The following is a 72,089-nucleotide window of genomic DNA, read 5'->3' on the forward strand; positions in this document are numbered from 1 at the left end:
AATAACTTTGGGTTCAAACAAGCATGGTGAACAACGGCTTTAAAATATAAATAATTCTCAGAAATTAGCATGTGCAGAGACGTTTGTTCATTTGGCACAAATAAAATTGTTTGCAAGAGAAACACTTACTTGGGTTTCTTAGTCTGTTTCCTATTTTCGGTTTGAAGTTCCTGCAATTTTCAGTTTAAAACAGTGTTGGAGATAGTACGAACCATTTCATATGTATGTAGTGCAGTTTGCAACTGAAAAGAATCTTTCCTTTCCCAACAAGCTAGGGGAAAATGGGCCTTCACACACACATACCACTGAGATCATAGCATGTGGAAGGCGTTCGTTCATGTAGCACAAATGAACGGTATACAGGAGAAAGAATTACTCTGCTATTTCAGTGTGTTTTCAAATGCCGGGTAGAAGATCCTGCCGTATTCACTGTAAAGTAGAGTTGGAGCTAATACCTCTGCATATATCTGTATGAGGTGTAGTTTGCAACTGAAAAGAAAATTTGTTTTCCCAACAAGATTTTTCAAGGATGGATTTCACACAAACTTGCCACTCAGTAATGAGCATGTGGAGAGATGTTCCTTCATCTAGCACAAAGCGAATGGGTTGCGAGAAATATTTTTGTTTCTCAGTATATTTCCTAATGCCGCTTTGAAGACCCTGCAGGTTTCACTGTAAAACCTTGTTGCAGATAGTACATCCCCTTATATACTTAAGTAATGTAGTTTGCAACTGAAAAGTAACTTTGTGTTCCGAACAAGCAAGTTGAAGTATGGATTTCACACAAAATTATTTCTCAGAACTGTGCCTGTGGAGAGACTTTCATTCATATATCTCATAGGAAAAGATATTAGGAGAAATAATTACTCTGCTTTCTCAGACTTTTTCCTAGTGCCGGTTTGAAGTTCCAGCAGTTTTCACTGAAAAACCGAGTTGGAACTTTTAATTCCCAATATATATGTATATATTGTAGTTTGCATTTGAATAGAAAGTTTGTGTTCCCAACAAGCAAATTAAAGGACCGATTTCAGACACATGTGTCTCTCAGAAATGAGCACTTGGAGAGATGTTCATTCATCTAGTACAAAGGGAAAAGGGAGCAGGAGAAAAACTTATTCTGATTTCTCAGTCTCTTTCCTAGTGTCAGTTGGATGTTCCTGAAGTTTTCACTGTAAATCCTAGTTGGAGCTAGTAACTCCCCATATATATGTATGAATTGTAGTTTCCAACTGAAAAGAAACTTTGTGTTCCCAACTAGATAGTTAAAGGACAGCTTTCAAACGTAATTAGCTCTCAGAATTAGGCATGTGTAGAGACGTTGTTTCATCTAGCACAAAGGGAATGGATTGCAGGAGAAATGTTGTCTCTGTTTTCTCAGTCTGTTTCCCGGTGCCGATTTCAACTTTCTGCAGTTTTCACTGTAAAATCGAGTTGAAGAAATTACCTCCCTATATATATGTATGTAGTGTAGTTGGCATCTGAAAGGAAAATATGTTTTTCCAACAAGCTAAATGAAGTACGGTTTTCACACACACTTATCTCTCAGAACTGAGCATGTGGTGAGATATTCATTCATCTTGCACAAAGGAATGGGTTGCAGGGGAAAGACATACTCTTGTTTCTCCATCTGTTTCCTATTGCCGGTTTGAAGTTCCTGCCTTTTTCAATGTAAAGTAGAATTGGAGCTAGTACCTCTGCATATATATTTATGAAGTGTAGTTTGCAACTGAAAACAAACTTTGTGTTCCCCAGAAAACTATTTAAAGTATGGATTTCACACACATTTTTCTCTCAGAACTGAGCACCTGGAGAGACGTTAGTTCATCAAGCATAAAGGGAAAGTTCTACAAGAGAAATACTTACTCTGGTTTCTCAGTCTGTTTCCAAGTGCCAGTTTTATGTTCAAACAGTTTTCTCTGTAAAACCGAGTTGGAACTACTACCTAACCATATATATGTATGTAGAGTATTTAGCAACTGAAAAGAATCTTTGTGTTCCCAACAGGCTAGGTGAAGGACGGCTTTCACACACACTTATCTCTGAGAACTGAGCATGTGGCGAGACGTTCGTTCATCTAGAACAAAGGGAAAGGTTTACTGGTGAAACACATACTCTGGTTTCTCAGGCTGTTTCCAAATGCCGGTTTGAAGTTCCTGTATTTATCTCTATAAAGTCGAGTTGGAGCTAGTGCCTCCCAATATACATGTATGAAGTGAAATTTGCAACTGAAAAGTAACTTTGTGTTCCCAAAAACCTAGTTAAAGTACGGATTTCAAACACACTTATATTTCAGAACTGAGCATGTTTAGAGATGTCCCTTCATCTAGCCCAAATGGAATGGGATGCAGGAGAAACACTCACTCTGGTTTCTCAGTCTGTTTCCTAGATTCAGTATGAAATTCCTTCAGTTTTCATTGTAAAACAAATTTGAAGCTAGTACCTCCCCATATATATATATATGTAGTGTAGTTTGCAACTGAAAAGGAACTTTGTGTTCCCAACAAGCGAGGTGAAGGACGGCTTTAACACATAAATAATTCTCAGAACTTAGCATGTGCCGAGACATTCTTTCATCTAACACAAATGGATCAGATTGCAAGAGAAACTCTTACTATGATTTCTCATTCTGTTTCCTAGTTTAGGTTTGAAGTTCCTGCATTTTTCAGTTTAAAACAGTTTAGAATCTAGTACCTCCCCAAATAGATGTATGTAGTGAAGTTTGCAACTGAAAAGTAACTTTGTGTTCCCAACAAGCGTGGTGAATGACGGCTTAAACACATAAACAATTCTGAGAATTTAGCATGTGCAGAGACATTTGTTCATTTAGCACAAATTAAACGGTTTGCAAGAGAAACAGTTACTCTGGTTTCTCAGTCTGTTTCCTATTGTCGGTTTGATGTTCCTGCAATTTTCAGTGTAAAACCGTGTTGGAGACAGTACGACCCATTATATAAGTATGTAGTGTAGTTTGCAACTGAAAAGAAAGTTTGTGTTCCCGACAAGGTACGTGAAGGAAGGCTTTCACACAGACTTATCTCTCAGAACTGAGCATGTGCAGAGACTTTCGTTCATCTAGCACAAAAGGAAATGTTTGCAGGAAAATATAGGCGCTATTTTCTGAGTCTGTTTCCCTGTGCCGGTTTCAAGCTCCTGCAGTTTTCACTCTAAATTCGAGTCGGAGAAAGTACGTCACTTTTTATATGTATGTAGCGCAGATTGCAACTGAAAAGAAACTTTGTTTTCCCAACAAGCTAGCTGAAGTGCAGATTTTACACACACTTATCTCTCAGAACTGAGCAGGTGGAGAGATATTCATTCATCTAGCACAAAGGGAATGGGTTGCAGGGGAAACACTTACTCTGGTTTCTCAGTCTGTTTCCTAGTGCCAGTTTGATGTTCCTGCTTTTTTCACTGTAATACCGAGTAGGAGCTAGTAATTCCCCATACATATATATTTATTGTAGATGGCAACTGGAAAGATAATTTGTGTTCCCAACATGCTAGGAGAAGAACAGCTTTCAGACCCACTTAACTTTAAGAACTGAGCATGTGGGTAGTTGTTCCTTCATGTAGCACAAAAGGAACGGTATACAGGAGAAACACTAACTCTGCTATCTCAGTGTGTTTCCAAGTGCTGGTTTGAAGTTCCTGCCATTTTCAATGTAAAGTCCATTTGGTGATAGTACCTCCGCATATATATGTATGAAGTGTAGTTGGCAATTGAAAAGAAACTTTGTGTTCCCAACAAGCTATTTAAAGCTCAGAATTCACACACAATTTTCTCTCATAACTGAGCATGTGGAGAGATGTTCCTTCATCTAGCACAAAGCGAATGGATTGCAGGTGAAACAGTTACTCTGGTTTCTCACTGTATTTCCTTGTGCCGGTTTGAAGTTCGTGCATATTACACTGTAAAACCGAGTTGGTGATAATAAATCCCCGTATATATGTATGTAGTGCAGATTGCAACTGAAAATAAACTTTGTGTTCCCAACAACAGTGGTGAAGGATGGCTTTCACACATATATATTTCTCAGAATTTAGGATGTGTAGAGAAGTTCGTACATCTAGCACAATTGGAAGAGTTTGCAAGAGAAACATTTACTCTGGTTTCTCAGACTGTTTCCTGGTTTCAGTTTGAAGTTCCTGCAGTTTTCAGTGTAAAAGTGTGTAGAAGATAGGACCTCCCCAGTTAAATGTATGTAGCGAAGTTTACAACTGAAAAGAAAATTTGTGTTCCCAACTAGCTAGGTAAAGGACGGCTTTCAAACATACTTAACTCACAGTACTTAGCATGTGCAGAGACGTTGTTTCATCTAGCACAAAGGGAATGGATTGCAGGTGATACTTTGTCTCTGTTTTCTCAGTCTGTTTCCCAGTGCCGATTTCAATTTCCTGCAGTTTTCACTGTAAAATCGAGTTGGAGAATTTACCTCCTTATATATATGTATGTAGTGTTGTTTGCAACTGAAAGGAAAATTTGTGTTCCCAACAAGCTAAATGAAGAATGGTTTTCACACACACTTATCTCTCAGAACTGAGCATGTGGAGATATGTTCCTTCATCTAGCACAAAGTAATGGGTTGCAGGAGGAATACTTACTCGGGATTCTCAGTGTGTTTCATAGTGCCGGTTTGTAGTTCATGCAGGTTTCACTGTAAAACCGAGTTGGAGCTAGTACCTCCCCTTATATAATTATGTAGTTGAGTTTGCAACTGAAAAGAAACTTTGTGTTCCCAACAAGCATGGTGAAGGACGGCTTTAACAAATAAATAATTGTCAGAAAATACCATGTGCAGAGACGTTTGTTCTTTTGGCACAAAAAAATAAACTGATTGCAAGAGAAACACTTACTCTGGTTTCTTAGTCTGTTTCCAATTGTCGGTTTGAAGTTCCTTCAATTTTCAGTGTAAAACCGTGTTGTAGCTAGTACGAACCATTACATACATATATAGTGTAGTTTGCAACTGAAAAGAATCTTTCTGTTCCCAACAAACTAGGGGAAAATGGGCTTTCACACACACATACCTCTGAGATCATAGCATGTGGAAGGCGTTCGTTCATGTAGCACAAATGAACAGTATACAGGAGAAACAATTACTCTGCTATGTCAGTGTGTTTTCAAATGCCGGTATGAAGTTCCTGCCTTTTTCACTGTAAATTAGTGTTGGAACTAATACCTCCGCATATATATGTACGTAGTGAAATTTGCAACTGAAAAGGTATTTGTGTTCCCAACAAGTGAGGCGAAAGATGGCTTTCACACATATATATTTCTCAGAAATTAACATGTGTAGAGACGTTCGTTCATCTAGCACAATTGGAAAGGTTTGCAAAAGAAACACTTACTCTGGTTTCTTAGTCTGTTTCCTATTGTCGGTTTGAAGTTCCTGCAATTATCAGTGTAAAACCGTGTTGGTGATAGTACGAACCATTACATACGTATGTAGTGTAGTTTGCAAACAAAAAGAATTTCTCTGTTCCCAACAAGCTAGGGGAAAATGGGCTTTCACACACACATACCTCTGAGATCATTGCATGTGGAAGGCGTTCTTTCATGTAGCACAAATGAACGGTATACAGGAGAAAGAATTACTCTGCTATGTCAGTGTGTTTTCAAATGCCGGTATGAAGTTCCTGCCGTTTTCACTGTAAATTAGATTTGGAGCTAGTACCTCCGCATATATATGTACGTAGTGAAGTTTGCAACTGAAAAGGAAATTTGTGTTCCCAACAAGTGAGGCGAAAGTTGGCTTTAACATGTAAATTGTTCTCAGAACTTAGCATGTGGAGAGACATTCGTTCATCTAGCACAAATTGAACGGTTTGCAAGAGAAACTCTTACTCTGATTTCTCAGTCTGTTTCCAAGTTTAGGTTTGAAGTTCCTGCATTTTTCAGTTTAAAAGAGATTAGAAGCTAGAAGCTCCCCAGATATATGTATTTATTGAAGTTTGCAACTGAAAAGTAACTTTGTGTTCCCAACAAGCGAGGTGAAGGATGGCTTTAACACATAAATAATTCTGAGAACTTAGCATGTGCAGAGAGTTTTGTTCATTTATCACAAATTAAACTGTTTGCAAGAGAAACACTTACTCTGGTTTCTCAGTCTGTTTCCTATTTTTGGTTTGAAGTTCCTGCAATTTTCAGTGTAAATCCGTGTTGGAGATAGTACCAACCATTATATACGTATGTAGTGTAATTTGAAACTGAAAACAATCTTTCTGTTCCCAACAAGCTAGAGGAAAATGGGCTTTGACACACACATACCTCTAGGATCATAGCATGTAGAATGCGATCGTTCATGTAGCACAAATGGAATGGTATACAAGAGAAAATATTACTCTTCTATTTCAGTGTGTTTGCAAATGCTGATTTGAAGTTCCTGCCGTTTTCACTGTAGAGTTGGAGCTAGTACTTCCACATATATATGTATGAATTGAAGTTTGCAACTGAAAATAAAATTTGTGTTCCCATCAAGTTTTTTAAAGGATGGATTTCACACACACTTGCCACTCACTAATGAGCATGTGGAGAGATTTTTCTTCATCTAGCACAAAGCGAATGGGTTGCAAGAGAAACACTTTTGTTTCTCAGTATATTTCCTAGTGCCACTTTGAAGATCCTGCAGGTTTCACTTTAAAACCTATTTGGAGGTAATACCATCCCTTATATATTTAAGTAGTGTAGTTTGCAACTGAAAAGAATCTTTGTGTTCCCAAGTAGCTAGTTGAAGGACGGCTTTCAAACATACTTATCTCTCAGAACTAAGCATGTTCAGAGACGTTGTTTCTTCTAGCACAAAGGGAATGGATTGCAGGAGAAACTTTGTCTCTGTTTTCTCAGTGTGTTTCCAAGTGCCGATTTCAACTTCCTGCAGTTTTCCCTGTAAAAGCCTGTTGGAGCTCTTACACCCCCATATATATGTTTGAAGAGTAGTTTGCCACTGAAAAGAAACTTTGTGTTCCCAACAAGCTACGTGAAGTAAGGCTTTCACAAAGTTTTATCTCTCAGAACTGAGCATGTGCAGAGACTTTCGTTTATTTAGCACAAAAGGAAATGTTTGCAGGAGAAACATTGTCGCTGGTTTCTCAGTCTGTTTCCCATTGCCGGTGTCACTTTCCTGCAGTTTTCACTGTAAAATCGAGTCAGAGAATGTACGTCCATATATATATGTATGTAGAGCTGATTGCAACTGAAAAGAAACTTTGTTTTCCCAACAAGCTAGCTGAAGTGCGGATTTTACACACACTTATCTCTCAGAACTGAGCAGGTGGAGAGATATTCATTCATCTAGCACAAAGGGAATGGGTTGCAGGGGAAACACTTACTCTAGTTTCTCAGTCTGTTTCCTAGTGCCAGTTTGATGTTCCTGCTTTTTTCACTGTAATACCGAGTAGGAGCTAGTAATTCCCCATACATATATATGTATTGTAGTTGGCAACTGGAAAGAAACTTTGTGTTCCCAACATGCTAGGAGAAGAACGGCTTTCACACACACTTATCTCTAAGAACTGATCATGTGGGGAGACGTTCCTTCATGTAGCACAAAAGGGAACGTAAACAGGAGAAAAACTTACTCTGCTATCTCAGTTTTTTTCCAAGTGCCGGTTTGAATTTCCTGCCATTTTCAATGTAAAGTCGATTTGGTGCTAGTACCTCCGCATATATATTTATGAAGTGTAGTTGGCTACTGAAAAGAAACTTTGTTTTCCCAACAAGCTATTTAAAGACGGATTTCACACACAATTGTCTCTCATAACTGAGCATGTTCAGAGATGTTCCTTCATCTAGCACAAAGCGAAAGGGTTGCACGTGAAACACTTACTCTGATTTCTCATTATGTTTCCTAGTGCCGGTTTGAAGTTCCTGCAGATTACACTGTAAAACCGAGTTTTAGATAGTACAAACCCGTATATATGTATGTAGTGTAGATTGCAACTGAAAATAAACTTTGTGTTCCCAAAAAGAGGGTTTAAGTACGGCTTTCACACATATATATTTCTCAGAAGTTAGCATGGTCAGAGACGTTCGTTTATGTAGCACAAATGGAATGGTTTGCAAGAGAAGCACTTACTCTGGTTTCTCAGACTTTTTCCTTGTTTCGGTTTGAAGTTAATGCAGTTTTCAATGTGAAACATTGTAGAAGCTAGAACCTCCCCAGTTATTTGTATGTACTGAAGTTTGCAACTGAAAAGGAACTTTGTGTTCCCAACAAGGGAGGTGAAGGACGGCTTTATCACATAAATAATTCTCCGAACTTAGGATTTGCAGAGATATTCTTTCATCTAGCACAAATGGAACGGTTTGCAAGAGAAAAACTTACTCTTGTTTCTCAGTATATTTCCTAGTGCCGCTTTGAAGATCCTAAAGTTTTCACTGTAAAACCTAGTTTGGGATACTACCTCCCCTTATATAATTAAGTATTGTAGTTTGCAACAGAAAAGAAATTTTGTTTTCCCAACTAGATAGTTAAAGACAGCTTTCAAACGTACTTAGCTCTCAGAACTAAGCTTATGCAGAGACGTTGTTTCATATAGCACAAAGGGAATGGATTGCAGCAGAAATTTTATCTCAGTTTTCTCAGTCTGTTTCCCAGTGCCTATTTCAACTTCCTGTAGTTTTCACTGTAAAAGCTTCTTGGGGATTGCACCTCCTTATATAAATGTATGTAGTGTAGTTTGCACCTGAAAATAAAATATGTGTTCCCAACAAACTAAGTGAAGTGCGGTTTTCACACACACTTATCTCTCAGAACTGAGCATATAGTGAGTCATTCGTTCATCTAGCACAAAAGAACTGATTGCAAGAGAAACACTTAAACTTTTTTCTCAGTCTGTTTCATAGTTCTGTTTTAAATCTCTTGCTGTTTTCAGTGTAAATTCGAGTTGAAGCTAGTAAATCTTTATATATATTAATGTAGTGTTGTTAGCAACTGAAAAGGAACTTTGTGTTACCAACAAGCTAGATAAGGACGGTTTTCACACACAATTATCTCTAAGAAATGAGCATGTGGATAGACACTCTTTCATGTAGCAGAAACTGAATGGAACACTGGAGAAACAATTACTCTGCTATCTCAGTGTGTTTCCAAATGCCGGTTTGAAGTTCCTGCCGTTTTCACTGTAAAGTAGGGTTGGAGCTAGTACCTCCGCATATATATATATGAAGTGTAGTTTGCAAATGAAAAGAAACTTTTTGTTCCCAAAAAGCTAATTAAAGGACGGATTTCACACACATTTGTCTCTCAGAACTGAGCACTTGGAGAGACTTTAATTCATCAAGCACAAAGGGAACGTTCTACAGGAGAAACACTTACTCTGGTTTCTCATTCTGTTTCCAAGTGCCAGTTTTATGTTCCCACAGTTTTCTCTGTAAAACCGAGTTGGAGCTAGTTCCTACCCATATATATGTATGTAGAGTAGTTAGAAACTGAAAAGAATATTTGTGTTCCCAACAGGCTAGGTGAAGGACGGCTTTCACACACACTTATCTTTGAGAATTGGGCATGTGGAGAGACGTTCGTTCATCTAGCACTAAGGGAAATATTTACTGGAGAAACACATACTCTGGTTTCTCAGGCTGTTTCCAAATGCTGGTTTGAAGTTCCTGCAATTATCACTATAACGTCGAGTTGGAGCTAGTCCCTCCCTATATACATGCATGAAGTGAAATTTGCAAGTGAAAAGAAACTTTGTGTTCCCAAAAATCTAGTTAAAGGACCGATTTCAATCACACTTATCTCTCAGAACTGAGGATGTTGAGTGATGTTCCTTCATCTAGACCAAAGAGAATGGGATGCAGGAGAAACACTTACTCTGGTTTCTCAGTCTGTTTCCTAGTTTCGGTTTGAAATTCCTGCAGTTTTTAGTGTAAAATAAAGTTGAAGCTTGTACCTCCCCATATAAGTATATGTAGTGTAGATTGCAACTGTAAGGGAATTTTTTGTTCCCAAAAAGCGAGGTGAAAGGCAGCTTTAACACATAAATAATTCTCAGAACTTATCATGTGCAGAGACATTCGTTCATCTAGCAAAAATGGAATGGATTGCAAGAGAAAATCTGACTTTGATTTCTCAGGCTTTTTCCTAGATTATGCTTGAATTTACTGCATTTTTCAGTGTAAAAGAGTTTAGAAGCTAGTACCTCCCCAGATAGAAGTATGTAGTGAAGTTTGCAACTGAAAAGTAACTTTGGGATCCCAACAATCATGGTGAAGGGCGGCTTTAAAACATAAATAATTCTGAGAACTTAGCATGTGCAGAGACGTTTGTTCATTTAGCGCAAATGAAACGGGTTGCAAGAGAAACACTTACTCTTGTTTCTCAGTCTGTTTCCTATTATCGGTTTGAAGTTCCTGCAATTTTCAGTGTAAAAACGTGTTGGAGATATTACGACCGATTATATACGTATGTAGTGTAGTTTGCAACTGAAAAGAATCTTTCTGTTCCCAACATGTTATGGGAAAATGGGCTTTCACACATAGATACCTCTGAGATTATAGCATGTGGAAGGAGTTCGTTCATGTAGCACAAAGGGAGCGGTATACAGGAGAAACAATTACTCTTCTATGTCAGTGTGTTTCCAAGTGCCGGTTTGTAGTTCCTGCCGATTTCACTGTAAAGTCGTGTTGGAGCTTGTACCTCACCATATATATTTATGAAGTGTAGTTTGCAACTGAAAAGAAACTTTGTGTTACCAACAAGCTTTTTAAAGGACGGATTTCACACACACTTGCTGCTCAGTAATAAGCGTGTAGAGAGATGTTCCTTCATCTAGCACAAAGGGATGGTTTTGCAAGAGAAACACTTTTTTTTCTCAGTATGTTTCCTAGTGCCGCTTTGAAGATCCTGCAGGTTTCACTGTAAAAGCTAGTTGAAGATAATACTTCCCCTTATATAGTTAAGTAGTGTAGTTTGCAATTGAAAAGAAACTTTGTGTTCCCAACACGCTATGTGAAGGACGGCTTTCACACACACTTATATCTGAGAACTGAGCATGTGGAGAGACACTCTTTCATGTAGCAGAAACGGAACGGAGCACTGGAGAAACAATTACTCTGCTATCTCAGTGTGTTTCCAAATGCCTGTTTTAAGTTCCTGCCATTTTCACTGTAAATTAGACTTGGAGATTTTACCTCCACATGTATATTTATGAAGAGTAGTTGCCAAGTGAAAAGAAACTTTGTGTTCCCAAAAAGCTATATAAAGGACGAATTTCACACACAATCTTTTCTCAGAACTGAGCACTTGGGGAGACTTTAGTTCATCAAGGACAAAGGGAACGTTCTACAGGAGAAACACTTACTCATGTTTCTCAGTCAGTTTCCAAGTGCCATTTTTATCTTCCCACAGTTTTCTCTGAAAAACCAAGCTGGAGCTAGTACCTACCCATATATATGTAAGTAGAGTAGTTAGCAACTGAAAGAATCTTTGTGTTCCCAACATGCTAGTTGAAGGACGGCTTTCACACACATTTATCTCTGAGAATTGGGCATGTGGAGAGACGTTCATTCATCTAGAACAAAGGAAAAAGTTTACAGGTGAAACTCTTACTCTGCATTCTTTTTTTTCCCTAGTTTCGGTTCTTAGTTCCTGCATTTTTCCATGTAAACCAGAGTAGAAACTAGTACCTCCCCAGATATATGTATGTAGTGAAGCTTGCAAATGGAAAGGAACTTTGTGTTCCCAACCATCGTGTTGAAGAATGGCTTTAACACATAAATAATTCTCAGAATTTAGTATGTACAAAGACGTTTGTTCATCTAGCACTAAGGGAACGGTTTGTAGGAGAAACACTTACTCTGGTTTCTCAGTCTGTTTCCTAGTGCAGGTTTGAAGTTCCTGCAGATTACACTGGAAAACCGAGTTGGAGATAGTACATCCCCGTATATACGTATGTATTGTAGATTGCAACTGAAAATAAATTTTGTGTTCCCAACAAGAGAGGTGAAGTACGGCTTTCACACATACAAATTTATCAGAAATTAGCATGTGCAGAGATGTTCGTTCATGTAGCACAAATGGAATGGTTTGCAAGAGAAACACTTACTCTGGATTCTCAGACTGTTTCCTACTTTCGGTTTGAAGTTCCTGCAGTTTTCAATGTAAAACAGTGTAGAATCTAGAACCTCCCTAGTTATATGTATGTTATGAAGTTTGCAAATGAAAAGGAAATTTGTGTTCCCAACAAGGGAGTTAAAGGACGGCTTTAACACATAAATAATTCTCAAAACTTAGCATTTGCTGAGATGTTCTTTCATCTAGCACAAATGGAACGGATTGGAAGAGAAACACTTACTCTGTTTTCTCAGTAAGTTTCCTAGTGCCACTTTGAAGATCCTGCAGTTTTCACTGTAAAACAGAGTTGGAGATAGTACTTCCCCTTATATACTTAAGTAGTGTAGTTTGCAACTGAAAAGAATCTATGTGTTCCCAACTAGATATTTAAAGGTCTGCTTTCAAATATACTTAGCTCTCAGAACTAAGCATGTGAAGAGACTTTGTTTCATCTAGCACAAAGGGAATGGATTGCAGGAGAAACTTTGTCTCTGTTTTCTCAGTCTGTTTCCCAGTGCCGATTTCAACTTCCTGCAGTTTTCACTGTAAAATCGAGTTGGAGAAAATACCTCCCTGTATATATGTATGTAGTGTAGTTTGCAACTGAAAGGAAAATTTGTGTTCCCAACAAGCTAAGTGAAGTACGGTTTTCACACACACTTATTTCTCAGAACTGAGCATGTGGAGAGACGTTCGTTCATCTAGCACAAAAGAATGGATTGCAAGAGAAACACTTACTCTGGTTCTCAGTCTGTTTCATATGCCGGTTTATTTTTCCTGCAGTTTTCAGTGTAAAATCGAGTTGAAACTAGTACCTCTTTATATATATTAATGCAGTGTTGTTTGCAACTGAAAAGGAAATTTATGTTACCAACAAGCTAGTCTAGGACGGCTTTCACACACAATTATCTCTGAGAACTGAGCATGTGGAAAGAAGCTCTTTCATGTAGCAGAAACGGAATCGAACACAGGAGAAACTATAACTCTGCTATCTCAGTGTGTTTCCAAATGCCGGTTTGAAGTTCCTGCCGTTTTCACTGTAAAGTAGAGTTGGAGCTAGTACCTCCGCATATATATTTATGAAGTGTAGTTTGCAACTGAAAAGAAACTTTGTGATCCCAAAAAGCTATTTAAAGGAAGGATTTCACACACATTTGTCTCTCAGAACTCAACACTTGGAGAGACGTTACTTCATCAAGCACAAAGGAACATTCTACAGAAGAAATACTTACTCTGGTTTCTCAGTCTGTTTCCAAGTGCCAGTTTTATGTTCCCAAAGTTTTCTCTGTAAAACCGAGTTGGAGCTAGTACCTACCCATATATATTTATGTAGAGTAGATAGCAACTGAAAAGAATCTTTGTATTCCCAACAGGCTAGGTGAAGGACGGTTTTCACACACACTTATTTCTCAGAACTGAGCATGTGGAGAGACGTTCGTTCATCTAGCACAAAAGAACGGATTGCAAGAGAAACACTTACTCTGGTTCTCAGTCTGTTTCATATGCCGGTTTATTTTTCCTGCAGTTTTCAGTGTAAAATCGAGTTGAAACTAGTACCTCTTTATATATATTAATGCAGTGTTGTTTGCAACTGAAAAGGAAATTTATGTTACCAACAAGCTAGTCTAGGACGGCTTTCACACACAATTATCTCTGAGAACTGAGCATGTGGAAAGAAGCTCTTTCATGTAGCAGAAACGGAATCGAACACAGGAGAAACTATAACTCTGCTATCTCAGTGTGTTTCCAAATGCCGGTTTGAAGTTCCTGCCGTTTTCACTGTAAAGTAGAGTTGGAGCTAGTACCTCCGCATATATATTTATGAAGTGTAGTTTGCAACTGAAAAGAAACTTTGTGTTCCCAAAAAGCTATTTAAAGGAAGGATTTCACACACATTTGTCTCTCAGAACTCAACACTTGGAGAGACGTTACTTCATCAAGCACAAAGGAACATTCTACAGAAGAAATACTTACTCTGGTTTCTCAGTCTGTTTCCAAGAGCCAGTTTTATGTTCCCAAAGTTTATTCTGTAAAACCGAGTTGGAGCTAGTACCTACCCATATATATTTATGTAGAGTAGATAGCAACTGAAAAGAATCTTTGTATTCCCAACAGGCTAGGTGAAGGACGGCTTTCACACACACTTATCTCTGAGAACTGAGCATGTGGAGAGATATTCGTTCATCTAGCACAAAGGGAAATATTTACTGGAGAAAAACATACTCTGGTTTCTCAGGCTGTTTCCAATTGCCGGTTTGAAGTTCCTGCAGTTATCACTATAAAGTCGAGTTGGAGCTAGTGCCTCCCAATATACATGCATGAAGTGAAATTTGCAAGTGAAAAGAAACTTTGTGTTCCCAAAAATCTAGTTAAAGGACGGATTTCAAACACACATATCTCTCAGAACTGATCATGTTAAGAGATGTTCCTTCATTTAGCCCAGAGGGAATGGGATGCACGAGAAACCCAGTCTGGTTTCTCAGTCTGTTTCCTAGATTCGGTTTGAAATTTCTGCAGTTTTCACTGTAAAACAAATTTGAAGCTAGTACCTCCCCATATATATATATGTAGTGTAGTTTGCAACTGAAAAGGAACTTTGTGTTCCCAACAAGCGAGGTGAAGGTTGGCTTTAACACATAAATAATTCTCAGAACTTAGCATGTACAGAGACATTCGTTCATCTAGCACAAATGGAACGGTTTGCAAGAGAAACTCTTACTCTGATTTCTCAGTCTGTTTCCTAGTTTAGGTTTGAAGTTCCTGCATTTTTCAGTTTAAAAGAGATTAGAAGCCAGCAACTCCCCAGATAGATGTATGTAGTGAAGTTTGCAACCTAAAAGTAACTTTGTGTTCCCAACAAGCGAGGTGAAGGACGGCTTTAACACATAAATAATTCTGAGAATTTAGCATGTGCAGAGACTTTTGTTCATTTATCACAAATGAAACGGGTTGCAAGAGAAACACTTACTCTGGTTTCTCAGTCTGTTTCCTATTGTCGGTTTGAAGTTCCTGCAATTTTTAGTGTAAAAGCGTGTTGGAGATTGTACGAACCATTATATACGTATGTAGTGTAGTTTGCAACTGAAAAATTTTCTGTTCCCAACACGCTAGGGGAAAATTGGCTTTCACACACATATACCTCTGAGATCATAGCATGTGGAAGGCGTTCGTTCATGTAGCACAAAAAGAACGGTTTGCAGGAGAAATAATTACTCTGCTATGTCAGTGTGTTTTCAAGTGCCGGTTTGAAGTTCCTGCCGTTTTCACTGTAAAGTCGAGTTGGAGCTAGTACCTCACCTTATGTATGTATGAAGTGTAGTTTGCAACTGAAAAGAAACTTTGTGTTCCCAACAAGCTTTTTAAAGGACTGATTTCACACACACTTGCCGCTCAGTAATGAGCATGTGGAGAGATGTTCCTTCATCTAGAACAAAGTGAATGGGTTGCAAGGGAAATATTTTTATTCTCAGTATGTTTCCTAGTGCCGCTTTGAAGATCCTCCAGTTTTCACTGTAAAACCTAGTTGAAGATAGTACCTCCCCTTTTATATTTAAGTAGTGTAGTATGCACCTGAAAAGAAACTTTGTGTTCCCAAGAAGCTAGTTGAAAGTAGGCTTTCACACACACTTGTTTCTCAGAACTGAGCACTTGGAGAGACTTTAATTCATCAAGCACAAAGGGAACATTCTACAGGAGAAATAATTATTCTGGTTTCTCAGTCTTTTTCCAAGTTCCAGTTGTATGTTCCCACATTTTTCTCCTTTAAACCATGTTGGAGCTAGTACCTACCTATATATTTTTATGTAGAGTAGTTAGCAACTGAAAATAGTCTTTGTGTTCCCAACAGGCCAGGTGAAGGACGGCTTTCACAAACACTTTATATATGAGAACTGAGCATGTGGAGAGACTTTCGTTCATCTAGCATAAAGGGAAAGGTTTACAGGAGAAACTCTTACTCTGTTTTCTCAGTCTGTTTCCTAGTTTTGGTTTGAAGTTCCTGCGGATTTCCATGTAAACCAGAGTAGAAGCTAGTACCACCCCAGATAAAAGTATGTAGTGAAATTTGCAACTGAAAAGGAACTTTGTGTTTCCAACCATCGAAGTGAAGGACGTCTTCAACACATAAATAATTCTCAGAAATTAGCATGTGCAGAGACGTTCTTTCATCTAGCACAAATGGAACAGGTTGCCAGATAAAAACATACTCTGGTTTCTCAGTCTGTTTCCTAGTGTCGGTTTGAAGTTACTGCAATTTTTTTGTAAAAACGAGTTGGAGATATCACGACCCATTACATACGTATGTAGTGTAATTTTCAACTGAAAAGAATCTTTCTGTTCCCAACAAGCTATGGGAAAATGGGCTTTCACACATAGATACCTGTGAGATCATAGCATGTGGAAGGCGTTCGTTCATGTAGCACAAAGGGAACGTTATATGGGAGAAACAATTACTCTTTTATGTCAGTGTGTTTCCAAATGCCTGATTGAAGTTCCTGCCGTTTTCACTGTAAAGTAGAGTTGGAGCTAGTACCTCCGCATATATATTTATGAAGTTTAGTTTGCAACTGAAAAGAAACTTTGTATTCCCAACAAGCTTTTTAAAGGACGGATTTCACACACACTTGCCTCTAATTACTGAGCATGTGTAGAGATGTTCCTTCATCTAGCACAAAGGGATTGGGATGCAGGAGAAACACTTACTGTGGTTTCTCAGTAAGTTTCCTAGTTTCGGTTTGATGTTCCTGCAGTTTTCTCTGTGAAAACGAGTTGGAGATAGTACCACCCCGTATATACTTATGTAGTGTAGTTTGCAACTTAAAAGATCCTTTGTGTTCCTAACAAACTATGTGTTGGATGGCTTTCACACAAATATATTTCTCAGAAGTGAGCATGTGGAGAGAATTTCTTTCATTTAGTACAATGGGAAGGGGTAGCAGGAGAAATACTTACTCTGCTTCCTCAGTCTGTTTCCTAGTGCCGGTATGAAGTACCTGACGTTTTCATTGAAAAACCGTGTTGGAGCTAGTAATTCCCCATTTATATGTATGTAGTGTAGATTGCAACCTGAAAGATTCTTTGTGTTCAAAACAAGCTATATGAAGGACGGCTTTACACACAATTATCTATCAGAACTGAGCATGTGGAGAGACGTTCGTTCATCTGGCACTAAGGGAACGGGTTGCAGGAGAAACTCTTACTCTCCTTTCTCAGTCTGTTTCCTAGTGCAGGTTTGAAGTTCCTGCCGTTTTCAGTGTAAAACCGTGTTGAAGCTAGTACCACCACATACATATGTATGTAGTGAAGTATGCTCCTGAAAAGAATCTTTGTGTTCCCAATAAGCTAAGTGAAGGGAGGCTTTCACAAACACTTATTTATGAGAACTGAATATGTGGAGAGACATTCGTTCATCTAGCACAAATGGAACGGATTAAAGGAGAAACACTTACAGTTGATTCTCAGTCTGTTTCCAATTGCCGGATTGAAGTTTCTGCAGTTTTCACTGTAAAGCCGAGTTGGAGCTATTATTCCCCCATATATATGTATATAGAGTAGTTTGCAACTGAAAAGAATGTTTGTGTTCCCAACAAGATAAATAAAGAAGGCTTTCCCACACACTTATCTCTCAGAATTGAACATGTGTTGAGAAGTTTGCTCATCTAGTGCAAAGGGAAAAGGAAGCAGGAGAAAAATTTTTTGGATTTCTTAGTGTGTTTCCTAGTGTCGGTTTTAAGTTCCTGCAGTTTTCAATGTAAAGCCGAGTTGGAGATAATACCTCCCCATATATATGTATGAATTGTAGTTTTCTCCTGAAAAGAAACTTTGTGTTTCCAACTAGCTAGTTTAAGGACGGCTTTCAAACATACTTATCTCTCAGAACTAAGCATGGGCAGAGACGTTGTTTCATCTAGCATAAATGGAATGTATTGCAGGAGAAACTTTGTCTCTGTTTTCTCAGTCTGTTTCCCAGTGCCGATTTCAACTTCCTGCAGTTTTCCCTGTAAAAGCGTGTTGGAGCTATTACACTCCCATATATATGTATGAAGTGTACTATGCAACTGAAAAGAAACTTTGATTTCCCAACAAGCTAGGTGAAGGAAGGCTTTCACACAGTCTTATCTCTCAGAACTGAGCACGTGCAGAGACATTCGTTCATCTAGCACAAAAGGAAATGTTTCCAGGAGAAACATTGGCGCTGGTTTCTCAGTGTGTTTCCCAGGTCCGGTTTCAAGTTCCTGCAGTTTTCACTGTAAAATCGAGTCGGAGAATATACGTCCCTATATATATGTATGTAGTACAGAATGCAACTGAAAAGAAACTTTGTTTTCCCAACAAGCTAGCTGAAGGGCGGATTTTACACACAATTATCTCTCAGAACTGAGCATTTGGAGAGATATTCATTCATCTAGCACAAAGGAATTGGGTTGCAGGGGAAACACTTACTCTGGTTTCTCAGTCTGTTTCCTAGTGCCGGTTTGAAGTTCCTGCCATTTTCAATGTAAAGTAGATTTGGCGGTAGTACCTCCGCATATATATGTATGAAGTGTAGTTTGCAACTGAAAAGAAACTGTGTTCCCAACAAGCTATTTAAAGGACGGATTTCACACACAATTTTCTCTCATAACTGAGCATGTGGAGAGATGTTCCTTCATCTAGCACAAAGCGAAAGGGTTGCAGATGAAACAATTACACTGATTTCTCATTATGTTTCCTAGTGCCGGTTTGAAGTTCCTGCAGATTACACTGTAAAACCGAGTTTTAGATAGTACAAACCCGTATATATGTATGTAGTGTAGATTGCAACTGAAAATAAACTTTGTGATCGCAACAAGTGAGGTGAAGGACGGCTTTCACACATACATATTTCTCAGAAATTAGCATGTGCATAGATGTTCGTTCATGTAGCACAAATGGAACGGTTTTCAAGGGAAACACTTACTCTGGTTTCTCAGTCTGTTTCCTAGTGTCGGTTTGAAGTTACTGCAATTTTTATTGTAAAACCGAGTTGGAGATAGTACGACCCATTACATACGTATGTAGTGTAATTTGCAACTGAAAAGAAACCTTGTGTTCCCAAGAAGATATTTAATTGAAGGATTTCACACACACTTGCCTCTAAGTACTGAGCATGTGTAGAGATGTTCCTTCATCTAGCACAAAGGGATTGGGATGCAGGAGAAACACTTACTGTGGTTTCTCAGTAAGTTTCCTAGTTTCGGTTTGATGTTCCTGCAGTTTTCACTGTGAAAAAGAGTTGGAGATAGTACCACCCCGTATATATTTACGTAGTGTTGTTTGCAACTGAAAAGATCCTTTGTGTTCCTAACACTCTATGTGAAGGAAGGCTTTCACACAAAAATATTTCTCAGAAGTGAGCATGTGGAGAGAAGTTCTTTCATTTAGTACAAAGGGAACAGGTAACAGGAGAAATGCTTACTCTGCTTTCTCAGTCTGTTTCCTAGTGCCGGTATGAAGTACCTGCCGTTTTTATTGAAAAACCGTGTTGGAGCTAGTAATTCCCCATTTATATGTATGTAGTGTAGATTGCAACCTGAAAGATACTTTGTGTTCCCAACAAGCTATGTGAAGGACGGCTTTACACACAATTATATATTAGAACTGAGCATGTGGAGAGACATTCGTTCATCTGGCACTAAGGGAACGTGTTGCAGGAGAAACACTTACTCTAGTTTCTCAGTCTGTTTTCTAGTGCAGGTTTGAATTTCCTGCCGTTTTCAGTGTAATACCGTGTTGACCGTAGTACCACCACATATATATGTATGTAGGGTAGTTTGCTACTAAAAAGAATCTTTGTTTTCCCAATTAGCTAAGTGAAGGGTGGCTTTCACAAACACTTTTTTCTGTGAACTGAACCTGTGGAGAGACGTTCGTTCATATAGCACAAATGGAACGGATTAAAGGAGAAACACTTACAGTTGATTCTCAGTCTCTTTCCAATTGCCGGATTGAAGTTCCTGCAGTTTTCACTGTAAAGCCGATTTGGAGCTATTATTTCCCCATATGTATGTATATAGTGTAGTTTGCAACTGAAAAGATTGTTTGTGCTCCCAACAAGATAAATAAAGAAGGCTTTCCCACACACTTATCTCTCAGAACTGAACATGTGTTGAGACGTTTGTTCATCTAGGTCAAAGGGAAAAGGAAACAGGAGAAAAACTTTTTCAGATTTCTCAGTTTGTTTCCTAGTGTCGGGTTTAAGTTTCTGCAGTTTTCAGTGTAAAACAGTGTAGAATCTAGAACATCCCCATTTATATGTATATAATGAAGTTTGCAACTGAAAAGGAACTTTGTGTTCCCAACAAGCGAGGTGAAGGATGGCTTTAACACACAATTAAATCTCAAAACAGCATTTGCAGAGGTGTTCTTTCATCTAGTACAAATGGAAAGGGTTGCAAGAGAAACACTTACTCTGGTTTCTCAGTATGTTTCCTAGTGCCGCTTTGAAGATCATGCAGTTTTCACTGTAAAACCGAGTTGGAGATAGTGCCTCCCCTTATATACTTAAGTAGTGTCGTTTGCAACTGAAAAGAAACTTTGTGTTCCCTACAAGCTACGTGAAGGACGGCTTTCACACAAATTTATTTCTCAGAACTGAGCATGTGGAAATAATTTCGTTCATGTAGTAAAATGGGAAAGGGTAGCAGGAGAAATACTTACTCTGCTTTCTCAGTCTGTTTCCTAATGCCGGTATGAAGATCCTGCCGTTTTCAATGTACATCCGTGTTGGAGCAAGTAATTCCCCATTTAAATTTATGTAGTGTAGATTGCAACTGGAAAGATACTTTGTGTTCCCAACAAGCTATGTGAAGAACGACTTAAACACACACTTATCTCTCAGAACTGAGCATGTGGAGAGACGTTCGTTCAAATAGCAGAAAGGGAACGGGTTGCAGGAGAAACACTTACTCTGGTTTCTCAGTCATTTTCCTATTGCCGGTTCGTAGTTCCTGCAGTTTATACTGTAATACAGCTTTGAAGCTTGTACCTCCCCATATATAAGTATGTATTCTAGTTTGCAACTGAAAAGAATCTTTGTGTTCCCAACAATCTAAGTGAAGGACGGCTTTCACAAACACTTATCTCTGAGTACTGAGCATGTGGAGAGACTTTCATTCAACTTGCACAAAGAACGTGTTACAGGAGAAAGAAATACTCTGGTTTCTAAGTCTGTTTCCAAGTGTCGGTTTCAAGTTCCTGCAGTTTTCACTGTATAGCCGAGTCGGCGCTAGTACCTCCCCATATATATTTATGAAGTGTAGTTTGCCACTGAAAAGAAACTTATTGTTCCCTACAAGCTATGTGAAGGATGACTTTCACACAAATTTATGTCTCAGAACTGAGCATGTGGAGAGAAGATCGTTCATGTAGTAAAATGGGAACGGGTAGCAGAAGAAATACTTACTCTGCTTTCTCAGTCTGTTTCCTAGTTCCGGTATGAAGTTCCTGAAGTTTTTAGTGTAAACCGATTTGGAGAAATTATCTCCCTATATAAATGTGTGTAGTGTAGTTTTCAAATGAAATGGAACTTTGGGTTCCTAACAAGCTAGGTGAAGTACGGCTTTCACACACAATTATCTCTCAGAACTGATCATGTGGAGAGTCCTTCGTTCATCTAGCTCAAAGGGAATGGTTTGCAAGACAAACTCTTTCTCTGGTTTCTCAGACTTTTTCAAATTGCAGGTTTGAATTTCCTGCTGTTTTCACTGTAAAGACAAGTTAGATCTAGTACATCCCCATATATATGTATCAAGTGTAGTTTGCAACTGAAAAGAAACTTTGTGTTTCCTAAAAGCTAGGTGAAGGAAGGCTTTCACACACACTTATCACTCAGAGCTGAGCATGTGGAGAGACGTTCTTTCATCTAGCACAAAAGCAAGGATTGTAGGGGAAACATTGACTCTGGTTTCTCAGTCTGTTTTCCAGTGTTGCTTTCAAGTTTCTGAAATTTTCACTGTAAATTCGAGTTGGAGAAATACCTCCTTATATACATATATAGTGTAGCTTGCACCTGAAAAGGAAATTTATTTTCCTAACATACTATATGAAAAACGGCTTTCACTCAAAAAGTTTTCTCAGAACTGAATATGTGGAGAGACTCTCATTCACCTAGTATGAAGGGAACATGTTGCAGGAGAAACAAATACTCTGGTTTCTCATTATGTTTCCTTTTGCCGGGTTTAAGTTTCTACCGTTTTCACTGTGAAACTGAGTTGGAGCTTGTACCTCCCCGTATATATGTATGTACTGTAGTTTGCACCTGAATAGAAACTATGTGTTCCCAACAAGCTAGGTGAACGACGGCTTTCACATACACTTATTTCTCAGAACTGAGCATGTGAAGAGACCTTCGTTCATCTAGTATTAAGGGAACGGGTTGCAGGAAAAACACTTACTCTGGATTCTCAGTCTGTTTCCAAGTGGCGGCTTGAAGTTACTGCTGTTTTCACCTTAAAGCCGAGTTAGAGCTTGTACCTCACCATATATATGTATGTATTATAGTTTGCAACTGAAAATAAACTTTGTGTTCCCTACAAGGTAATTGAAGGACGGCTTTCACACACAATTATCTCTTAGAAATAAGCATGTGGAGAGATGTTCGTTCACCTAGCACAATGGGAATGTGTTAAAGGGAAACACTTACTCTTGTTTCTCACTATGTTTCCTTGTGCTGGGTTGAAATTCCTGCCGTTTTCACTGTAAATACGAGTTGGGGATAGAACCTCCCCTTATATAAGTCTGCAGTGTTGTTTGCATCTGAAAAGAAACTTAGTGGTCCCTACATGGTAAATGAAGGACGGCTTTCACATACACTTATCACTGAGAACTGAGCATGTGAAGAGAAATTCCTTCATTGAAAACAAAGGGAACCTTTACTAGAGAAACAATTAGCCTGGTATCTAAGTCTGTTTCTAAGTGCCAGTTTCAAGTTCCTGCAGTTTTCACTGTAAAACCGCGTTGGTGATATTACATACCCATATATACGTAAGTAGTGTAGTTTGCAACTGAAAAGAAACTTTGTGTTCCCAACAAGCTATGTGAAGGATGGCTTTCACAAAAACTATTTCTCACAACTGAGCATGTGGATAGACGTTCCTCCATCTATCACAAATGGAACTGGTAGCAGGATAAATTTGTACACTTCTTTCTCATTCTGTTTCCTAGAGGCGGTTTGTACTTCCTGAAGATTTTACTGTAAAACCCAGTTGGAGCTTGTAATTCCCCATATATATGTATGTGGTGTAGTTTGCAACTGAAAAGATACTTTGTGTTCACAACAGGATATTTAAAGGTCGGATTTCACACACACTTGTCTCTCAGTACTGAGCATGTGGAGAGATGTTCCTTCATCTAGCCCAATGCAAATGGTTTGCAGGAGAAACACTTACTCTGCTATCTCAGTGTGTTCCCAAGTGCCGGTTTGAAGTTCCTGCAGTTTTCAGTGTAAAGCCGTTCTGGAGCTATTAATTCCCCGTATATATGTATATAGTGTAGTTTGCAAATGAAAAGAAGGTTTGTGTTCCTATCAAGCTAGTTAAAGTACAGCTTTCAAACAAACTTATGTCTGAGAACTAAGAATGTGCAGAGACGTTCGTTCATCTAGCACAAAGGGAAGGGATGGCAGGAGATATTTTGACTCTGTTTTGTCAGTCTGTTTCCCAGTGCAGAGTACAAGTTCCTGCAGTTTTCACTGTAAAAGCGAGTTGGAGAATATACCTCCCTATATGTATGTATGAAGTGTATATTGCAACTGAAAAGAAACTTTGTTTTCCCAACAAGCTAGGTGAAGGACGGCATTCACTCACACTTATCTCTAAGAACTTGGCATGTGGAGAGACGTTCATTCATGTAGCACATAGGAATGCTTAGCAGGAGAAACACTTACTCTGGTTTCTTATTATGTTTCCATGTGCCGGGTTTAAGTTCCTGCAGTGTTCACTGTAAAGTCGAGTTTTAGCTGGTACCACCAATATATATGTATGAAGTATAGTAGCAACTGAAAAGAAACTTTGTGTTCCCAACAATATAGTTAAAGGACGGCTTTCACACACACTTATCTCTCAGAAATGAGCACGTGGAAGATGATCCTTCATCTAGCACAAAGGGAATGGTTTGCAGGACAAAAATTTATTCTGGATTCTCTGTATGTTTCCTAGAGCCAGTATTTAGCTTCTGCAATTTTCACTGTAAAACCGCGTTGGCGTATTACCACCCCGTATATACGTATGTAGTGTAGTTTGCAACTGAAAGAAACTTTGTGCTCCCATCAAGGTATGTGAAGAAGTTTTTCACACAAAATTATTTCTCACAAATGAACATGTGCATAGACTTTCGTTCATCTAACACAAATGGAACGGCTTGCAATTTAAACACATACTGTGGTTCTTTAGACTGTTTCCTACTTTGCTTTGATGTTCCTGCAGTTTTCAGTGTAAAACCGATTTGAAGCTTATACCTCCCCATATATATGTATGTAGTGAAGTTTGTAACTGAAAAGAAATTTTGTGTTCCAAACAAGGAAATTGAAGGAAGACTTTCACAGAAACATATCTTTCAAAATTTAGCATGTGGAGAGAATTTCTTTCATCTAATGCAAATGGAACGGTTAGCAGGAAAAAACCTTATTCTGCTTTCTCAGTCTGTTTCATAGTGCCGGTTTGAATTTCCTGCAGGTTCACAGAAAAACTGAGTTGGAACTAGAACCTCCCCATATATATTTATGTAGTTTAGTTTGCAAATGAAAAGAATCTTTTTGTTCCCAACAGGCTAGGTGAAGGACGGCTATCACACACACATTAATCTGAGAGATGAGCATGTGGAGAGAAGTTTGTTCATCAAGCACAAATGGAATGGTATACAGGAGAAACACATTCTCTACCATCTTACACTTTTTCCTTGTGCCAGTTTGAAATTCCTGCCATTTACACTGTAAAACCAAGTTGGACCAAGTACCTCCCGTATATAAGTATGTACTATTGTTAGCAAGTGAAAAGAAAATTTGTGTTCCCAACAACCTAAGTGAAGTACGGCTTTCACACACACTTATCTATGAGAACTGAGCATCTGGAGAGACGTTCGTTCATAGCACAAATAGAACGGTTTCATGGAGAAACACTTACTATTGTTTCTCAGTCTGTTTCCAAGTGGCAGTTTGAAGTACCTGCAGGTTTCACTTTAGAGGCGTCTTGGATCTATTAACTCCCAATATAAATGGATGAAATGTAATTTGCAACCGAAAATTAAAATTGATTACCCAACAAGCTATTTAAAGGACGGCTATCACACACACTTATCTCTCAGAACTGAGCATTGGATAGATATTCCTTCATCTAGCACAAAGGAAATGGGTTGCAGGAGAAACTCTTACTCTGGTCTCTCAGTATGTTTCCTAGTGCCAGTTGAAGTTCCTGCACTTTTCACTATAAAACATAGTTGGAAATAATACCAACCCGTATATACGTAAGTAGTGTAGTTTGCAACTGAAAAGAATATTTGTGTTCCCAACAAGCTATGTGAAGGATGGCTTTCACACAAATTTATTTCTCAGAACTGAGCATGTGGAAATAATTTCGTTCATGTAGTAAAATGGGAAAGGGTAGCAGGAGAAATACTTACTCTGCTTTCTCAGTCTGTTTCCTAGTGCCAGTATGAAGTTCCTGCCGTTTTCATTGTAATTCCGTGTTGGAGCTAGTAATTCCCCATTTAAATGTATGTAGTGTAGATTGCAACTGGAAAGATACTTTGTGTTCCCAACAAGCTATGTGAAGAACGGCTTAAACACACACTTATCTCTCAGAACTGGGCATGTGGAGAGACTTTCGTTCAAATAGCAGAAAGTGAACGGGATGCAGGAGAAACACTTACTCTGGTTTCTCAGTCTTTTTCCTATTGCCGATTTGTAGTTCCTGCAGTTTTTACTGTAATAAAGCTTTGGAGCTAGTACTTCCCCATATATAAGTACGTATTGTAGTTTGCAACTGAAAAGAATCTTTGTATTCCCAACAATCTAAGTGAAGGACGGCTTTCACAAACACTTATCTCTGAGAACTGAGCATGTGGAGAGACTTTCATTCACCGTGCCCAAAGAAAGTGTTACAAGAGGAAGAAATACTCTGGTTTCTCAGTCTGTTTCCAAGTGTCGGTTTCAAGTTCCTGCAGTTTTCACTGTAAAGCCGAGTCGGCGTTACTACCTCCCCATATATATATATGAAGTGGAGTTTGCAACTGAAAAGAAACTTTGTGTTCCCTAGAAGCTAGGTGAAGGAAGGCTTTCACACAAACTTATCACTCAGAACTGAGCATGTGGAGAGACGTTCTTTCATCTAGCACAATACAAAGGATTGTACGGGAAACATTGACTCTGGATTCTCAGTCTGTTTCCGAGTGTTGCTATCAAGTTTCTGCAGTTTTTACTGTAAATCCATTTGGAGAATATACCTCCTTATATACGTATGTAATGTAGATTGCAACTGAAATATAAATTTATTTTCCTAACAAGCTATATGAAAAACGGCTTTCACTGAAAAAGTTTTCTCAGAACTGAATATGTGGACAGACTCTCTTTCACCTAGTACGAAGGGAACATGTTGCAGGAGAAACAAATACTCTGGTTTCTCATTATGTTTCCTTTTGCTGGTTTTAATTTTTTCCGTTTTCACTGTGAAATTGATTTGGAGCTTGTACCTCCCCGTATATAGTTATGTACTGTAGTTTGCTCCTGAATAGAAACTATGTGTTCCCAACAAGCTAGGTGAATGACGGCTTTCACACACAATTATTTCTCAGAACTGAGCATGTGGAAAGACATTGTTTCATCTAGTACTAAGGGAACGGTTTGCAGGAAAAACACTTACTCTGGATTCTCAGTCAGTTTCCAAGTGGCGGTTTGAAGTTACAGCTGTTTTCACTGTAAAGCCGTGTTAGAGCTTGTACCTCACCATGTATATGGATGTAGAATAGTTTTCAACTTAAAAGAATCTTTGTGTTCCCTAAAAGGTAATTGAAGGATGGCTTTCACACACAATTATCTCTTAGAAATGAGCATGTGGAGAGATGTTCGTTCACCAACACAAAGGGAAAGTTTTGCAGGACAAAGACTTAATCTGGTTTCTCAGTATGTTTCCTTGTGCCAGTTTTTTGTTCCTGCAATTTTCACTGAAAAACCACGTTGGAGATAGTACCACCCCGTATATACGTATGTAGTGTAGTTTGCAACTGAAAAGAAACTTTGTGTTCCCAACAAGCTATGTGAAGGACGGCTTTCACACATACATATTTCTCAGATCTTAGCATGTGCAGAGACTTTCGTTCATCTAACACAAATGGAACGGTTTGTAAGTGAAACACATACTCTTGTTACTTAGACTGTTTCCTAGTTTTGCTTTGATGTTCCTGCAGTTTCCAGTGTAAAACCGAGTTGAAGCTTATACCTCCCCATATATATGTATGTAGTGAAGTTTGAAACTGAAAAGAAATTTTGTGTTCCGAACAAGGAAATTGAAGGTAGGCTTTCACAGAATCATATCTCTCAGAATTTAGCATGTGGAGAGAATTTCTTTCATCTAATGCAAACGGAACGGTTAGCAGGGGAAAACCTTATTCTGATTTCCCAGTCTGTTTCATAGTGCCGGTTTGAAGTTCCTGCAGGTTTCACAGTAAAACCGAGTTGGAACTAGTACCTCCCAATATATATTTATGTAGTTTAGTTTGCAAATGAAAAGAATCTTTTTTTTCCCAACAGGATTAGTGAAGGACGGCTATAACACACACATTAATCTGAGAACTGAGCATGTGGATAGACGTTCGTTCATCAAGCAAAAATGGAATGGTATACAGGAGAAACACATTCTCTACTATCTTACACTTTTTCCTTGTGCCGGTTTGATGATCCTGCCATTTACACTGTGAAAAGAAGTTGGACCTCATAACTCCCGGTATATAAATATGTACTGTTGTTTGCAAGTGAAAAGAAAATTTGTGTTCCAAACATTCTAGGTGAAGTACGGCTTTCACACACACTTATCTATGAGAACTGAGCATGTGGAGAGCTGTTCGTTCATCTAGCACAAATAGAACGGTTTAATGGAGAAACACTTACTCTGGTTTCTCAGTCTGTTTCCAAGTGGTGTTTTGAAGTACCTGCAGTTTTCACTGTAAAGGCGGCTTGGAGGGATTAACACCCAATATATATGGATGAAATGTAATTTGCAACCGAAAATAAAATTTGTGTTCCCAACAAGGTATTTAAAGGACGGATATCACACACACTTATCTCTCAGAACTGAGCATTGGAGAGATACTCCTTCATCAAGCACAAAGGGAATGGTTTGCAGGATAAACTCTTACTCTGGTCTCTCAGTATGTTTCCTAGTGCCAGTTTGAAATTCTTGCAGTTTTCACTATAAAACTGATTTGGAGATAGTACCATCCCATATATACGTAAGTAGTGTAATTTTCAACTGAAAAGAAGCTTTGTGTTCCCTACAAGCCATGTGAAGGATGGCTTTCACACAAATTTATTTCTCAGAACTGAGCATGTGGAGAGAATTTCGTTCATGTAGTAATATGGGAACGATTAGCTGGAGAAATACTTACTCTGGTTTCTCCGTCTGTTTCCTAGTGCCGGTATGAAGATCCTGCCGTTTTCAATGTACATCCGTGTTGGAGCAAGTAATTCCCCATTTAAATTTATGTAGTGTAGATTGCAACTGGAAAGATACTTTGTGTTCCCAACAAGCTATGTGAAGAACGGCTTAAACACACACTTATCTCTCAGAACTGGGCATGTGGAGAGACGTTCGTTCAAATAGCAGAAAGGGAACGGGTTGCAGGAGAAACACTTACTCTGGTGTCTCAGTCTTTTTCCTATTGCCGGTTCGTAGTTCCTGCAGTTTATACTGTAATAGAGCTTTGGAGCTTGTACCTCCCCATATATAAGTATGTATTCTAGTTTGCATCTGAAAAGAATCTTTGTGTTCCCAACAATCTAAGTGAAGGACGGCTTTCACAAACACTTATCTCTGAGTACTGAGCATGTGGAGAGACTTTCATTCAACTTGCACAAAGAACGTGTTACAGGAGAAAGAAATACTCTGGTTTCTCAGTCTGTTTCCAAGTGTCGGTTTCAAGTTCCTGCAGTTTTCACTGTATAGCCGAGTCGGCGCTAGTACCTCCCCATATATATTTATGAAGTGTAGTTTGCCACTGAAAAGAAACTTATTGTTCCCTACAAGCTATGTGAAGGATGACTTTCACACAAATTTATGTCTCAGAACTGAGCATGTGGAGAGAAGATCGTTCATGTAGTAAAATGGGAACGGGTAGCAGAAGAAATACTTACTCTGCTTTCTCAGTCTGTTTCCTAGTTCCGGTATGAAGTTCCTGAAGTTTTTAGTGTAAACCGATTTGGAGAAATTATCTCCCTATATAAATGTGTGTAGTGTAGTTTTCAAATGAAATGGAACTTTGGGTTCCTAACAAGCTAGGTGAAGTACGGCTTTCACACACAATTATCTCTCAGAACTGATCATGTGGAGAGTCTTTCGTTCATCTAGCTCAAAGGGAATGGTTTGCAAGACAAACTCTTTCTCTGGTTTCTCAGACTTTTTCAAATTGCAGGTTTGAAGTTCCTGCTGTTTTCACTGTAAAGCCAAGTTGGATCTAGTACATCCCCATATATATGTATCAAGTGTAGTTTGCAACTGAAAAGAAACTTTGTGTTTCCTAAAAGCTAGGTGAAGGAAGGCTTTCACACACACTTATCACTCAGAGCTGAGCATGTGGAGAGACGTTCTTTCATCTAGCACAAAAGCAAGGATTGTAGGGGAAACATTGACTCTGGTTTCTCAGTCTGTTTTCCAGTGTTGCTTTCAAGTTTCTGAAATTTTCACTGTAAATTCGAGTTGGAGAAATACCTCCTTATATACATATATAGTGTAGCTTGCACCTGAAAAGGAAATTTATTTTCCTAACATACTATATGAAAAACGGCTTTCACTCAAAAAGTTTTCTCAGAACTGAATATGTGGAGAGACTCTCATTCACCTAGTATGAAGGGAACATGTTGCAGGAGAAACAAATACTCTGGTTTCTCATTATGTTTCCTTTTGCCGGGTTTAAGTTTCTACCGTTTTCACTGTGAAACTGAGTTGGAGCTTGTACCTCCCCGTATATATGTATGTACTGTAGTTTGCACCTGAATAGAAACTATGTGTTCCCAACAAGCTAGGTGAACGACGGCTTTCACATACACTTATTTCTCAGAACTGAGCATGTGAAGAGACGTTCGTTCATCTAGTACTAAGGGAACGGGTTGCAGGAAAAACACTTACTCTGGATTCTCAGTCTGTTTCCAAGTGGCGGCTTGAAGTTACTGCTGTTTTCACCTTAAAGCCGAGTTAGAGCTTGTACCTCACCATATATATGTATGTATTATAGTTTGCAACTGAAAATAAACTTTGTGTTCCCTACAAGGTAATTGAAGGACGGCTTTCACACACAATTATCTCTTAGAAATAAGCATGTGGAGAGATGTTCGTTCACCTAGCACAATGGGAATGTGTTAAAGGGAAACACTTACTCTTGTTTCTCATTATGTTTCCTTGTGCTGGGTTGAAATTCCTGCCGTTTTCACTGTAAATACGAGTTGGAGCTAGAACCTCCCCTTATATAAGTCTGCAGTGTTGTTTGCATCTGAAAAGAAACTTAGTGGTCCCTACATGGTAAATGAAGGACGGCTTTCACATACACTTATCACTGAGAACTGAGCATGTGAAGAGAAATTCCTTCATTGAAAACAAAGGGAACCTTTACTAGAGAAACAATTAGCCTGGTATCTAAGTCTGTTTCTAAGTGCCAGTTTCAAGTTCCTGCAGTTTTCACTGTAAAACCGCGTTGGTGATATTACATACCCATATATACGTATGTAGTGTAGTTTGCAACTGAAAAGAAACTTTGTGTTCCCAACAAGCTATGTGAAGGATGGCTTTCACAAAAATTATTTCTCACAACTGAGCATGTGGATAGACGTTCCTTCATCTATCACAAATGGAACTGGTAGCAGGATAAATTTGTACACTTCTTTCTCATTCTGTTTCCTAGAGGCGGTTTGTACTTCCTGAAGATTTTACTGTAAAATCCAGTTGGAGCTTGTAATTCCCCATATATATGTATGTGGTGTAGTTTGCAACTGAAAAGATACTTTGTGTTCACAACAGGATATTTAAAGGTCGGATTTCACACACACTTGTCTCTCAGTACTGAGCATGTGGAGAGATGTTCCTTCATCTAGCCCAATGCAAATGGTTTGCAGGAGAAACACTTACTCTGCTATCTCAGTGTGTTCCCAAGTGCCGGTTTGAAGTTCCTGCAGTTTTCAGTGTAAAGCCGTTCTGGAGCTATTAATTCCCCGTATATATTTATATAGTGTAGTTTGCAAATGAAAAGAAGGTTTGTGTTCCTATCAAGCTAGTTAAAGTACAGCTTTCAAACAAACTTATGTCTGAGAACTAAGAATGTGCAGAGACGTTCGTTCATCTAGCACAAAGGGAAGGGATGGCAGGAGATATTTTGACTCTGTTTTGTCAGTCTGTTTCCCAGTGCAGAGTACAAGTTCCTGCAGTTTTCACTGTAAAAGCGAGTTGGAGAATATACCTCCCTATATGTATGTATGAAGTGTATATTGCAACTGAAAAGAAACTTTGTTTTCCCAACAAGCTAGGTGAAGGACGGCATTCACTCACACTTATCTCTAAGAACTTGGCATGTGGAGAGACGTTCATTCATGTAGCACATAGGAATGCTTAGCAGGAGAAACACTTACTCTGGTTTCTTATTATGTTTCCATGTGCCGGGTTTAAGTTCCTGCAGTGTTCACTGTAAAGTCGAGTTTTAGCTGGTACCACCAATATATATGTATGAAGTATAGTAGCAACTGAAAAGAAACTTTGTGTTCCCAACAATATAGTTAAAGGACGGCTTTCACACACACTTATCTCTCAGAAATGAGCACGTGGAAGATGATCCTTCATCTAGCACAAAGGGAATGGTTTGCAGGACAAAAATTTATTCTGGATTCTCTGTATGTTTCCTAGAGCCAGTATTTAGCTTCTGCAATTTTCACTGTAAAACCGCGTTGGCGTATTACCACCCCGTATATACGTATGTAGTGTAGTTTGCAACTGAAAGAAACTTTGTGCTCCCATCAAGGTATGTGAAGAAGTTTTTCACACAAAATTATTTCTCACAAATGAACATGTGCATAGACTTTCGTTCATCTAACACAAATGGAACGGCTTGCAATTTAAACACATACTGTGGTTCTTTAGACTGTTTCCTACTTTGCTTTGATGTTCCTGCAGTTTTCAGTGTAAAACCGATTTGAAGCTTATACCTCCCCATATATATGTATGTAGTGAAGTTTGTAACTGAAAAGAAATTTTGTGTTCCAAACAAGGAAATTGAAGGAAGACTTTCACAGAAACATATCTTTCAAAATTTAGCATGTGGAGAGAATTTCTTTCATCTAATGCAAATGGAACGGTTAGCAGGAAAAAACCTTATTCTGCTTTCTCAGTCTGTTTCATAGTGCCGGTTTGAATTTCCTGCAGGTTCACAGAAAAACTGAGTTGGAACTAGAACCTCCCCATATATATTTATGTAGTTTAGTTTGCAAATGAAAAGAATCTTTTTGTTCCCAACAGGCTAGGTGAAGGACGGCTATCACACACACATTAATCTGAGAGATGAGCATGTGGAGAGAAGTTTGTTCATCAAGCACAAATGGAATGGTATACAGGAGAAACACATTCTCTACCATCTTACACTTTTTCCTTGTGCCAGTTTGAAATTCCTGCCATTTACACTGTAAAACCAAGTTGGACCAAGTACCTCCCGTATATAAGTATGTACTATTGTTAGCAAGTGAAAAGAAAATTTGTGTTCCCAACAACCTAAGTGAAGTACGGCTTTCACACACACTTATCTATGAGAACTGAGCATCTGGAGAGACGTTCGTTCATAGCACAAATAGAACGGTTTCATGGAGAAACACTTACTATTGTTTCTCAGTCTGTTTCCAAGTGGCAGTTTGAAGTACCTGCAGGTTTCACTTTAGAGGCGTCTTGGATCTATTAACTCCCAATATAAATGGATGAAATGTAATTTGCAACCGAAAATTAAAATTGATTACCCAACAAGCTATTTAAAGGACGGCTATCACACACACTTATCTCTCAGAACTGAGCATTGGATAGATATTCCTTCATCTAGCACAAAGGAAATGGGTTGCAGGAGAAACTCTTACTCTGGTCTCTCAGTATGTTTCCTAGTGCCAGTTGAAGTTCCTGCACTTTTCACTATAAAACATAGTTGGAAATAATACCAACCCGTATATACGTAAGTAGTGTAGTTTGCAACTGAAAAGAATATTTGTGTTCCCTACAAGCTATGTGAAGGATGGCTTTCACACAAATTTATTTCTCAGAACTGAGCATGTGGAAATAATTTCGTTCATGTAGTAAAATGGGAAAGGGTAGCAGGAGAAATACTTACTCTGCTTTCTCAGTCTGTTTCCTAGTGCCAGTATGAAGTTCCTGCCGTTTTCATTGTAATTCCGTGTTGGAGCTAGTAATTCCCCATTTAAATGTATGTAGTGTAGATTGCAACTGGAAAGATACTTTGTGTTCCCAACAAGCTATGTGAAGAACGGCTTAAACACACACTTATCTCTCAGAACTGGGCATGTGGAGAGACTTTCGTTCAAATAGCAGAAAGTGAACGGGATGCAGGAGAAACACTTACTCTGGTTTCTCAGTCTTTTTCCTATTGCCGATTTGTAGTTCCTGCAGTTTTTACTGTAATAAAGCTTTGGAGCTAGTACTTCCCCATATATAAGTATGTATTGTAGTTTGCAACTGAAAAGAATCTTTGTATTCCCAACAATCTAAGTGAAGGACGGCTTTCACAAACACTTATCTCTGAGAACTGAGCATGTGGAGAGACTTTCATTCACCGTGCCCAAAGAAAATGTTACAAGAGGAAGAAATACTCTGGTTTCTCAGTCTGTTTCCAAGTGTCGGTTTCAAGATCCTGCAGTTTTCACTGTATAGCCGAGTCGGCGCTAGTACCTCCCCATATATATTTATGAAGTGTAGTTTGCCACTGAAAAGAAACTTATTGTTCCCTACAAGCTATGTGAAGGATGACTTTCACACAAATTTATTTCTCAGAACTGAGCATGTGGAGAGAAGATCTTTCATGTAGTAAAATGGGAATGGTAGCAGAAGAAATACTTACTCTGCTTTCTCAGTCTGTTTCCTAGTTCCGGTATGAAGTTCCTGAAGTTTTTAGTGTAAACCGATTTGGAGAAATTATCTCCCTATATAAATGTGTGTAGTGTAGTTTTCAAATGAAATGGAACTTTGGGTTCCTAACAAGCTAGGTGAAGTACGGCTTTCACACACAATTATCTCTCAGAACTGATCATGTGGAGAGTCTTTCGTTCATCTAGCTCAAAGGGAATGGTTTGCAAGACAAACTCTTTCTCTGGTTTCTCAGACTTTTTCAAATTGCAGGTTTGAAGTTCCTGCTGTTTTCACTGTAAAGCCAAGTTGGATCTAGTACATCCCCATATATATGTATCAAGTGTAGTTTGCAACTGAAAAGAAACTTTGTGTTTCCTAAAAGCTAGGTGAAGGAAGGCTTTCACACACACTTATCACTCAGAGCTGAGCATGTGGAGAGACGTTCTTTCATCTAGCACAAAAGCAAGGATTGTAGGGGAAACATTGACTCTGGTTTCTCAGTCTGTTTTCCAGTGTTGCTTTCAAGTTTCTGAAATTTTCACTGTAAATTCGAGTTGGAGAAATACCTCCTTATATACATATATAGTGTAGCTTGCACCTGAAAAGGAAATTTATTTTCCTAACATACTATATGAAAAACGGCTTTCACTCAAAAAGTTTTCTCAGAACTGAATATGTGGAGAGACTCTCATTCACCTAGTATGAAGGGAACATGTTGCAGGAGAAACAAATACTCTGGTTTCTCATTATGTTTCCTTTTGCCGGGTTTAAGTTTCTACCGTTTTCACTGTGAAACTGAGTTGGAGCTTGTACCTCCCCGTATATATGTATGTACTGTAGTTTGCACCTGAATAGAAACTATGTGTTCCCAACAAGCTAGGTGAACGACGGCTTTCACATACACTTATTTCTCAGAACTGAGCATGTGAAGAGACGTTCGTTCATCTAGTACTAAGGGAACAGGTTGCAGGAAAAACACTTACTCTGGATTCTCAGTCTGTTTCCAAGTGGCGGTTTGAAGTTACTGCTGTTTTCACCTTAAAGCCGAGTTAGAGCTTGTACCTCACCATATATATGTATGTATTATAGTTTGCAACTGAAAATAAACTTTGTGTTCCCTACAAGGTAATTGAAGGACGGCTTTCACACACAATTATCTCTTAGAAATAAGCATGTGGAGAGATGTTCGTTCACCTAGCACAATGGGAATATGTTAAATGGAAACACTTACTCTTGTTTCTCATTATGTTTCCTTGTGCTGGGTTGAAATTCCTGCCGTTTTCACTGTAAATACGAGTTGGAGCTAGAACCACCCCTTATATAAGTCTGCAGTGTTGTTTGCATCTGAAAAGAAACTTAGTGGTCCCTACATGGTAAATGAAGGACGGCTTTCACATACACTTATCACTGAGAACTGAGCATGTGAAGAGAAATTCCTTCATTGAAAACAAAGGGAACCTTTACTAGAGAAACAATTAGCCTGGTATCTAAGTCTGTTTCTAAGTGCCAGTTTCAAGTTCCTGCAGTTTTCACTGTAAAACCGCGTTGGTGATATTACATACCCATATATACGTATGTAGTGTAGTTTGCAACTGAAAAGAAACTTTGTGTTCCCAACAAGCTATGTGAAGGATGGCTTTCACAAAAATTATTTCTCACAACTGAGCATGTGGATAGACGTTCCTTCATCTATCACAAATGGAACTGGTAGCAGGATAAATTTGTACACTTCTTTCTCATTCTGTTTCCTAGAGGCGGTTTGTACTTCCTGAAGATTTTACTGCAAAACCCAGTTGGAGCTTGTAATTCCCCATATATATGTATGTGGTGTAGTTTGCAACTGAAAAGATACTTTGTGTTCACAACAGGATATTTAAAGGTCGGATTTCACACACACTTGTCTCTCAGTACTGAGCATGTGGAGAGATGTTCCTTCATCTAGCCCAATGCAAATGGTTTGCAGGAGAAACTCTTACTCTGCTATCTCAGTGTGTTCCCAAGTGCCGGTTTGAAGTTCCTGCAGTTTTCAGTGTAAAGCCGTTCTGGAGCTATTAATTCCCCGTATATATGTATATAGTGTAGTTTGCAAATGAAAAGAAGGTTTGTGTTCCTATCAAGCTAGTTAAAGTACAGCTTTCAAACAAACTTATGTCTGAGAACTAAGAATGTGCAGAGACGTTCGTTCATCTAGCACAAAGGGAAGGGATGGCAGGAGATATTTTGACTCTGTTTTGTCAGTCTGTTTCCCAGTGCAGAGTACAAGTTCCTGCAGTTTTCACTGTAAAAGCGAGTTGGAGAATATACCTCCCTATATGTATGTATGAAGTGTATATTGCAACTGAAAAGAAACTTTGTTTTCCCAACAAGCTAGGTGAAGGACGGCATTCACTCACACTTATCTCTAAGAACTTGGCATGTGGAGAGACGTTCATTCATGTAGCACATAGGAATGCTTAGCAGGAGAAACACTTACTCTGGTTTCTTATTATGTTTCCATGTGCCGGGTTTAAGTTCCTGCAGTGTTCACTGTAAAGTCTAGTTTTAGCTGGTACCACCAATATATATGTATGAAGTATAGTAGCAACTGAAAAGAAACTTTGTGTTCCCAACAATATAGTTAAAGGACGGCTTTCACACACACTTATCTCTCAGAAATGAGCACGTGGAAGATGATCCTTCATCTAGCACAAAGGGAATGGTTTGCAGGACAAAAATTTATTCTGGATTCTCTGTATGTTTCCTAGAGCCAGTATTTAGCTTCTGCAATTTTCACTGTAAAACCGCGTTGGCGTATTACCACCCCGTATATACGTATGTAGTGTAGTTTGCAACTGAAAGAAACTTTGTGCTCCCATCAAGGTATGTGAAGAAGTTTTTCACACAAAATTATTTCTCACAAATGAACATGTGCATAGACTTTCGTTCATCTAACACAAATGGAACGGCTTGCAATTTAAACACATACTGTGGTTCTTTAGACTGTTTCCTACTTTGCTTTGATGTTCCTGCAGTTTTCAGTGTAAAACCGATTTGAAGCTTATACCTCCCCATATATATGTATGTAGTGAAGTTTGTAACTGAAAAGAAATTTTGTGTTCCAAACAAGGAAATTGAAGGAAGACTTTCACAGAAACATATCTTTCAAAATTTAGCATGTGGAGAGAATTTCTTTCATCTAATGCAAATGGAACGGTTAGCAGGAAAAAACCTTATTCTGCTTTCTCAGTCTGTTTCATAGTGCCGGTTTGAATTTCCTGCAGGTTCACAGAAAAACTGAGTTGGAACTAGAACCTCCCCATATATATTTATGTAGTTTAGTTTGCAAATGAAAAGAATCTTTTTGTTCCCAACAGGCTAGGTGAAGGACGGCTATCACACACACATTAATCTGAGAGATGAGCATGTGGAGAGAATTTTGTTCATCAAGCACAAATGGAATGGTATACAGGAGAAACACATTCTCTACCATCTTACACTTTTTCCTTGTGCCAGTTTGAAATTCCTGCCATTTACACTGTAAAACCAAGTTGGACCAAGTACCTCCCGTATATAAGTATGTACTATTGTTAGCAAGTGAAAAGAAAATTTGTGTTCCCAACAACCTAAGTGAAGTACGGCTTTCACACACACTTATCTATGAGAACTGAGCATCTGGAGAGACGTTCGTTCATAGCACAAATAGAACGGTTTCATGGAGAAACACTTACTATTGTTTCTCAGTCTGTTTCCAAGTGGCAGTTTGAAGTACCTGCAGGTTTCACTTTAAAGGCGTCTTGGATCTATTAACTCCCAATATAAATGGATGAAATGTAATTTGCAACCGAAAATTAAAATTGACTACCCAACAAGCTATTTAAAGGACGGCTATCACACACACTTATCTCTCAGAACTGAGCATTGGATAGATATTCCTTCATCTAGCACAAAGGAAATGGGTTGCAGGAGAAACTCTTACTCTGGTCTCTCAGTATGTTTCCTAGTGCCAGTTGAAGTTCCTGCACTTTTCACTATAAAACATAGTTGGAAATAATACCAACCCGTATATACGTAAGTAGTGTAGTTTGCAACTGAAAAGAATATTTGTGTTCCCTACAAGCTATGTGAAGGATGGCTTTCACACAAATTTATTTCTCAGAACTGAGCATGTGGAAATAATTTCGTTCATGTAGTAAAATGGGAAAGGGTAGCAGGAGAAATACTTACTCTGCTTTCTCAGTCTGTTTCCTAGTGTCAGTATGAAGTTCCTGCCGTTTTCATTGTAATTCCGTGTTGGAGTTAGTAATTCCCCATTTAAATGTATGTAGTGTAGATTGCTACTGGAAAGATACTTTGTGTTCCCAACAAGCTATGTGAAGAACGGCTTAAACACACACTTATCTCTCAGAACTGGGCATGTGGAGAGACGTTCGTTCAAATAGCAGAAAGTGAACGGGATGCAGGAGAAACACTTACTCTGGTTTCTCAGTCTTTTTCCTATTGCCGATTTGTAGTTCCTGCAGTTTTTACTGTAATAAAGCTTTGGAGCTAGTACTTCCCCATATATAAGTATGTATTGTAGTTTGCAACTGAAAAGAATCTTTGTATTCCCAACAATCTAAGTGAAGGACGGCTTTCACAAACACTTATCTCTGAGAACTGAGCATGTGGAGAGACTTTCTTTCACCGTGCCCAAAGAAAGTGTTACAAGAGGAAGAAATACTCTGGTTTCTCAGTCTGTTTCCAAGTGTCGTTTTCAAGTTCCTGCAATTTTCACTGTAAAGCCGAGTCGGCGCTAGTACCTCCCCATATATATATATGAAGTGTAGTTTGCAACTGAAAAGAAACTTTGTGTTCCCTAGAAGCTAGGTGAAGGAAGGCTTTCACACAAACTTATCACTCAGAACTGAGCATGTGGAGAGACGTTCTTTCATCTAGCACAAAACAAAGGATTGTAGGGGAAACATTGACTCTGGATTCTCAGTCTGTTTCCGAGTGTTGCTATCAAGTTTCTGCAGTTTTTACTGTAAATCCATTTGGAGAATATACCTCCTTATATACGTATGTAATGTAGATTGCAACTGAAATATAAATTTATTTTCCTAACAAGCTATATGAAAAACGGCTTTCACTGAAAAAGTTTTCTCAGAACTGAATATGTGGACAGACTCTCATTCACCTAGTATGAAGGGAACATGTTGCAGGAGAAACAAATACTCTGGTTTCTCATTATGTTTCCTTTTGCTGGTTTTAATTTTTTCCGTTTTCACTGTGAAATTGATTTGGAGCTTGTACCTCCCCGTATATAGTTATGTACTGTAGTTTGCTCCTGAATAGAAACTATGTGTTCCCAACAAGCTAGGTGAATGACGGCTTTCACACACAATTATTTCTCAGAACTGAGCATGTGGAGAGACATTGTTTCATCTAGTACTAAGGGAACGGTTTGCAGGAAAAACACTTACTCTGGATTCTCAGTCAGTTTCCAAGTGGCGGTTTGAAGTTACAGCTGTTTTCACTGTAAAGCCGTGTTAGAGCTTGTACCTCACCATGTATATGGATGTAGAATAGTTTTCAACTTAAAAGAATCTTTGTGTTCCCTAAAAGGTAATTGAAGGATGGCTTTCACACACAATTATCTCTTAGAAATGAGCATGTGGAGAGATGTTCGTTCACCAAAACAAAGGGAAAGTTTTGCAGGACAAAGACTTAATCTGGTTTCTCAGTATGTTTCCTTGTGCCAGTTTTTTGTTCCTGCAATTTTCACTGAAAAACCACGTTGGAGATAGTACCACCCCGTATATACGTATGTAGTGTAGTTTGCAACTGAAAAGAAACTTTGTGTTCCCAACAAGCTATGTGAAGGACGGCTTTCACACATACATATTTCTCAGATCTTAGCATGTGCAGAGACTTTCGTTCATCTAACACAAATGGAACGGTTTGTAAGTGAAACACATACTCTTGTTACTTAGACTGTTTCCTAGTTTTGCTTTGATGTTCCTGCAGTTTCCAGTGTAAAACCGAGTTGAAGCTTATACCTCCCCATATATATGTATGTAGTGAAGTTTGAAACTGAAAAGAAATTTTGTGTTCCGAACAAGGAAATTGAAGGTAGGCTTTCACAGAATCATATCTCTCAGAATTTAGCATGTGGAGAGAATTTCTTTCATCTAATGCAAACGGAACGGTTAGCAGGGGAAAACCTTATTCTGATTTCCCAGTCTGTTTCATAGTGCCGGTTTGAAGTTCCTGCAGGTTTCACAGTAAAACCGAGTTGGAACTAGTACCTCCCAATATATATTTATGTAGTTTAGTTTGCAAATGAAAAGAATCTTTTTTTTCCCAACAGGATTAGTGAAGGACGGCTATAACACACACATTAATCTGAGAACTGAGCATGTGGATAGACGTTCGTTCATCAAGCAAAAATGGAATGGTATACAGGAGAAACACATTCTCTACTATCTTACACTTTTTCCTTGTGCCGGTTTGATGATCCTGCCATTTACACTGTGAAAAGAAGTTGGACCTCATAACTCCCGGTATATAAATATGTACTGTTGTTTGCAAGTGAAAAGAAAATTTGTGTTCCAAACATTCTAGGTGAAGTACGGCTTTCACACACACTTATCTATGAGAACTGAGCATGTGGAGAGCTGTTCGTTCATCTAGCACAAAGAGAACGGTTTAATGGAGAAACACTTACTCTGGTTTCTCAGTCTGTTTCCAAGTGGTGTTTTGAAGTACCTGCAGTTTTCACTGTAAAGGCGGCTTGGAGGTATTAACACCCAATATATATGGATGAAATGTAATTTGCAACCGAAAATAAAATTTGTGTTCCCAACAAGGTATTTAAAGGACGGATATCACACACACTTATCTCTCAGAACTGAGCATTGGAGAGATACTCCTTCATCAAGCACAAAGGGAATGGTTTGCAGGATAAACTCTTACTCTGGTCTCTCAGTATGTTTCCTAGTGCCAGTTTGAAATTCCTGCAGTTTTCACTATAAAACTGATTTGGAGATAGTACCACCCCATATATACGTAAGTAGTGTAATTTTCAACTGAAAAGAAGCTTTGTGTTCCCTACAAGCCATGTGAAGGATGGCTTTCACACAAATTTATTTCTCAGAACTGAGCATGTGGAGAGAAGTTCGTTCATGTAGTAACATGGGAACGATTAGCAGGAGAAATACTTACTCTGGTTTCTCAGTCTGTTTCCTAGTGCCGGTATGAAGATCCTGCCGTTTTCAATGTACATCCGTGTTGGAGCAAGTAATTCCCCATTTAAATTTATGTAGTGTAGATTGCAACTGGAAAGATACTTTGTGTTCCCAACAAGCTATGTGAAGAACGGCTTAAACACACACTTATCTCTCAGAACTGGGCATGTGGAGAGACGTTCGTTCAAATAGCAGAAAGGGAACGGGTTGCAGGAGAAACACTTACTCTGGTGTCTCAGTCTTTTTCCTATTGCCGGTTCATAGTTCCTGCAGTTTATACTGTAATACAGCTTTGGAGCTTGTACCTCCCCATATATAAGTATGTATTCTAGTTTGCATCTGAAAAGAATCTTTGTGTTCCCAACAATCTAAGTGAAGGACGGCTTTCACAAACACTTATCTCTGAGTACTGAGCATGTGGAGAGACTTTCATTCAACTTGCACAAAGAACGTGTTACAGGAGAAAGAAATACTCTGGTTTCTCAGTCTGTTTCCAAGTGTCGGTTTCAAGTTCCTGCAGTTTTCACTGTATAGCCGAGTCGGCGCTAGTACCTCCCCATATATATTTATGAAGTGTAGTTTGCCACTGAAAAGAAACTTATTGTTCCCTACAAGCTATGTGAAGGATGACTTTCACACAAATTTATGTCTCAGAACTGAGCATGTGGAGAGAAGATCGTTCATGTAGTAAAATGGGAACGGGTAGCAGAAGAAATACTTACTCTGCTTTCTCAGTCTGTTTCCTAGTTCCGGTATGAAGTTCCTGAAGTTTTTAGTGTAAACCGATTTGGAGAAATTATCTCCCTATATAAATGTGTGTAGTGTAGTTTTCAAATGAAATGGAACTTTGGGTTCCTAACAAGCTAGGTGAAGTACGGCTTTCACACACAATTATCTCTCAGAACTGATCATGTGGAGAGTCTTTCGTTCATCTAGCTCAAAGGGAATGGTTTGCAAGACAAACTCTTTCTCTGGTTTCTCAGACTTTTTCAAATTGCAGGTTTGAAGTTCCTGCTGTTTTCACTGTAAAGCCAAGTTGGATCTAGTACATCCCCATATATATGTATCAAGTGTAGTTTGCAACTGAAAAGAAACTTTGTGTTTCCTAAAAGCTAGGTGAAGGAAGGCTTTCACACACACTTATCACTCAGAGCTGAGCATGTGGAGAGACGTTCTTTCATCTAGCACAAAAGCAAGGATTGTAGGGGAAACATTGACTCTGGTTTCTCAGTCTGTTTTCCAGTGTTGCTTTCAAGTTTCTGAAATTTTCACTGTAAATTCGAGTTGGAGAAATACCTCCTTATATACATATATAGTGTAGCTTGCACCTGAAAAGGAAATTTATTTTCCTAACATACTATATGAAAAACGGCTTTCACTCAAAAAGTTTTCTCAGAACTGAATATGTGGAGAGACTCTCATTCACCTAGTATGAAGGGAACATGTTGCAGGAGAAACAAATACTCTGGTTTCTCATTATGTTTCCTTTTGCCGGGTTTAAGTTTCTACCGTTTTCACTGTGAAACTGAGTTGGAGCTTGTACCTCCCCGTATATATGTATGTACTGTAGTTTGCACCTGAATAGAAACTATGTGTTCCCAACAAGCTAGGTGAACGACGGCTTTCACATACACTTATTTCTCAGAACTGAGCATGTGAAGAGACGTTCGTTCATCTAGTACTTAGGGAACGGGTTGCAGGAAAAACACTTACTCTGGATTCTCAGTCTGTTTCCAAGTGGCGGTTTGAAGTTACTGCTGTTTTCACCTTAAAGCCGAGTTAGAGCTTGTACCTCACCATATATATGTATGTATTATAGTTTGCAACTGAAAATAAACTTTGTGTTCCCTACAAGGTAATTGAAGGACGGCTTTCACACACAATTATCTCTTAGAAATAAGCATGTGGAGAGATGTTCGTTCACCTAGCACAATGGGAATGTGTTAAAGGGAAACACTTACTCTTGTTTCTCATTATGTTTCCTTGTGCTGGGTTGAAATTCCTGCCGTTTTCACTGTAAATACGTGTTGGGGATAGAACCTCCCCTTATATAAGTCTGCAGTGTTGTTTGCATCTGAAAAGAAACTTAGTGGTCCCTACATGGTAAATGAAGGACGGCTTTCACATACACTTATCACTGAGAACTGAGCATGTGAAGAGAAATTCCTTCATTGAAAACAAAGGGAACCTTTACTAGAGAAACAATTAGCCTGGTATCTAAGTCTGTTTCTAAGTGCCAGTTTCAAGTTCCTGCAGTTTTCACTGTAAAACCGCGTTGGTGATATTACATACCCATATATACGTATGTAGTGTAGTTTGCAACTGAAAAGAAACTTTGTGTTCCCAACAAGCTATGTGAAGGATGGCTTTCACAAAAATTATTTCTCACATCTGAGCATGTGGATAGAAGTTCCTTCATCTATCACAAATGGAATTGGTAGCAGGATAAATTTGTACACTTCTTTCTCATTCTGTTTCCTAGAGGCGGTTTGTACTTCCTGAAGATTTTACTGCAAAACCCAGTTGGAGCTTGTAATTCCCCATATATATGTATGTGGTGTAGTTTGCAACTGAAAAGATACTTTGTGTTCACAACAGGATATTTAAAGGTCGGATTTCACACACACTTGTCTCTCAGTACTGAGCATGTGGAGAGATGTTCCTTCATCTAGCCCAATGCAAATGGTTTGCAGGAGAAACACTTACTCTGCTATCTCAGTGTGTTCCCAAGTGCCGGTTTGAAGTTCCTGCAGTTTTCAGTGTAAAGCCGTTCTGGAGCTATTAATTCCCCGTATATATGTATATAGTGTAGTTTGCAAATGAAAAGAAGGTTTGTGTTCCTATCAAGCTAGTTAAAGTACAGCTTTCAAACAAACTTATGTCTGAGAACTAAGAATGTGCAGAGACGTTCGTTCATCTAGCACAAAGGGAAGGGATGGCAGGAGATATTTTGACTCTGTTTTGTCAGTCTGTTTCCCAGTGCAGAGTACAAGTTCCTGCAGTTTTCACTGTAAAAGCGAGTTGGAGAATATACCTCCCTATATGTATGTATGAAGTGTATATTGCAACTGAAAAGAAACTTTGTTTTCCCAACAAGCTAGGTGAAGGACGGCATTCACTCACACTTATCTCTAAGAACTTGGCATGTGGAGAGACGTTCATTCATGTAGCACATAGGAATGCTTAGCAGGAGAAACACTTACTCTGGTTTCTTATTATGTTTCCATGTGCCGGGTTTAAGTTCCTGCAGTGTTCACTGTAAAGTCTAGTTTTAGCTGGTACCACCAATATATATGTATGAAGTATAGTAGCAACTGAAAAGAAACTTTGTGTTCCCAACAATATAGTTAAAGGACGGCTTTCACACACACTTATCTCTCAGAAATGAGCACGTGGAAGATGATCCTTCATCTAGCACAAAGGGAATGGTTTGCAGGACAAAAATTTATTCTGGATTCTCTGTATGTTTCCTAGAGCCAGTATTTAGCTTCTGCAATTTTCACTGTAAAACCGCGTTGGCGTATTACCACCCCGTATATACGTATGTAGTGTAGTTTGCAACTGAAAGAAACTTTGTGCTCCCATCAAGGTATGTGAAGAAGTTTTTCACACAAAATTATTTCTCACAAATGAACATGTGCATAGACTTTCGTTCATCTAACACAAATGGAACGGCTTGCAATTTAAACACATACTGTGGTTCTTTAGACTGTTTCCTACTTTGCTTTGATGTTCCTGCAGTTTTCAGTGTAAAACCGATTTGAAGCTTATACCTCCCCATATATATGTATGTAGTGAAGTTTGTATCTGAAAAGATATTTTGTGTTCCAAAAAAGGAAATTGAAGGAAGACTTTCACAGAAACATATCTTTCAAAATTTAGCATGTGGAGAGAATATCTTTCATCTAATGCAAATGGAACGGTTAGCAGGAAAAAACCTTATTCTGCTTTCTCAGTCTGTTTCATAGTGCCGGTTTGAATTTCCTGCAGGTTCACAGAAAAACTGAGTTGGAACTAGAACCTCCCCATATATATTTATGTAGTTTAGTTTGCAAATGAAAAGAATCTTTTTGTTCCCAACAGGCTAGGTGAAGGACGGCTATCACACACACATTAATCTGAGAGATGAGCATGTGGAGAGAATTTTGTTCATCAAGCACAAATGGAATGGTATACAGGAGAAACACATTCTCTACCATCTTACACTTTTTCCTTGTGCCAGTTTGAAATTCCTGCCATTTACACTGTAAAACCAAGTTGGACCAAGTACCTCCCGTATATAAGTATGTACTATTGTTAGCAAGTGAAAAGAAAATTTGTGTTCCCAACAACCTAAGTGAAGTACGGCTTTCACACACACTTATCTATGAGAACTGAGCATCTGGAGAGACGTTCGTTCATAGCACAAATAGAACGGTTTCATGGAGAAACACTTACTATTGTTTCTCAGTCTGTTTCCAAGTGGCAGTTTGAAGTACCTGCAGGTTTCACTTTAAAGGCGTCTTGGATCTATTAACTCCCAATATAAATGGATGAAATGTAATTTGCAACCGAAAATTAAAATTGATTACCCAACAAGCTATTTAAAGGACGGCTATCACACACACTTATCTCTCAGAACTGAGCATTGGATAGATATTCCTTCATCTAGCACAAAGGAAATGGGTTGCAGGAGAAACTCTTACTCTGGTCTCTCAGTATGTTTCCTAGTGCCAGTTGAAGTTCCTGCACTTTTCACTATAAAACATAGTTGGAAATAATACCAACCCGTATATACGTAAGTAGTGTAGTTTGCAACTGAAAAGAATATTTGTGTTCCCTACAAGCTATGTGAAGGATGGCTTTCACACAAATTTATTTCTCAGAACTGAGCATGTGGAAATAATTTCGTTCATGTAGTAAAATGGGAAAGGGTAGCAGGAGAAATACTTACTCTGCTTTCTCAGTCTGTTTCCTAGTGCCAGTATGAAGTTCCTGCCGTTTTCATTGTAATTCCGTGTTGGAGCTAGTAATTCCCCATTTAAATGTATGTAGTGTAGATTGCTACTGGAAAGATACTTTGTGTTCCCAACAAGCTATGTGAAGAACGGCTTAAACACACACTTATCTCTCAGAACTGGGCATGTGGAGAGACGTTCGTTCAAATAGCAGAAAGTGAACGGGATGCAGGAGAAACACTTACTCTGGTTTCTCAGTCTTTTTCCTATTGCCGATTTGTAGTTCCTGCAGTTTTTACTGTAATAAAGCTTTGGAGCTAGTACTTCCCCATATATAAGTATGTATTGTAGTTTGCAACTGAAAAGAATCTTTGTATTCCCAACAATCTAAGTGAAGGACGGCTTTCATAAACACTTATCTCTGAGAACTGAGCATGTGGAGAGACTTTCTTTCACCGTGCCCAAAGAAAGTGTTACAAGAAGAAGAAATACTCTGGTTTCTCAGTCTGTTTCCAAGTGTCGTTTTCAAGTTCCTGCAATTTTCACTGTAAAGCCGAGTCGGCGCTAGTACCTCCCCATATATACATATGAAGTGTAGTTTGCAACTGAAAAGAAACTTTGTGTTCCCTAGAAGCTAGGTGATGGAAGGCTTTCACACAAACTTATCACTCAGAACTGAGCATGTGGAGAGACGTTCTTTCATCTAGCACAAAACAAAGGATTGTAGGGGAAACATTGACTCTGTATTCTCAGTCTGTTTCCGAGTGTTGCTATCAAGTTTCTGCAGTTTTTACTGTAAATCCATTTGGAGAATATACCTCCTTATATACGTATGTAATGTAGATTGCAACTGAAATATAAATTTATTTTCCTAACAAGCTATATGAAAAACGGCTTTCACTGAAAAAGTTTTCTCAGAACTGAATATGTGGACAGACTCTCATTCACCTAGTACGAAGGGAACATGTTGCAGGAGAAACAAATACTCTGGTTTCTCATTATGTTTCCTTTTGCTGGTTTTAATTTTTTCCGTTTTCACTGTGAAATTGATTTGGAGCTTGTACCTCCCCGTATATAGTTATGTACTGTAGTTTGCTCCTGAATAGAAACTATGTGTTCCCAACAAGCTAGGTGAATGACGGCTTTCACACACAATTATTTCTCAGAACTGAGCATGTGGAGAGACATTGTTTCATCTAGTACTAAGGGAACGGTTTTCAGGAAAAACACTTACTCTGGATTCTCAGTCAGTTTCCAAGTGGCGGTTTGAAGTTACAGCTGTTTTCACTGTAAAGCCGTGTTAGAGCTTGTACCTCACCATGTATATGGATGTATAATAGTTTTCAACTTAAAAGAATCTTTGTGTTCCCTAAAAGGTAATTGAAGGATGGCTTTCACACACAATTATCTCTTAGAAATGAGCATGTGGAGAGATGTTCGTTCACCTAGCACAAAGGGAAAGTTTTGCAGGACAAAGACTTAATCTGGTTTCTCAGTATGTTTCCTTGTGCCAGTTTTTTGTTCCTGCAATTTTCACTGAAAAACCACGTTGGAGATAGTACCACCCCGTATATACGTATGTAGTGTAGTTTGCAACTGAAAAGAAACTTTGTGTTCCCAACAAGCTATGTGAAGGACGGCTTTCACACATATATATTTCTTAGATCTTAGCATGTGCAGAGACTTTCGTTCATCTAACACAAATGGAACGGTTTGTAAGTGAAACACATACTCTTGTTACTTAGACTTTTTCCTAGTTTTGCTTTGATGTTCTTGCAGTTTCCAGTGTAAAACCGAGTTGAAGCTTATACCTCCCCATATATATGTATGTAGTGAAGTTTGAAACTGAAAAGAAATTTTGTGTTCCGAACAAGGAAATTGAAGGTAGGCTTTCACAGAATCATATCTCTCAGAATTTAGCATGTGGAGAGAATTTCTTTCATCTAATGCAAACGGAACGGTTAGCAGGGGAAAACCTTATTCTGATTTCCCAGTCTGTTTCATAGTGCCGGTTTGAAGTTCCTGCAGGTTTCACAGTAAAACCGAGTTGGAACTAGTACCTCCCAATATATATTTATGTAGTTTAGTTTGCAAAAGAAAAGAATCTTTTTTTTCCCAACAGGATTAGTGAAGGACAGCTATAACACACACATTAATCTGAGAACTGAGCATGTGGATAGACGTTCGTTCATCAAGCAAAAATGGAATGGTATACAGGAGAAACACATTCTCTACTATCTTACACTTTTTCCTTGTGCCGGTTTGATGATCCTGCCATTTACACTGTGAAAACAATTTGGACCTCATAACTCCCGGCATATAAATATGTACAGTTGTTTGCAAGTGAAAAGAAAATTTGTGTTCCAAAGATTCTAGGTGAAGTACGGCTTTCACACACACTTATCTATGAGAACTGAGCATGTGGAGAGACGTTCGTTCATCTAGCCCAAATAGAACGGTTTAATGGAGAAACACTTACTCTGGTTTCTCAGTCTGTTTCCAAGTGGTGTTTTGAAGTACCTGCAGTTTTCACTGTAAAGGCGGCTTGGAGGTATTAACTCCCAATATATATGGATGAAATGTAATTTGCAACCGAAAATAAAATTTGTGTTCCCAACAAGGTATTTAAAGGACGGATATCACACACACTTATCTCTCAGAACTGAGCATTGGAGAGATACTCCTTCATCAAGCACAAAGGGAATGGTTTGCAGGATAAACTCTTACTCTGGTCTCTCAGTATTTTTCCTAGTGCCAGTTTGAAATTCCTGCAGTTTTCACTATAAAACTGATTTGGAGATAGTACCACCCCATATATACGTAAGTAGTGTAATTTTCAACTGAAAAGAAGCTTTGTGTTCCCTACAAGCCATGTGAAGGATGGCTTTCACACAAATTTATTTCTCAGAACTGAGCATGTGGAGAGAAGTTCGTTCATGTAGTAACATGGGAACGATTAGCAGGAGAAATACTTACTCTGGTTTCTCAGTCTGTTTCTTAGTGCCGGTATGAATTTCCTGCCGTTTTCAATGTAAATCCGTGCTGGAGCTAGTAATTCCCCATTTAAATGTATGTAGTGTAGATTGCAACTGGAAAGATACTTTGTGTTCCCAACAAGCTATGTGAAGAACGGCTTAAACACACACTAATCTCTCAGAACTGGGCATGTGGAGAGACGTTCGTTCACCTTGCACCAAAGAACGCGTTACAGGAGAAAGATATACTCTGGTTTCTCAGTCTGTTTCCAAGTGTCGGTTTCAAGTTCCTGCAGTTTTCACTGTAATGACGAGTTGGAGCTTGTACCTCCCCATATGTATTTATGAAGTGTATTTTGCAACTGAAAAGAAACTTTGTGTTCCCAAGCAGCCAGTAGAAAGATGGCTTTCACACAAACTTATCTCTCAGAACTGAGCATGTGGGGAGATGTTCGTTCATCTAGCACAAATAATGGTATGCAGGGGAAACACTTTCTCTGCCTTCTCATTATGTTTCCTAGTGCTGGTTAGAATTTCCGGCAGTTTTCACTGTAAAATATATTTTGGGCTAGTACATCCCCGTATAAATGTGTGTAGTGTTCTTTGCAAATGAGAAGAAATTTTGTGTTCCCAACAATCTAGTTTAAGTACGGCTTTCACTCACACATATCTCTGAGAACTGAGTATGGGTAGAGACCTTCGTTCATGTAGCACAATACGAATGTATTGCAGGAGAAATTATGACTCTGTTTTCTCAATCTGTTTCCAAGTGCCAGTTTCAAGTTCCTACAGTTTTCTGTGTAAACCGAGTTGGAGAAATTATCTCCCTATATACATGTATGTAGTGTAGATTTCAAATGAAATGGAACTTTGTGTTCCCAACAAGGTAAGTGAAGTACGGCTTTCACACACACCTATCACACAGAACTGAGCATGTGTAGAATCGTTCTTTCATCTAGCACAATGGAAAGTATTGTAGGGGAAACTTTGACCCTGGATTCTCAGTCTGTTTCCCAGTGTCACTTTAAAGTTTCTGCAGTATTCAGTGTAAATCCGAGTTGGAGAAAATGCCTCCTTATATACGTATGTAGTGTAGCTTGCAACTGAAAAGAAAATATATTTTCCTAATAAGCTATATGAAAAACGGCTTTCACTCAAAAATTTTTCTCACAAATGAACATGTGGAGAGACTCTCATTCACCTAGTACGAAGGGAAAATGTTGAAGGAGAAACTAATATTCTGGTTTCTCATTATGTTTCCTTTGGCCGGTTTTAAATTTCTGCCGTTTTCAGTGTGAAAATGAGTTGGAGCTTGTACCTCCCCGTATATATGTATGTACTGTACTTTGCACCTGAATAGAAATTATGTGTCCCAACAAGCTAGGTGAATGACGGCTTTCACACACACATATTTCTCAGAACTGAGCATGTGGAGAGACATTCTTTCATCTAGTACTAAGGGAACAGGTTGCAGGAAAAACACTTACTCTGGTTTCTCAGTCTGTTTCCAAGTGGCGGTTTGAAGTTACTGCTGTTTTCACTGTAAAGCCGAGTTAGAGCTTGAACCTCACCATATATATGTATGTATTATAGTTTGCAACTTAAAAGAAACTTGGTGTTCCCTACAAGGTAATTGAAGGACGGCTTTCACACACAATTATGTCTTAGAAATGAGCAAGTTGATAGACGTCCGTTCATGTAGAACTAAGTGAATGGGTTGCAGGATAAACACTTACTCTGGTTTCTCAGTCTCCTTCTAAGTGCTGGTATGTATTTCCTGCATTTTTCACTGTACAACCGTTTAAGGTAGTACATCCCCATATTTATGTATGTAGACTAGCTTGCTACTGAAAAGAATCTTTGTGTTCCCAACAAGCTAGGTGAAGGACGGGTTTCACAAAAACTTATCTCTGAGAACTGAGCATTTGGACAGACATTCGTTCATCTAGCACAAATTGAACGGGTTATAGTTGAAACACTGTCTGGTTTCTCAGTCTATTTCCAAGTGCCAGGTTGAAGTTGCTGCAGTTTTCACTGTAAAGGAGAGTTTGTGCTTGTACCTCCCCATATATATGTATGAAGTGTAGTTTGCCACTGGAAAGAAACTTTGTGTTCCCAATAAGCTTGTTGAAGGACGGCTTTCCCACACACTTATCTGTCAGAATTCAGCATATGGAGAGATGTTCATTCATCTAGAACAATAGGAACGGTTTGCAGGAGAAATATTGCCCCTGGTTTCTCACTCTTTTTCACAGTGCCTGTTTCAAGTTAATGCAGTTTTCACTGCAAAACCGAGTTGGAGAATGTTCCTACATATATAAATGTATGTAGTTTAGTTTGCAAATGAAAAGAAACATAGTGTTCCCAACAACTATGTGAAGTACGGTTTTCACTCACACTTATATCTCAGAACTGTGCCTGTGGAGAGACGTTCGTTCATCTAGAACAAAAGGAATATATTGCAGCGGTAACACTGACTATGGTTTCGCAGTCTGTTTCCCAGTGCCGCTTTCAAGTTCTTACAGTTTTCACTATAAACCGAAATGGAGAATGTACCTCCCTATGTATATGTATGTAGTGTAGTTTGCAACTGAAAATAAACTTTGTTTTCCCAACAAGTGATTTGAAGGACAGCTTTCACACACACATATCTGTCAGAAGTGAGCCTGTGGAGAGACGTTCATTCATCTAGCACAAAGGGAATGGGTTGCAGGAGAAACACTTACTCTGGTTTCTCATTATGTTTCCATTTGCCGGTTTGATGTTTCTGCAGTTTTCACTGTAAAACCGTGTTGGTGCTTGTACATCCCCATATATATGTATGAAGTTTAGTTTGCAATTGAAAAGAACTATGTGTTCCCTATATCTAAGGGAAGGACGGCTTTCACACACAATTATCTCTCAGAAATGAGCATGTGGAGAGATGTTCGTTTACCTAGCACAAAGGGAACGGGTTGGAAAGGAAACACTTACTGTGGTTTCTCAGTCTGTTTCCAAGTTCCGGTTTGAAATTCTTTCAGTTTTCACTCTAAACCGAGCTGGAGCTAGTACATCCCATATATATGTATGAAGTTTAGGTAGCAACTGAAAAGAAAATTTGTGTTCCCAGAAAGCTAGGTGAATGACGGTTTTCACACACACTTATCCCTCAGAACTGAGCATGTGGAGAGACTTTCGTTCATCTAGTACAAAGGAAATTGGCTACAGGAGAAACATTTACTGTGTTTCTCTGTCTGTTTACTAGTGCCAGTTTGTATTTCCAGGAGATTTCACTTTAAAATTGAGTTGGAGTTAGAACTTCCCTGCATATATATGTGTAGTTTAGTTTGCAACTGAAAAGAATCTTTGTGTTCCCAACAGAATGGTTTAAGGACGTCTTTCACACACACATCTCTGAGAAATGAGCATGTGGAGAGAAGTTCGTTCATCTAGCAAAAAGGCAAAATGTTGCATGAGAAACACTTACTCTGGTATCTAAATCTGTTTCCAAGTGCAGGATTGAAGTTCCTGCAGTTTTCAGTGTAAAATCTTGTTGAAGCTATTACCTCCCCATATATATGTATGAAGTGTAATTGCAGCTTGAAAGGAACTTTGTGTTCCCTACAAGCATGTTGAAGGAAGGCTTTCACACACACTTATCTCTCAGAACCGAGCATGTGGAGAGACATTCGTTCATCTAGTACAAATGGAAATTGTAGCAGCAGATAAATTTTGTCTGCTTTCTACGTCTTTTTCCTAGTGCCAGTTTGAAATTCCTGAAGTTTTCATTGTAAAAGCGTGTTGGAGCTTGTACCGCCCCATATATATGTATGAAGAGCAGTTTTTTAAGGAAAAGAAACATTTAGTTCCAAACAAGCTAGGTGAAGTGCGGCTTTCATACACACATATCTCTGAGATTTGATCATGTGAAGAGATTTTCGTTCATCTACGACAAATGGAACTGGTTATAGGAGAAGCAATTACCCTGCTATCTCAGAGTGTTTCCATGTGCGGGTTTGAATTTCCTGCAGTTTTCACTGTAAAGACGTGTTGGAGCTTGTACCTCCCATTATATATTTATGTGATGAAGTTTAAAACTGAAAAGAAACTTTGTGTTCCCAACAAGCTAGTTAAAGGACGGATTTCACACACAATTGTATCTCAGAACTGAGCTTGTGGAGAGATGTTCCTCCATCTAACACAAAGCGAATGAGTTGCGGGAGAAACACTTAATCTGTTTTCTCAGTATGTTTCCTAGTGCCGGTATGAAGTTCCTGCAGATTGCTCTGTAAAACTGAGTTGGAGTGAGTATCTCCCCATATATACGATGTATTGAATTTTGCAACTGAAAAGAAACTTTGTGTTCCAAACAAGCTAGGTCAAGGACAGCTTCCACACACACTTATCTCTTAGAATTCAGCATGTGGAGAGACGTTCGTTCATCTAGCACAAGAGGAACAGTTTGCAGGGAAAACTTTGACGCTGGTTACTCACTCTGTTTCACAGTGCCTGTTTCAAATTACTGCAGTTTTCACTGCAAACCCAAGTTGGAGAATGTACCTCCATATATGGATGTATGTAGTTTAGTTTGCAAATGAAAAGAAACTTTGTGTTCCAAACAAGCTAGGTGAAGTACGGTTTACACACAAACATACCTCTCAGAACTGAGCATGCAGAGAGACTTTCATTCAACTAGCACAAAGGGAATGGGATGCAAGAGAAACACTTACGCTGCATTCTCAGTCTGTTTCATAGTTCCGGATAGAAGTTCCTGCAGTTTCACTGTAACACAAATTTGGACCTAGAACCTCCCCGTATATAAGTATGTATTGTAGTTTGCAAATGAAAAGAAACTTTGTGTTCTCAACAAGCAAGCTGAAGAACCGCTTTCACACATACATATTTCTCAGAACTGAGCATATGCAGAGACGTTCGTTCATCTAGCACAAACGGAACTTTTTGCAAGAGAAACACTTACTCTGTTTTCTCAGTCTTTTTCCTAGTGCCGATTTGAATTTCCTGCAATTTTCATTGTAAAAACTTGTTGAAGATTGTACCTCACCATATATATGTATGTAATATAATTTGCTACTTAAAGAAACTTTGTGTTCCCTACAAGGTTACTGAAGGACTGCTTTCACATACACTAAACTGTCAGATCTGAGCATTTGGAGGGACGATCTTTCATCTAGCACAATGGGAATGGTATGCAGGGGAAACTATTACCCTGGTATATAATTATGTTTCCTTGTGCTGGTTTGAAGTTCCTGCTGTTTTCACTGTAAAACAGTGTTGGAGGTAGTGCCTCTGCATATATATGTAAGAAGTATTATTGCAGCTGAAGAGAAACTAGGATTTCCCAACAAGACTGTAGAAGGACGGCTTTCACACATACTTATATCTCAGAACTTAGCATGTAGAGAGACGTTCGTTCATCTAGTACAATTGTAACATGTAACAGGAGAAAACTAAGTCTCCTTTCTCAGTCTGTTTCCTAATTCCGGTTTGAAGTTCCTGAAATTTTCACTGTAAAAAGAGTTGGAGCTAGTACCACCACACATGTATGAATGAAGTGCAGTTTTCCACTGAAAAAAATTTGCTTTCCCAACAAGCTAGTTGAAGTTCGGCTTTCACACACACACTTATCTCTGAGAACTGAGCATGTGAAGAGACGTTCATTCTTCTAGGACAAAAGGAAATTGTTACAGGAAAAACTTTTACTCTGCTATGTAAGTGTGTTTCCAAGTGCCGGTTTGAAGTTCCTGCAGTTTTCACTGTAAAACCGAGTTTGAGGTAGTACTTCCTCATATATATGAATGTAGTCTAGCTATCAACTGAAAAGAATCTTTGTGTTCTGAACAAGCAAGGTGAAGGACGGCTTTCACAACCAATTATCCCTGAGAACTCAGCATGTGGATAGACATTCATTCATCTATCACAAAAGGAACGGGTTACACGGGAAATACTGACTCTGGTTTGTCAGTATGTTTCCAAGTGCCAGTTTGATGTTCCTGCAGTTTTCACAGTAAAACCAAGTTGGAGCTTATACTTCCCCATATATATGTATGAAGTGTAGTTTCCACTGCAAAGAAATTTTGTGTTCCCAACAAGCTAGGTGAAGGACGGCTTTCACACACAATTATCTCTCAAAATTGAGCATGTGGAGAGACGTTCATTCATCAAACACAAAGTAACCATTTGCAGGAGAAATTTTGACGCTGGTTTCTCAGACTGTTTCACAGTGCCTGATTAAAGATTCTGCAGTTTTCACCTCAAAACCGAGTTGATGAATGTACCTCCCTATATATATATGTAGGTAGTGTAGTTTGCAACTGAAAAGAAATTTGTGTTCCCAACAAGCTAGTTGAAGGAAGTATTTCACAATCACTTAACTCTTAGAACTGAGCATGTTTTGAGACGTTCGTTCATCTAGTACAAATTGAAAATGGAGCAGGAGAAAAACCTTTTCTGATTTCTCAGACTGTTTCCTAGTGTCGGGTTGAAGTTCCTGCAGTTTTCACTGTAAAGCCGTGTTGGAGCTAGTACTTCCCCATATATATGTATGGAATGTAGTTTGCAACAGAAAGGAAAATTTGTGTTCCCAACAAGCTAAATGAAGGACAGTTTACACACACACTTATCTCTCAGAACTGAGCATGTGGAGAGATGTTCCTTCATCTAGCACAAAGGAATGGGTTGCAGGAGGAACAATTACTAGTAATTCTCATTGTGTTTCGTAGTGCCAATTTGAAGTTCATGCATTTTTCACTGTAAAACCGAGTTGGAGCTTCTACCTCCCCGTATATAATTATGTACTGTAGTTTGCAATTGAAAAGAAACTTTGTGTTCCCAACAAGCTAAGTGAAGGACGGCATTCACACACACTTTTCTCTCAGATCTTGGCATATGGAGAGACGTTCATTCATGTAGCACAAAGGGAATGCTTTGCAGGGGAATCACTTACTCTGGTAGCTTATTATGTTTCCTTGTGCCGGTTTGAAGTTCCTGCAGGTTTCACTGTAAAGTCGAGTTTTAGCTGGTACCTCCAATATATATGTATGAAGTACAGTAGCAACTGAAAAGAAATTTTGTGTCCCCAACAATGTAGATAAAGGATGGTTTTCACACACAATTATCTCTCAGAAATTAGCATCTGGAAGATGATCCTTCATCTAGCACAAAGAGAATGTTTGGCCGGACAAACACTTAATCTGGTTTCTTAGTATGTTTCCTAGTGCCAGTTTTAAGTTCCTGCAATTTTCAGTGTAAAACCGTGTTGGAGATAGTACCTCCCCATATATACGTATGTAGTGTAATTTGTAACTGAAAAGATACTTTGTGTTCCCAACCAGCTATATGAAGGTCGGCTTTCACACATTTATATTTCTCAGAACTGAGCCTGTGGAGAGACTTTCGTTCATGTAACTCAAAGGGAAAAGATAGCAAGAGAAATAATTACACTGCTTTCTCAGTGTGTTTCCTAGTGCAGGTTTGAAGTTCCTGCAGTTCTCCCTGTAAAACCCAGTTGAAGAAATTAGTTCCCCATATGTATGTATATAGTGTAGTTTGCATCTGAAAAAAAATTTTGTGTTCCCAACATGCTAGTTTAAGGAAGACTTTCACACACAATTATCTCTCAGAATTTAGTATGTGGAGAGAATTTCTTTCATCTAATACAAAGGGAACTGTTATCAGGAGAAAACCTTATTCTGCTTTCTCAGTCTGTTTCATAGTGCATGTATGAAGTTCCTGCAGGTTTCACAGTAAAACCGAGTTTGAACTAGTACCTCCCCATATATACTTATGTAGTGTAGTTTGCAACTGAAAAGAATCTTTTTGTTCCCAACAGGCTAGGTGAAGGACGGCTATCACACACATATTACTCTGAGAACTGAGCATGTGGAGAGACGTTCGTTCATCAAGCACAAATGGAACAGTATACAGGAGAAACACATTCTCTACTATCTTAGAATTTTTCCTTGTGCCGGCTGGAAGTTCCTGCTGTTTTCACTGTAAAACCATGTTGCACCTAGTTCCTCCCCGTGTATAAGTATGTACAGTTGTTTGCATGTGAAAAGTAAGTTTGTGTTCCCAAAAATCTAGGTGAAGTACGACTTTCACACACACTTATCTATGAGAACTGAGCATGTGGAGAGACGTTCGTTCATCCAGCACAAATAGAACGGTTTCATGGAGAAACACTTACTCTGGTTTCTCTGTGTGTTTCCAAGTGGCGGTTTGAAGTACCTGCCGTTTTCACTTTAAAGGCGGCTTGGAGCTAGTAACTCCCAATATAAATGGATTAAATGTAATTTGCGACTGTAAAGAAACTTTGTGTTCCCAACAAGCTATTTAAAGGACGGTTATCACACACACTTATCTCTCAGAACTGAGCATTGGAGAGATATTCCTTCATATAGCACAAAGGGAATGGGTTGTAGGAGAAACTCGTACTCTGGTCTCTCAGTATGTTTCCTAGTGCCGGTTTGAAGTTCCTGCAGTTTTCACTGTAAAGTCGAGTTGGAGCTAGTACCTCCCAATAAACATGTGTGAATTGAAGTTTACAAGTGAAAAGAAACTTTGTGTTCCCAACAAGCTATGTGAAGTATGGCTTTCACACAAATTTATTTCTCAGAACTGAGCATGTGGAGAGATGTTGTGCATCTAGTAAAATGGGAACGGTTAAGAGGAGATATACTTACTCTGCTTTCTCAGTCTGTTTCCTAGTGCCGATATGAAGTTCCTGCCGATTTCAATGTAAAACCGTGTTGGAGCTAGTAAGTCCCCATTTAAATGTATGTAGTGTAGATTGCAACTGGAAAGATACTTTGTGTTCCCAACAAGCTATGTGAAGAAAGGCTTAAACACACACTTATCTCTCAGAACTGAGAATGTGGAGAGACGTTCATTCAAATGACAGAAAGGGAACGGTTTGGAGGAGAAATACTTACTCTGGTTTTTCAGTCATTTTCCTATTGCCGGTTTCTAGTTCCTGCAGTTTTCACTGTAAAACAATGTTGGAGCTAGTACCTCCCCATATATATGTATGTGTTGTTGTTTGCAACTGAAAACAATATTTGTGTTCAAAACAAGCTAAGTGAAGGATGGCTTTCACAAACATCTATCTCTGGGAACTGAGTATGTGGAGAGACGTTCGTTCACCTTGCACCAAAGAACGCGTTACAGGAGAAAGACAAACTCTGGTTTCTCAGTCTGTTTCCAAGTGTCGAATTCTAGTTCCCGCAATATTCACTGTAAAGAAGAGTTGGAGCTAGTACCTCCCCATATACATTTATGAAGTGTAGTTTGCAACTGAAAAGAAACTTTGTGTTCCCAACAAGCTAGGTGAAGGACGGCTTTCACACAAACTTATCTCTCAGAACTGAGCATGTGGAGAGACGTTCGTTGATCTAGCACAAAAGGAATGTTATGCAGGGGAAACCCTTTCTCTGCTTTCTCATAATGTTACCTAGTGCTGGTTAGAATTTCCTCCAGTTTTCACTGTAAAACCGATTTGGAACTAGTACCTACCCATATATATGTGTGTAGTGTATTTTCCAACAGAAACAAACTTTGTGTTCCGAACAAGCTAGGTGAAGAACGGCTTTCACACACACTTATCTCTAAGAATTGAGCATGTGGAGAGACGTTACTTCATGTAGCACAAAGGGAACAGTATACAGGAGAAACTCTTACTCTGCTATCACAGTGTGTTTCCAAGTGCCAGTTTGAAGTTCCTGCCGTTTTCACTGTAAAGACTAGTTGGTGCTAGTACCTCACCATATAAAAGTATGAAGTGTAGTTTGCAACTGAAAAGAAATTTTGTGTTCCCAACAAGCTATTTAAAGGACGGATTTCACACACACTTGCCTCTCAGAGCTGAGCATGTGGAGAGATGTTCCTTCATCCAACACAAGTCGAATGGGTTGCAGGTGAATCCCTTACTCTGTTTTCTCACTATGTTTCCTAGTGCCTGTTTGAAATTCCTGCAGATTACACTGTAAAAGCGAGTTGGATATAGAACCTCCACATATATATGTATGTAGTGTACTTTCCAACTGAATAGAAACTTTGTGTTCCCAACAAGATAGGTGAAGGACGTCTTTCACACACAATTATCTCTCAGAACTGAGCATGTGGAGAGACGTTCGTTCATCTAGTACTAAGGGAACGGGTTGCAGGAAAAACACTTACTCTGGTTTCTCAGTCTGTATCCAAGTGGCGGTTTTAAGTTACTACTGTTTTCACTGTAAAGCCGAGTTAGAGCTTGTACCTCACCAAATATATGTATGTATTATAGTTTGCAACTGAAAAGAAACTTTGTGTTCCCTACAAGGTAATTGAAGGACGGCTTTCACACACAATTTTCTCTTAGAAATGAGCATGTGGAGAGATGTTCGTTCACCTAGCACAAAGGGAACGTTTACTGGAGAAACAATTAGCCTGGTATCTAAGTCTGTTTCTAAGTGCCAGTTTCAAGTTCCTGCAGTTTTCACTGTAAAACCGCGTTGGTGATAGTACATGCCCGTAAATCATATGTAGTGCAGTTTGCAACTGAAAATAAACTTTGTCTTCCCAACATTCTATGTGAAGGATGGCTTTCACACAAAATTATTTCTCACACCTGAGCATGTGGAGAGACTTTCGTTCATCTATTACAAAGGGAACGGAAGCAGGATAAATTTGTACACTTCTTTCTCATTCTGTTTCCTAGTGGCGGTTTGTACTTCCTGAAGTTTTTACTGTAAACCCGAGTTGGAACTAGTAATTCCCCATATATATTTATTTGGTGTAGTTTGCAACTGAAAAGATACTTTGTGTTCCCAACAGGATATTTAAAGGACGGAATTCACACACACTTTTTTCTCAGAACTGAGCAGGTGGAGACATGTTCCTTCATCTAGCCCAATGCAAATGGGTTGCAGGAGAACACTTACTCTGCTATCTCAGTGTGTTCCCAAGTGCCGGTTTGAAGTTCCTGCAGTTTTCAGTGTAAAGCCGTTCTGGAGTTATTAATTCCCCGTATATATGTATATAGTGTAGTTTGCAAATGAAAAGAAGGTTTGTGTTCCTATCAAGTTAGTTAAAGGACAGCTTTCAAACAAACTTTTGTCTGAGAACTAAGAATGTGCAGAGACGTTCCTTCATCTAGCACAAAGGGAATGGATGGCAGGAGATATTTTGACTCTGATTTGTCAGTCTGTTTCCCAGTGCAGAGTTCAAGTTCCTGGAGATTTCACTGCAAAAGCGAGTTGGAGAATGTACCACCCTATATGTATGTATGAAGTGTATATTGCAACTGAAAAGAAACTTTGTTTTCCTAACAAGCTAGGTGAAGGACGGCATTCACTCACACTTATCTCTAAGAACTTGGCATGTGGAGAGACGTTCATTCATGTAGCACATGGGAATGCTTAGCAGGAGAAACACATACCCTGGTTTCTTATTATGTTTCAATGTGCCGCTTTGAAGTTCCTGCAGTTTTCACTGTAAATTCGAATTATAGCTGGTACCTACAATATATATGTATGAAGTATAATAGCAACTGAAAAGAAACTTTGTGTTCCCAACAATATAGTTAAAGGACGGATTTCACACACATTTATCTCTCAGAAATGAGCACGTGGAAGATGATCCTTCATCTAGCACAAAGGGAATTGTTTGCAGGACAAACACTTAATCTGGTTTCTCAGTATGTTTCCTAGTGCCAGTTTTTAGTTCCTGAAGTTTTCACTGTAAATCAGCGTTGGAGATATTACCTCCCCGTATATACGTATGTAGTGTAGTTTGCAACTGAAAAGAAACTTTGTGTTCCCAACAAGCTATGTGAAGGACGGCTTTCACACATACATATTTCTCAGAACTTATCATGTGCAGAGACTTTCGTTCATCTAACACAAATGGAACGCTTTGCAAGTGAAACACATACTCTGGTTTCTTAGACTGTTTCCTAGTTTCGCTTTGATGTTCCTGCAGTTTTCAGTGTAAAACCGTGTTGAAGCTTATACCTGCCCATATATATGTATGTAGTGAAGTTTTTAACTGAAAAGAAATTTTGTGTTCCGAACAAGGAAATTGAAGGTAGGCTTTCACACAAACATATCTCTCTGAATTAACATGTGGAGAGAATTTCTTTCATCTAATGCAAATGGAATGCTTAGCAGGAGAAAACCTTATTCTGCTTTCTCAGTCTGTTTCATAGTGCCGGTTTGAAGTTCCTGCAGGTTTCACAGTAAAACCGAGTTGGAACTAGTACCTCCCCATATATATTTATGTAGATTAGTTTGCAAATGAAAAGAATCTTTTTGTTCCCAACAGGCTAGTGAAGGAAGGCTATTACACACACATTAATCTGAGAACTGAGCATGTGGAGAGACGTACGTTCATCAAGCACAAATGGAATGGTATACAGGAGAAACACATTCTCTACTATCTTACACTTTTTCCTTGTGCCGGTTTGAAGTTCCTGCCGTTTACACTGTAAAACCAAGTTGGACCTAGTACGTCCCCGTATATGAGTATGTACTTTTGTTTGCAAGTGAAAAGAAAATTTGTGTTCCCAACAATCTAGGTGAAGTACGGCTTTCACACACACTTATCTATGAGAACTGAGCATGTGGAGAGACGTTCGTTCATCTAGCACAAATAGAACGGTTTAATGGAGAAACACTTACTCTGGTTTCTCAGTCTGTTTCCAAGTGGCAGTTTGAAGTAAATGCAGTTTTCACTGTAAAGGCGGCTTGGAGGTAGTAACTCCCAATAAATATGGATGAAATGTAATTTGCAAACGAAAATAAAATTTGTGTTCCCAACAAGCTATTTAAAGGACGGATATCACACACACATCTCTCAGAACTGAGCATTGGAGAGATATTCCTTCATCTAGCACAAAGGGAATGTGTTGCAAGAGAAACTCTTACTCTGGCCTCTCAGTATGTTTCCTAGTGCCAGTTTGAATTTCCTGCAGTTTTCACTATAAAACTGAGTTGGAGATAGTACCACCCCGTATATACGTAAGTAGTGTAGTTTGCAACTGAAAAGAAGCTTTGTGTTCCCTACAAGCTACGTGAAGGATGGCTTTCACACAAATTTATTTCTCAGGACTGATCATGTGGAGGCACTTTCATTCACCTTGCACAAAGAACGTGTTACAGGAGAAAGAAATACTCTGGTTTCTCAGTCTGTTTCCAAGTGTCGGTTTCAAGTTCCTGCAGTTTTCACTGTAAAGCCGAGTCGGCGCTAGTACCTCCCATATATATTTATGAAGTGTAGTTTGCCACTGAAAAGAAACTTTGTGTTCCCAACCAGCTAGAAGAAAGACGGCTTTCACACAAACTTCTCTCTCAGAACTGAGCATGTGGAGAGAAGTTCGTTCATCTAGCACAAATGGAATTATATACAGCGGAAACACTTTCTCTGCCTTCTCACTATGTTTCCTAGTGCTGGTTAGAATTTCCTTCAGTTTTCACTGTAAAACAGAGGTGGGGCTAGTACATCCCCGTGTATAAGTGTGCAGTGTAGTTTGCAACTGAGAAGAAATTTTGTGTTCCTAACAAGCTAGTTTAAGGACGGCTTTCACACACGCTCATCTCTGAAAACTGAGTATGTGTAGAGACCTTCGTTCATGTAGCACAATAGGAATGTATAGCAGGAGAATCTTTGTCTCTGGTTTCTCAATCTGTTTCCCAGTGCCGGTTTAAAGTTCCTGAAAATTTTTGTGTAAACCGAGTTGGAGAAATTATCTCCCTATATACATGTATGTAGTGTAGTTTTCAAATGAAATGGAACTCTGGGTTCCAACAAGCTAGGTGAATTAAGCCTTTCACACACAATTATCTCTCAGAACTGATCATGTGGAGAGTCTTTCGTTCATCTAGCACAAAGGGAATGGTTTGCAAGAGAAACTCTTACTCTGGATTCTCAGACATTTTCCAATTGCTGGTTTGAAGTTCCTGCAGTTTTCACTGTAAAGCCAAGTTGGATCTAGTACATCCCCATATATATGTATCAAGTGTAGTTTGCAACTGAAAAGAAACTTTGTGTTTCCTACAAGCTAGGTGAAGGAAGGCTTTCACACAAACTTATCACTCAGAACTGAGCATGTGGAGAGACGTTCTTTCATCTAGCACAAAACAAAGGATTGTAGGGGATACATTGACTCTGGATTCTCAGTCTGTTTCCGAGTGTTGCTATCAAGTTTCTGCAGTTTTACAGTAAATCCAATTTGGAGAATATACCTCCTTATATACGTATGTAGTGTAGCTTGCAACTGAAAAAGAAATTTATTTTCCTAACATGCTCTATGAAAAACGGCTTCACTCAAAAATTTTTCTAAGAACTGAACATGTGGAGAGACTCTCATTCACCTAGTACGAAGGGAACATGTTGCAGGAGAAACTAATACTCTGGTTTCTCATTATGTTTCCTTTTGCCGGTTATAAGTTTCTGCCGTTTTCACTGTGAAACTGAGTTGGAGCTTGTACCTCCCCGTATATAGGTATGTACTGTACTTTGCACCTGAATAGAAACTATGTGTTCCCAACAAGCTACGTGAATTACGGCTTTCACACACACTTATTTCTCAGAACTGAGCATGTGGAGAGACGTTCTTTCATCTAGTACTAAGGGAACGGGTTGCAGTAAAAACACTTACTCTGGTTTCTCAGTCTGTTTCCAAGTGGCGGTTTGAAGTTAATGCTGTTTTCACTGTAAAGCAGAGTTAGAGCTTGTACCTCACCATACATATATATATGTATGACAGTTTGCAACTGAAAAGAAATTTGTGTTCCCTACAAGGTATTTGAAGGACGGCTTTCACACACAATTATCTCTTAGAAATGATCAAGTTGAGAGACGTTCGTTCATGTAGCACCAAGGGAATGGGTTGCAGTAGAAACACTTACTCTGGGTTCTCAGTCTCCTTCTAAGTGCCGGTATGTTGTTCCTGCATTTTTCACTGTACAACCGAGTTTAAGGTAGTACATCCCCATATTTATGTATGTAGTCTAGCTTGCAACTGAAAAGAATCTTTGTGTTCCCAACAAGCTAGGTGAAGGACGGGTTTCACAAACAATTATCTCTGAGAACTGAGCATGTGAACAGACATTCATTCATCTAGCACAAATGGAACGGGTTATAGGTGAAACAATGTCTCTGGTTTCTCAGTCTGTTTCCAAGTGCCGGGTTGAAGTTGCTGCAGTTTTCACTGTAACGGAGAGTTTGTGCTTGTACCTCCCCATATATATGTATGAAGTGTAGTTTGCCACTGGAAAGGAACTTTGTGTTCCCAAAAAGCTAGATGAAGGAAGGCTTTTACACACACTTATCTGTCAGAATTCAGCATATGGAGAGACGTTCGTTCATCTAGAACAATAGGAACGGTTTGCAGGAGAACCTTTGTCCCTGGTTACTCACTCTTTTTCACAGTGCCTGTTTCAAGTTAATGCAGTTTTCACTGCAAAACCGAGTTGGAGAATGTTCCTCCGTATATAAATGTATGTAGTTTAGTTTGCAAATGAAAAGAAACTTAGTGATCCCAACAAGCTTTGTGAAGTACGGTTTTCACTCACACTTATATCTCAGAACTGAGCATGCGGTGAGACGTTCATTCAACTAGCACAATGGGAATGGGATGCAGGAGAAACACTTACGCTGCTTTCTCAGTCTGTTTCATAGTTCCAATTTGAAGTTCCTGCAGTTTTCACTGTAAAACAAAGTTGGACCTAGAACCACCCCGTATATAAGTATTTAGTGTAGTTTGCAAATGAAAAGAAACTTTGTGTTCTCAATAAGCTAGTTGAAGAATGGCTTTCACATATACTTATTTCTCAGAACTGAGCAAATTCAGAGACGTTCGTTCATCTAGCACAAAAGTAACGGTTTGGTGGAGAAAATTTGACGATGGTTTCTCAGTCTGTTTCACAGTGCCTGTTTCAAATTCCTGCAGTTTTCACCTCAAAAACGATTTGATGAATGAACCTCCCTATATATATGTAGGTAGTGTAGTTTGCAACTGAAAAGAAACTTTGTGTTCCCAACAAGCTAGGTGAAGGATGGCTTTCACACAAAATTATTTCTCACAACTGAGCATGTGGAGAGACGTTCGTTCATCTATCACAAAGGGAACGTGTAGCAGGATAAACATGTGCACTGCTTTCTCATTCTGGTTCCTAGTGCCGGTCAGTAGTTCCTGCAGTTTTTACTGTAAATCAGAGTTGGAGCTTGTAATTCCCCATATATATGTATGTGGTGTAGTTTGCAACTGAAAAGTATCTTTGTGTTCCCAACAAGCTAAGTGAAGGAAGGCATTCACACTCACTTATCTCTCAGAACTGAGCATGTGGAGAAACGTTCGTTCAACAAGTACAAATGAAACAGTTAGCAGGAGAAAAACTTAGTTTGTGTTCTCATTCTGTTTCCAAGTGCCGTTTTGATGTTCCTGCATTTTCCACTGTAAAATTGAGTTGGAGCTAGTAATTCTTAACAAATATGTATGTAGTGTAGTGTTCAAATGAAAAGAAAGTTTGCGTTCATAACAAGCAACGTGACAGACGGCTTTCACAGTCACTTATCTCTGAGAAATCTGCCTGTGGAGAGACGTTCGTTCATCTAGAACAAAAGGAATATATTGCAGCGGTAACACTGACTCTGGTTTCTCAGTCTGTTTCCCAGTGCTGCTTTAAATTCCTACAGTTTTCAATATAAACCGAATTGGAGAAAGTACCTCCCTATGTATATGTATGTAGTGTAGTTTGCAAATGAAAATAAACTTTGTATTCCCAACAAGCGATTTGAAGGACAGCTTTCACACACACATATTTGTCAGAAGTGAGCCTGTGGAGAGACGTTCATTCATCTAGCACAAAGGGAATGGTTTGCAGGAGAAACACTTACTCTGGTTTCTCATTATGTTTCCATTTGCCGGTTTGATGTTTCTGCAGTTTTCACTGTAAAACCGTGTTGGTGATTGTACATCCCCATATATATGTATGAAGTTTAGTTTGCAATTGAAAAGAACTATGTGTTCCCTATATCTAAGCGAAGGAAGGCTTTCACACACAATTATCTCTCAGAAATGAGCATGTGGAGAGATGTTCGTTTACCTAGCACAAAGGGAACGGGTTGGAAAGGAAACACTTACTGTGGTTTCTCAGTCTGTTTCCTAGTGCCGGTTTGAAGTTCTTTCAGTTTTCACTCTAAACCGAGCTGGAGCTAGTACATCCCATATATATGTATGAAGTTTAGGTAGCAACTGAAAAGAAAATTTGTGTTCCCAGAAAGCTAGGTGAATGAAGGTTTTCACACACACTAATCCCTCAGAACTGAGCATGTGGAGAGACTTTCGTTCATCTAGTACAAAGGAAATTGGCTGCAGGAGAAACATTTACTGTGTTTCTCTGTCTGTTTACTAGTGCCGGTTTGTATTTCCAGGAGTTTTCACTTTAAAATCGAGTTGGAGTTAGAACCACCCTATATAAATATATGTAGTTTAGTTTGCAACTGAAAAGAATCTTTGTGTTCCCAACAGAATAGTTTAAGGACGTCTTTCACACACACTTATCTCTGAGAAATGAGCATGTGGAGAGAAGTTCGTTCATCTAGCAAAAAGGCAAAATGTTGCATGAGAAACACTTACTCTGGTATCTATATCTGTTTCCAAGTGCAGGATTGTAGTTCCTGCAGTTTTCAGTGTAAAATCTTGTTGAAGCTATTACCTCCCCATATATATGTATGAAGTGTAATTGCAGCTTGAAAGGAACTTTGTGTTCCCTACAAGCATATTGAAGGAAGGCTTTCACACACACTTATCTCTCAGAACCGAGCATGTGGAGAGACATTCGTTCATCTAGTACAAATGGTAAATGTAGCAGCAGATAAACTTTGTCTGCTTTGTACGCATTTTTCATAGTGCCAGTTTGAAATTCCTGAAGTTTTCACTGTAAAAGCGAGTTGGAGCTTGTACCGCCCTATATATATGTATGAAGTGCAGTTTTCCATGGAAAAGAAACTTTTAGTTCCAAACAAGCTAGGTGAAGTGCGGCTTTCATACACACATATCTCTGAGAACTGATCATTTGAAGAGATTTTCGTTCATCTATGACAAATGGAACTGGTTATAGGAGAAACAATTACTCTGCTGTCTCAGATTGTTTCCATGTGTGGGATTGAATTTCCTGCAGTTTTCACTGTAAAGACGAGTTGGAGCTTGTACCTCACATTACATATATATGAAGTGTAATTTAAAACTGAAAAGAAATTTTGTGTTCCCAACAAGCTAGTTAAAGGACGGATTTCACACACACTTGTATCTCAGAACTGAGCTTGTGGAGAGATGTTCCTCCATCTAACACAAGCGAGTGGGTTGCAGGAGAAACACTTAAATTATTTTCTCAGTATGTTTTCTAGTGCCGGTATGAAGTTCCTGCAGATTGCTCTGTAAAACTGAGTTGGAGATAGTATCTCCCCGTTTATACGATGTATTGAAGTTTGCAACTGAAAAGAAACTTTGTGTTCCCAACAAGCTAGATGAAGGACGGCTTTCACACACACTTATCTCCCAGAATTCAGCATGTGGAGAGACGTTCGTTCATCTAGCTCAAGAGGAACAGTTTGCAGGGAAAACTTTGATGCTGGTTACTCATTCTGTTTCACAGTGCCTGTTTCAAGTTACTGCAGTTTTCACTGCAAACCCGAGTTGGAGAATGTACCTCCCTATATGGATGTATGTAGTTTAGATTGCAAATGAAAAGAAACTTTGTGTTCCAAACAAGCTAGGTGAAGTACGGTTTTCACACAAACATATCTCTCTGAACTGAGCATGCAGAGAGACATTCATTCAACTAGCACAATGGGAATGGGATGTAAGAGAAACACTTTCTCTGCTTTCTCAGTCTGTTTCGTAGTTCCGGATAGAAGTTCCTGCAGTTTTCACTGTAAAGTCGAATTTTGTCTGGTTCCTCCAAAATATATATATGAAGTATAGTAGCAACTGAAAAGAAATTTTGTGTTCCCAACAATATAGTTTAAGGACGGATTTCACACACACTTATCTCTCAGAAATGAGCACGTGGAAGATGATCCTTCATCTAGCACAAAGGGAATTGTTTGCAGGACAAAGACTTAAACTGGTTTCTCAGTATGTTTCCTAGTGCCAGTTTTTAGTTCCTGAAGTTTTCACTGTAAATCAGCGTTGGAGATATTACCTCCCCGTATATACGTATGTAGCGTAGTTTGCAACTGAAAAGAAACTTTGTGTTCCCAACAAGCTATGTGAAGGACGGCTTTCACACATAAATATTTCTCAGAAATTATCATGTGCAGAGACTTTCGTTCATCTAACACAAATGGAACGCTTTGCAAGTGAAACACATACTCTGGTTTCTTAGACTGTTTTCTAGTTTCGCTTTGATGTTCCTGCATTTTTCAGTGTAAAACCGTGTTGAAGCTTACACCTGCCCATATATAAGTATGTAGTGAAGTTTTTAACTGAAAAAAAATTTTGTGTTCCGAACAAGGAAATTGAAGGTAGGCTTTCACACAAACATATCTCTCTGAATTTAGCATGTGGAGAGAATTTCTTTCATCTAATGCAAATGGAATGCTTAGCAGGAGAAAACATTATTCTGCTTTCTCAGTCTGTTTCATAGTGCCGGTTTGAAGTTCCTGCAGATTTCACAGTAAAACCGAGTTGGAACTAGTACCTCCCCATATATATTTATATAGATTACTTTGCAAATGAAAAGAATCTTTTTGTTCTCAACAGGCTAGTGAAGGAAGGCTATTACACACACATTAATCTGAGAACTGAGCATGTGGAGAGACGTACGTTCATCAAGCACAAATGGAATGGTATACAGGAGAAACACATTCTCTACTATCTTACACTTTTTCCTTGTGCCGGTTTGAAGTTCCTGCCGTTTACACTGTAAAACCAAGTTGGACCTAGTACGTCCCCGTATATGAGTATGTACTTTTGTTTGCAAGTGAAAAGAAAATTTGTGTTCCCAACAATCTAGATGAAGTAAGGCTTTCACACACACTTATCTATGAGAACTGAGCATGTGGAGAGACGTTCGTTCATCTAGAACAAATAGAACGGTTTAATGGAGAAACAATTTCTGTGGTTTCTCAGTCTATTTCCAAATGTCGGATTCACGTTCCTGCAGTTTTCACTGTAAAGCCGAGTCGACGCTAGTACCTCCCATATATATTTATGAAGTGTAGTTTGCCACTGAAAAGAAACTTTGTGTTCCCAACCAGCTAGAAGAAAGACGGCTTTCACACAAACTTCTCTCTCAGAACTGAGCATGTGGAGAGAAGTTCGTTCATCTAGCACAAATGGAATTATATACAGCGGAAACACTTTCTCTGCCTTCTCACTATGTTTCCTAGTGCTGGTTAGAATTTCCTTCAGTTTTCACTGTAAAACAGAGGTGGGGCTAGTACATCCCCGTGTATAAGTGTGCAGTGTAGTTTGCAACTGAGAAGAAATTTTGTGTTTCTAACAAGCTAGTTTAAGGACGGCTTTCATACACGCTCATCTCTGAAAACTGAGTATGTGTAGAGAACTTCGTTCATGTAGCACGATAGGAATGTATAGCAGGGGAATCTTTGTCTCTGGTTTCTCAATCTGTTTCCCAGTGCCGGTTTAAAGTTCCTGAAATTTTTAGTGTAAACCGAGTTGGAGAATTTATCTCCCTATATACATGTATGTAGTGTAGTTTTCAAATGAAATGGAACTTTGTGTTCCAACAAGCTAGGTGAATTAAGCCTTTCACACACAATTATCTCTCAGAACTGATCATGTGGAGAGTCTTTCGTTCATCTAGTACAAAAGGAAAATTTAGCAGCAGATAAACTTTGTCTGCTTTCTACGCCTTTTTCCTAGTGCCAGTTTGAAATTCCTGAAGTTTTCACTGTAAAAGCAAGTTGGAGCTTGTACCGCCCCATATATATGTATGAAGTGCAGTTTTCCACGGAAAAGAAACTTTTAGTTCCAAACAAGCTAGGTGAAGTGCAGCTTTCATACACACATATCTCTGAGAACTGATCATTTGAAGAGATTTTCGTTCATCTACGACATATGGAACTGGTTATAGGAGAAACAATTACTCTGCTATCTCAGATTGTTTCCATGTGCGGGATTGAATTTCCTGCAGTTTTCACTGTAAAGACGAGTTGGAGCTTGTACCTCCCATTATGTATATATGAAATGTAGTTTAAAACTGAAAAGAAATTTTGTGTTCCCAACGAGCTAGTTAAAGGACGGATTTCACACACACTTGTATCTCAGAACTGAGCTTGTGGAGAGATGTTCCTCCATGTAACACAAGCGAGTGGGTTGCAGGAGAAACACTTAATTTGTTTTCTCAGTATGTTTTCTAGTGCCGGTATGAAGTTCCTGCAGATTGCTCTGTAAAACTGAGTTGGAGATAGTATCTCCCCGTATATACTTATGTATTGAAGTTTGCAAATGGAAAGAAACTTTGTGTTCCCAACAAGCTAGATGAAGGACGGCTTTCACACACACTTATCTCCCAGAATTCAGCATGTGGAGAGACGTTCGTTCATCTAGCTCAAGAGGAACAGTTTGCAGGGAAAACTTTGATGCTGGTTATTCACTCTGTTTCACAGTGCCTGTTTCAAGTTACTGCAGCTTTCACTGCAAACCCGAGTTGGAGAATGTACCTCCCTATATGGATGTATGTAGTTTAGATTGCAAATGAAAAGAAACTTTGTGTTCCAAACAAGCTAGGTGAAGTACGGTTTTCACACAAACATATCTCTCAGAACTGAGCATGCAGAGAGACTTTCATTCAACTAGCACAATGGGAATGGGATGCAAGAGAAACACTTTCTCTGCTTTCTCAGTCTGTTTCGTAGTTCCGGATAGAAGTTCCTGCAGTTTTCACTGTAAATTCGAGTTTTAGCTGGTACCTCCAATATATATGTATGAAGTATAGTAGCAACTGAAAAGAAATGTTGTGTTCCCAACAATATAGTTAAAGGACGGATTTCACACACACTTATCTCTCAGAAATGAGCATGTGGAAGATAATACTTCATCTAGCACAAAGGCAATGTTTTGCAGGAGAAACACTTAATTTGGTTTCTCAGTATGTTTCCTAGTGCCAGTTTTAAGTTCCTGCAATTTTCACTGTAAACCGTGTTGGAGACTGTACCTCCCCATATATACATATGTAGTGTAGTTTGTAACTGAAAAGAAAATTTGTGTTCCCATCCAGCTATATGAATTTCGGCTTTCACTCATATATATATCTCAGAACTGAGCCTGTGGAGAGACTTTCGTTCATGTATCTCAAAGGGAACTGATAGCACGAGAAATAATTACTCTGCTTTCTCAGTGTGTATCCTAGTGCAGATTTGAAGTTCCTGCAGTCGTCACTGTAAACCCAGTTGAAGAAATTAATTCCCCATATGTATATATATAGTGTATTTTGCATCTGAAAAAAAAAGTTTGTGTTCCCAACATGCTAGTTTAAGGAAAACTTTCACACACACTTATCTCTCAGAATTTAGCATGTGGAGAGAAATTCTTTCATCTAATACAAAGGGAAATGTTATCAGGAGAAAACCTTATTCTGCTTTCTCAGTCTGC

This window comes from Camelus bactrianus, chromosome 11 (genome assembly GCF_048773025.1).
Source record: "Camelus bactrianus isolate YW-2024 breed Bactrian camel chromosome 11, ASM4877302v1, whole genome shotgun sequence".
NCBI lineage: Eukaryota > Metazoa > Chordata > Mammalia > Artiodactyla > Camelidae > Camelus > Camelus bactrianus.